General features: G+C 36.1%; 1 protein-coding gene across 1 annotated transcript; it reads right to left on the bottom strand.

Annotated features, from left to right (window-relative positions):
* Positions 1 to 31,528: 31,528 nt before the first annotated feature.
* On the bottom strand, positions 31,529 to 70,011 carry SH3YL1 (SH3 and SYLF domain containing 1). The gene is made up of 10 exons (XM_036749946.1): positions 69,939 to 70,011; positions 67,653 to 67,763; positions 65,886 to 65,999; positions 58,434 to 58,498; positions 45,829 to 45,941; positions 45,017 to 45,145; positions 39,151 to 39,313; positions 38,492 to 38,570; positions 37,460 to 37,516; positions 31,529 to 31,719 (listed from the first exon to the last, which is right to left on the bottom strand). The coding sequence occupies exons 1-10, from the start codon at positions 70,009 to 70,011 to the stop codon at positions 31,529 to 31,531; spliced, it is 1,095 nt and encodes a 364-aa protein (XP_036605841.1).
* Between the last annotated feature and the right edge of the window lie 2,078 nt (positions 70,012 to 72,089).

Below are 72,089 nucleotides of genomic sequence, written 5' to 3'. Positions count from 1 at the left end.
TTGCTGTTACTGTATACAGCATTCTCTTGGTTCTGCTCATTTCACTCTTCATTATTTCATGCTAGTCTATCCATGTTTTTCTAAGATCATTGAACTCATATATGAACAAAATTATAAAAAAAACTTTTTATATAAATAAAATCAGGTTTAAATGAAATCTTTCAAAATTGCTTTTCTCTATAATGTTATTATCATTCTAGAAATTTTTTTTTCTAGTTATGTTCACTTCGCTCTGTAACAGTTCATAGAGTCTTACCAATTTCTTCTAATACTATCTGTTTTATCATTTCTTAAGTTGGGAAAATATCCTATTGCATTCATATACCATAATTTGTTTAGCCATTCCCCAGTGGATGTGGACTTCTTTATTTTCCTTTTTTTTGCTATCAAAAAATTTCTATAAGTATTTTTGTAGTTAGATATGTTGTGTGTGTGTGTATGTGTGTGTCTTTGGGGTATATGTGGTATTTCTGGGCCTAATGGTATGCACAGTTTAGTGACTTTTTGGGTATTGTTCCTGATTGTTTTCCAGAATGGCTGTACCAGCTCACAGCTCCACCAACAGTGTACTAAGGTACCTGTTGTCCCAAAGCCCCTTCAAAATTTGTCATTGCTAAGCTAATGATGTAAGATGGAACCATTAAATTGCTTTAATTTTAATTCCTCTAATTATTAGTGATTTATAGAATTTTTTCATATGGTTGTTGATAGCATGAATTTCTGCCATTGAGAACTGTCTGTTAATTTCATTCAACTATTTAACTCTTAGGGCATATCTTATAAATTGAAATACACTCTTTATATATCTTGGTTATGAAAACTTTATTAGAGAAACTTGCTGCAAAGATTCTTCCCACTTACCTGTTTCCTTTCTAATTTTAATTCCATTAGATTTGTTTGTGGAAAACCTTTCAAATTTTATATAATCAAAATTGTTCATTTTATCTTTTGTGATCCTTTCTCTTTATTGTTTGGTCATGAACTCTTTACCTATCCATAGATCTGAAAGATAAGTTCTTCCTTAACTTACTTTTATGTCTAAATTGCCTATGTATTCAAAATTTGTCTTGATACATGCTGTGTTGGTCTATACCTAATTTCTGCCAGACAGCTTTCCAGTTTTACTGGACAGTTTTGTCAAATAGTGTGAGTCTTTAGTTCAAAAACTATGGTCTTTGGGTTTACCAACATTGTACTATTTTTTTTCTGTTCTACTGATTAATCTCTATTAACTGGTTAATTAATTAAATTAATAAATTTAATGATTAATGACTTGTAGAACAGTTTGATATCTGCCAGTGTTAGATGATGTCTCTTTCAACTTTTTTTCATTACTTCTTTTGAGATTCTTGTTATTTTGTTCTTCAATATTAATTTCATTGTTAATTTCTGTAGTGTTGTAATCCTTTGGTAATTGTATGGATCTGGTAACATTCCGTAAGTTAATTTAGGCAGTATTGTCATTTATATTATATTGGCTCAACCTACACACGAGTAATTAATATTTCTTAAAATAATTAGTTCTATCTATGTAGTTAGGTCTGTGTATATCCATCCATCCATCCATCCATCCATTCATCCGTCTTTCTCTATCTGTCTGTCTATACATGTATCTATATGTACATAATGTATGTATGTATAGCTATCTATCTGTCTATCTATCCATCCATGTAAGTACCTGCATAGACACAGACAGACGAAGGGATAGATAGATAGATAGAATGAATATTTATAGAAGTTTTGTTTGTGAGGTCAAAGTATTGGAAACTAAGGGGGATGGCCATCAATTGGAGATTTGCTGCAATTCCTGGTATACAAATGTGACGGAATGCTATGGTACTGTAAGGAATGATTAAAGAGATGGTTTCAGAAAAAAAAAAACATTTGGAAAACTTTTATGAACTGATGTAAGGTGTAATGAGGAGCATTAGGAAAAAAATTATATACATATATGTATATATATACATATAAAATAACAACAATAATATAGACTATTTCCTTTGAAAGTCTTAGGAACTCTGATTAGCATCCTTATAATGAATCATTTTTATATTCCTGAAATAAATCTAACCTGGTCATAATGTATAATATTTCTATTATTTTGACATATTTGTTAAGAATTTGCTTTAAAATTTAGTGTCAATATTCAGTAGTGATATTGAACTATAATTTTATCTCTTTTGTCTCTTCCTGTTTTAGATATGAAGACTCCATTTGTATCAATGAAAGAGATTGTAGGAATGTCTTTTCCCAATTTTCTGTTCAGTTTATTTAATACTAGAATTAGTTTTTCTTCAAATATTTTATAGAATTCACTTATAAAAACCATCTAGTCTTAAAGGGCTTTGAGGGGGAGAGTTCATTTATAGCTTCTTTAACTTTTTTTCTGATTTGGGGTCATTTGATCTTTTTCTCTTTCAATAATCTGGGTTTTTACATTTTTGTAAGTGCCCATTTCTTCTAAGTTATCAGTTCTCTTAGCATATAATCAGGTAAAATAGTTTCTCATGCTTTCCTTAATTTGATCAATTATTATGAATTTTCCTTTTTCAGTTTTAATGTGAACTTAAATAAAAAATGGTTGTACTCTCAAATCTGATTAGTTAAATTAATCTATTTATTAAAGTTTCTAGTTTTATCATCAATTTAATTGTTTTGCTTTCAATTTTATTAACTTCTTGATTTTTCAGAATTTATGCTTTGTTAATAGAGTTTTAAAAATTATTTTTATAGCCTTTCTTTAGTTGTGCATCTTATTCATTGATTCGTTCTTTCCTTTGTTGGTGAACATTTTTAGAGATAAATTTTCCTATAGAGACTGATGTACCTGTATCCTATAAGATTTGGTATAGTATATTGTCTCATTATTATAATTTTTTTATAAAATTGCTATTACTTCTATAATTTGTTCTTTGACCCACCAATTCTTTAGAATTGTTTCACCTACAGTTAATCTTAATGATTTTTTCAATGGCTTTCTATTGAATGCAGATTTATTTCATTGTGATTACTAAAACTGAGCAGCTAAGTGGCACCAGTGGATAGAGTACTGGGGCCTTGAGTCACAAGACCTGAGTTCAATTCTAGCCTCAGACACTGACTAGCTGTGTGACCCAGGGCAAGCTACTTAACTCTGCTTGCCTCAGTTTCATTATCTATAAAATGGGGTAGAGAAGGAAATGGCGAACGACTCCAGCACCTTTGCCAGGAAAATCCCAAATGGGGTCACAAAGGGTCACACATGACTGAAAGAACTAAACAGCAATGAGATCAGTAAATGATGTGTATTATTTCTAATTGTTTGCATTTTTTTGGTGAAGCCTTTGTGCCTCAATACATTGATATTGACTCATTATCTATGATGCCTTTAAATATAGTCGTTTCCCTGCTTATCTCTCTCTTTTTTAAGTCTATAACACTATAGTCATCTGAAATAATTATTCTTACCCCTGATTTTTAAGTTTCAATTGAAGCATAATAAATTTTGCTCCAGCCCTTCATTTTAACTATATGTTAATCATTATTGTTTCAAGTGTCTTTCTTATAGCAACATATTATAGGATGCTTTTTTTTTGGACAAATTTCACTATCCTTTTCTGTTTTATGGGTGACTTCATCTCGTGGATATTCATATTTATGATTCTTATTAATGCTGTATGTTTTATTTATTGTTATATATTTCCCTTCGTTCTGACTTCTTGTACTTTTTTCTTCTCTGTTCCCACACATTCTTTATAGATAAGCAGGGGATGAGAGAGAAAGTTTGCCAAACACTTGTGATCTATAACTATAACAGCCTATTCATGTTCTGTTGCCCCTCTTTTTTTGTGCTTGTCCCATCGCTGAAGCCAGGTTGTGGTTTTTTTTATCTTTTTTTCCTTTTCTTTTAATCTGCCTTTCTTCTTCTGCAATTGTAGCTTGTTTTGCTTATGACTATTCCCTTGCCTATTTACTCCTCCTCTTAAACCCATCTAATGTCCTCCCCTCTGCCTATCCCCTTCTATTTCTCTTTTGAATTTAATACATATCCATACCATGATCTCTATGTGTTTCTGTGTGTAATTGTGTTCATCTTCCTATATCCAGTTCAGATGAAAGTAAAGGTCATAGGTTATACATTTTTCTACTCCATCCTCCATGTTTAAATACTCTTCATCTTATGAATCTCAATTATGCTATAGTACATTTTAAAGCTTTATTAAGGGTATCTGTAGGGGAATCTGGTTATATCCAAAATGGCACCAACTCACAAGTTTCAGTATCTTAAAACTAGCCTAGCATTAGTGGATTAGGGTATTATTCCTGCCCCATACCTTAAAGTGGTTTTAATTTCTATCTATGATAGTTGGTGAGCCTGATCATTTTACCTCATTTGAAAATTTTCTGTTTATATAGCTTGACCATTGTAGATTAGCACTTATTATTGTAACTTTTTAAATAGGCCCTTACATATTTTATGCCAAATTTTTATCTGTAATGTTTGCTGTAATTTTTCCATTCTTTTTTTCATATATTTTCTTTGTAGAGATTTTTTTATTTGAATGTAATCAAGCACACCTGTCTTGTCCCTAATAATTCTACTTGTTGAATGGAATAAGCTTCCTTACACAAGTAAGATACCTTGTTCCTTTTTCTTCTGTATTTTTATTTGTTCATTTTAAAATGTTTAAGTCTGTCATATAACTGGGATTCACTGGAGCATATGATGAAAATATGTATCCAAATCACTTTTCAGCAAATTGCCAATCAATTTTCCCAAGTACCATAAATTGTCACATCTTAGTTGGAGAAAAGAAGGAATCTTTTAAGGGGATAGGTTCTCCTTTTGCCATCTGCCTTGATAGCTTTCAATAATCTGGAAGAAGGGCGGAGCCAAGATGGCGGCTGGTAAGCACGGACTAGAGTGAGCTCCGTACCCGAGTCCCTCCAAAAACCTATAAAAATGGCTCTGAACCAATTCTAGAACGGCAGAACCCACAGAACAGCAGAGGGAAGCAGGGCTCCAGCCCAGGACAGCCCGGATGGTCTCTGGGTGAGCTCTGTTCCACGCGGAGCTGGGAGCTGGGAGCTGGGAGCTGGGAACGGAGTGGAGCGGAGCCCAGCCTGAGCGGCGTGGACGATCCAGACCGGAGGCCGGGCGGAGGGGGCCCTAGCGCCCTGATTCAGTGAGCTGCGGCAGTTACCAGACCCCTCGACCCACAAACACCAAAGACTGCGGAGAAGGTTAGTGGGAAAAGCTGCGGGAGTGGAAGGAGTTCACGGTTCGGCTTCCAGCCCCGGGGGCAGCGGAGGTGGGGCAGCTACAGCTGTTGTTACTTCCGGCTCCAGGCCCACCTGGTGGGGGGAATTAAGTGGCGGATCACAGCAGGGGTGCACAGCCTGCCGAAGATCTGAGCCCAGTCTGGACTGGGGGTCCTTGGGGAAGGAGGAGTGCGGCTCTGACAGAGCTGGCACCTCCCCCCCAAACGTAGAACATAGAACTCTGTAATCTACAAGCAGTCATACCCCACTGAAAAACTCAAGGGTCAAGTTAGTTGGTTGGGAATCTGGCCAGGACTCGAAAACGCGCCCAGACTCCGTCTCAGACTTTGGATTCTTTCTTTGGTGACAAAGAAGACCAAAACATACAGCCTAAAGAAGACAGCAAAGTCATAGAGCCTACAACCAAAGCCTCCAAGAAAAACATGAACTGGCCCCAGACCATAGAAGAACTCAAAAAGGATTTGGAAAAGCAAGTTAGAGAAGTAGAGGAAAAATTGGGAAGAGAAATAAGAAGGATGCGAGAAAACCATGAAAAACAAGTCAATGACTTGCTAAAGGAGACCCAAAAAAATACTGAAAAATACACTGAAGAAAACAACACCTTACAAAATAGACTAACTCAAATGGCAAAAGAGCTCCAAAAAGCCAATGAGGAGAAGAATTCCTTGAAAGGCAGAATTAGCCAAATGGAAAAGGAGGTCCAAAAGACCACTGAAGAAAATACTACTTTAAAAATTAGATTGGAGCAAGTGGAAGCTAGTGACTTTATGAGAAATCAGGATATTATAAAACAGAACCAGAGGAATGAAAAAATGGAAGACACTGTGAAATATCTCCTTGGAAAAACCACTGACCTGGAAAATAGATCCAGGAGAGATAATTTAAAAATTATTGGACTACCTGAAAGCCATGATCAAAAAAAGAGCCTAGATACCATCTTTCAGGAAATTATCAAGGAGAACTGCCCTGATATTCTAGAGCCACAGGGCAAAATAGAAATTGAAAGAATCCATCGATCGCCTCCGCAAATAGATCCCAAAAAGAAATCTCCTAGGAATATTGTTGCCAAATTCCAGAGCTCCCAGATCAAGGAGAAAATACTGCAAGCAGCCAGAAAGAAACAATTTGAATATTGTGGAAACCCAATCAGAATAACCCAAGATCTGGCAGCTTCTACATTAAGAGATCGAAGGGCTTGGAATGCGATATTCCGGAGGTCAATGGAGCTAGGATTAAAACCTAGAATCACCTACCCAGCAAAACTGAGTATCATGTTCCAAGGCAAAATATGGATTTTCAATAAAATGGAGGACTTTCAAGCTTTCTCAGTGAAAAGACCAGAACTGAATAGAAAATTTGACTTTCAAACACAAGAATCAAGAGAAGCATGAAAAGGTAATCAAGAAACGGAAATTGCAAGGGACTTACTAAAGTTGAACTGTTTTGTTTACATTCCTACATGGAAAGATGATGAGTATGATTCATGAGACCTCAGTATTAGGGTAGTTGAAGGGAATATGCATATATATATATGCATATATATGTTTATGTATATATATAAGTGAATGTGTATGTATGCATGTATCTATGTGTATATGTATGTATGTGTATGTATGTGTATATATATATATATATGTAAAAGAAAGAGAGCAGACACAGGGTGAGTTGAGGATGAAGGGAAGATAGCTAAAAGAAATAAAATGAAATTAAGGGATGAGAGAGTAACTTACTGAGAGAGGGAGATAGGGAGAGATAGAATGGGGTGGATTATCTCCCATAAAGGTGGCAAGAGGAAGCAGTTCTAGGAGAGGAGGGGAGTGGGCAGGTGAGGGGGGAATGAGTGAACCTTGCTCTCATCAGATTTGGCCTGAGGGGGAATACCATACATACTCAGTTGGGTATCTTACCCCACAGGAAAGAAGAGGGAGGAAGATAAAAAAAAAAAATAAAAGGCAGGGGGATGATGGAGTGGAGGGCAGATGGGGGTGGAGGTAATCAAAACAAACACTTTGGAAAGGGAACAGGGTCAAGGAAGAAAATTCAATAAAGCGGGATGGGTTGGGAAGGAGCAAAATGTAGTTAGCCTTTCACAACATGAATATTGTGGAAGGGTTATACATAATAATACATGTGTGGCCTAGGTTGAATTGCTCAACTTCTTAGGGAGGGTGGGTGGGAAGGGAAGAGGGAAGGGAATTTGGAACTCAAAGTTTTAAAATCAGATGTTCAAAAACAAAAAAACTTTTTGTATGCAACTAAAAAATAAGACACACAGGCAATGGGGCGTAGAAATTTATCTTGCCCTACAAGAAAGGAAGGGAAAAGGGGATGAGAGGGGAGGGGGGTGATAGAGGGGAGGGCTGACTGGGGAACAGGGCAACCAGAATATACGCCATCTTGGAGTGGGGGGGGAGGGCAGAAATGGGGAGAAAATTTGCAATTCAAACTGTTGTGAAAATCAATGCTGAAAACCAAATATGTTAAATAAATAAACTGCATTATAAAAAAAAAAAAAAAACAAATTAAGTCACTTCCTAAAAGTCAATAATTAGCAACACTGCCGGGAAACAAATCCAGGTGTGATTTTCAGCATAGTGCTCTTTTTGGCTGCACCCCTGCTGCTCTTACCTTTAAGTATTGTGTTACTGCATTGTAACAGATTAAAAAAATTTTTTAAAACATTGAAAAAAAAAAAAAAAAAAGAGGACAACATCAGAAAAACCAGGCTGCCTGACATCTTCAGACATCCCAGGTCTGGGATTTTTCCCAAACTTCATACACGAAAAATTAAACAGCATATTCTAGTTTTGTCTAGCTGTTTACTTGGAAAAAACACCGTATAATTAAAACCATTTTATGAATTGTAAAAAAAAAAAAAACACAAAAAAGGATGAGTCAGGCCTTGAGATATATCGTTCCAGAGGGTTTTTACTTGAGCTAGGAATAGAAAATATTGGCCAGGAAGAAGCATTTGCAAGTTGTTTTCATTTTTTATTTCAAACGTAGCAAGGGCTCACCCCCACGACTACAGAGAAGTTAATTTTAGGAGGAAGACGATTAGAGAGATGAGGAGGAAAATCAGAGGCTAAGGCCAGAGAGACCTCCAGTCAGCACCTTCAGATATTCAGTGCTGAGGACATATTTTGGCAAATCCTGCCATTCTCACGTTCCAGGGCTAGGGCGGGTTAGAAGATCCTTCCGAACTTGCTCCAAGCAGATTTAATAATTACCCTCATGCTCTCACATCAGTCAGGAAAATTCATTGAGGCTTTTTTCAACAGAAGACACCTGAACAACTAGCCAACCTCCTCTGAGCCATGTTTCGCAGGCAGATGCAAAAGAAGCAGGCTAGAGGAGATTTTGGTGGGTGAGAGATTTTGCAAATCATGGGAAGGAGGGTAAAAGTCACTCTTATCCGGACTAGGAATTCCAGCTCTTTGAAGAGACCCAGTAGCTGAAGCACTTGGGCACTCTGAACTCAGTTTCTATTCTCCTTTTCCTTCCCCACATCACCGACATCCCTTCTGGAAGAATCTCCCCTCCCCCATGAGGTAGGCAATACCACGAATCCAGCAAAATAATGCAAGTTGATAAGTTGAGGATGCCCCTGCCCAGATGCTTTCTCTTTGGGGCCATGCGATATTTGTATTGATTTTGTGATTCTGGAATAAAGATGCTCTGTATACAAGTCAAAAAAAAAAAAATCTGGAAGAAGAAAAATGAACGAGATGGTAATTCCTTTTTATCTAACATACTAAAAATATTCCAGAACTGGAAGGGTATGGGTCTGCCATTCACAAATGCATGTTCCCATAACGCATGGACGTTTTTCAGAGTCTTCGTTGCTGCAGCCCCACCCTTCAAAAAGAAAAAAAAAGGAGAAATTGATGGCCAACTTTCTAAGCTCTTTGAGGGCAGGGGCCTTATTATTTTTGTCTATATATTCAGCATCTAGCAAAATTGGTAACACAGACAAGATGTGTTATGAATGCTTGTTAATTGATTAATTGATGGGAATGAGCCTCAATCAAATTAGATAAGGAGGGCCCCAGACAACAGATACACAGCTAAAGGCTATGCTGACAATTCTAGTTTGGGTGTACATGCAAGTGCTTGATCTCCATTGCTATGCCCTTAAAGAACTCAGAATCACCTATGTACCACAGGTCATCAGAGTGGACTCTTTTGAGAGGTTTTTTTTTGTTTGTTTAACAAAAAGGTTTTTTTTAAATCAATAACAATAATAATAACAATATAGAAAGTATTTCTAGATGGCGGCTGGAAAGCAGGGACTTGCATGAGCTCTCTCCCAGGTCCCTCCAAACACCTATAAAAAATGGCTCTGAACAAACCCTAGAGCTGCAGAATCCAAGAAATAACAGAAGGAAGCAGGAATCCAGCCCAGGAAAGCCTGGATGGTGGCTGGGAAGGGCCTATCGCACGAAGCTGGGAGCAGGGCAAAGCAGACCCCAGTGTGAGCTGCACCAGGACCAACCAGACCAGGAGACGGGTGGAACAGGCCATGGGGCCCTGAAACATTGAGCTGTGGCAGTTACCAGACTTCTCAACCCCCAAACTCCAAAGACAACAGAGAAGGTTAGTGGGTAGAACTGCTAGAACAGAGTGAAAGGAGTGCGCGGTGGGCCCGAGCCTCGGTGGTGCAGAAGTGGTGCAGCTCTGGGGCTTCTTCCAGCTGCAGTTGCTTCTGGGCCCAGGCCCACCTGGTGGGAGGAATTAAGGGGCAGATCAGAGCGGGAATGCAGAGCCTGCTTGGATCTGAGTCCTGGTCCCGGTTGGCAGTTCTTGGGGGAGGAGGAGTGCTGGTGTGGCAGAGCTTGCTGTGTAGAAGTAGCTCTGAAAACAGCAGCACAAGGCCCCTAAAGCTTGAGACAAAGTACTCTCTACTCTACAAGCAGTCACACCTTTACAAAAAGCTGAAGGGTCAAGTAGTTGGCTGGGAACATGAATAGGCAGCAAAAATGGACCCAGATTCAGAATCAGACTTTGGAATCTTTTTTTGGTGACAAAGAAGAGCAAAACATACTGCCAGAAGAAGTCAACAAAGTCAAAGAGCTTGCATCAAAAGCCTCCAAGAAAAATGTGAATTGGTCTCACTTCATGGAAGAGCTCAAAAAGGATTTGGAAAAGAAAGTAAGAGAAGTAGAGGAAAAATTGGGAAGAGAAATGAGAGTGTGTGTTGGTAAGCAAAATAGGCTCTAGCACTTAGTTCAACAAGTGCCCTTGAAGAGTTTGGTTTGTTTCATTTGAGTAATTCAGTGTATTTCATTGAGCCTTACTAGGTGCTAAGCCCCAGGCCCAAACCCCTATTAGGTGTAAAACCTATGTGGGTGTGGATTGGTAACTAAGGTGGGGCCAAAGGTGGGGCTAACTCAGGGGAGGGCCTAGTTTACAAATGAGTTTCAGTGATAGGTTTTGGACATCAGAGGCTCTTAGACCACGTGGGTTTAAGTCGCCTCTTTGTGACGATTTTTGGTCACGTGGGTGAGTCACTCACCCTTGACACCGAAAAAGGTATAAAACTAGGGGTTGGCCTTCTCTTCTTTGGAGCTCTTACCCACAGCAGTGGTGGCTCGTGACTCTGGGCCAGCCCTTGTTCTGAGCTCCCGTGATGAACCTAGATGTTGGTAACTATGAATTGTATTGGGTCTGTCTGTTTGTAATTTGTTTAAGGGCTCTCACTTGTGATGGTGCTGAGGCAGAGACTCTGGGCAGCTGTAGCTAAGGAGCCCTCCAGCTCATAAACCTGGATGCTGGGACTTTGTTAAACTCTGGTAACTATGTATTGGGATTTGAATCAGACAAGGGCTGTCTGTTGATGTTTGTAATTTGTTTGTTTTTGTTCTGAAGTTCAGGGTGCTGGCTTTTTCCCCTGAACTAAGTGAATGATATTTGTATGCTGGATTAAAGTAAACTTGTCAAACCCCTTGACTTTGCTTTCCTTAGTTAAGCAGATCAAAAGAACCTGTGCTTTTGCAGCGTGCTGGCAGCTTTCTGGGTGCTGGATGTTGGTGGATCTTATACCCCCACAGCAACTGCTAGCCAGATTGTTGAAACAGAGTGATGCAAGATAATCATGAAAAACAAGTCAACAGCTTGCTAAAGGAGACCCAAAAAATACTGAAGAAAACAACACCTTAAAAAATAGACTAACTCAAATGGCAAAAGAGCTCCAAAAAGCCAATGAGGAGAATACCTTGAAAGGCAGAATTAGCCAAATGGAAAAGGAGGTCCAAAAGACCACTGAAGAAAATACTACCTTAAAAATTATATTGGAGCAAGTGGAAGCTAGTGACTTGATGAGAAATCAAGATATTACAAAACAGAACCAAAGGAATGAAAAAATGGAAGACAATGTGAAATATCTCCTTGGAAAAACCACTGACCTGGAAAATAGATCTGGGAGAGATAATTTTAAAATTATTGGACTACCTGAAAGCCATGATCAAAAAATTAGACATCATCTTTCAAGAAATTATCAAGGAAAATTGCCCTGATATTCTAGAGTCAAAGGGCAAAATAGAAATTGAAAGAATCTACCGATTTCCTCTTGAAAAAAGATCCCAAAAAGAAAACTCCTAGGAATATTGTTGCCAAATCTAGAGCTCCCAGGTTAAGGAGAAAATACTGCACGCAGCCAGAAAGAAACAATTTGAGTATTGTGGAAACATAATCAGGATAATACAAGATCTAGCAGCATTCACATTAAGGGATTGAAGGGCTTGGAATATATATTCCAGAGGTCTATGGAGTTAGGATTAAAACCAAGAATCACCTACCCAGAAAAGCTGAGTATAATGCTCCAAGGCAAAATATGGATTTTCAATAAAATAGAAGACTTTCAAGCTTTCTCAGTGAAAAGATCAGAGTTGAATACAAAATTTGAGTTTTAAACACAAGAATCAAGAGAAGCATGAAAAGATAAACAAGAAAGAGAAATCATAAGGGACTTACTAAAGTGGAACTGTTTTGTTTACATTTCTACATGAAAAGATGATGTATGTAATTCATGAGACCTCAGTATTAGGGTAGCTTGAAGGGAATATATATATATATATATATATATATATATATATATGTACACATACATATATAGACAGAGGGCACAGGGTGAGTTGAATATGAAGGGATGATATCTAAAAAAATAGAATCAATTTAAGGGATGAGAGAAGAATATATTGAGAGAGGGAGAGAGGAAGAGATAGAATGGGGTAAATTATCTCACATAAAAGTGGCAAGAAAAAGCAGTTCATTGGAAGGGAAGAGGGAGCAGGTGAGGCGGAATGAGTGAATCTTGCTCTCATCAGATTTGACTTGAAGAGGGAATACCATATGCACTCAGTTGGGTATCTTACCCCGCATGAAATTAGGGGGAAGGTGATAAAAAAGGGGGACAATAGAAGAGAGGGCAGATGGGGGAAGAAGTAATCAAAAGCAAACATTTTTGAAAAGGGACATGGTCAAGGGAGAAAATTGAATAAAAGAGGACAGGATGGGAGGGGGGGAAATATAGTTAGTCTTTCACAACATGACTGTTTATGGGAGTGTTTTGCATAACGATACATGTGTGGCCTGTGTTGAGTTGTTTGCCTTCTTAGGGAGAGTGGGTGGGGAGGGAGGAGGGGAGAGAATTTGGAACTCAAAGTTTTAAAAGCAGATGCTCAAATAAAGGTTGTTTTTGCATGCAACGGGAAAATCAGATATACAGGCAATGGGGCATAGAAATCTATCTTTTTCTACAAGAGAGTAGGGGGAAAAGGGATGGGGGGGAGGGGGAGTGGGTGACAGAAGAGAGGGCTCACTGGGGAATGGGGCAATCAGAATATATGCCATCTTGGAGTGGGAGGAGGGTAGAAATGGGGAGAAAATTTGTAACTCAAAATCTTATGGAAATCAATGCTGAAAACTAAAAAATATCAAATAAAAAATCTTTAAAAAAGCAATTATTTCAATAACAACAACATTAATATAGTGTTTTAAGTTTGGCAAATTGTTTTGCAAATATTGTCTCATTTTAGTCTTACAACAACCCTGGGAAATAGGTGTCATTAATTGCCACATTTTACAGATGAGAAAACTGAGGCAAAGAGAAATTTAAGTCACTTACCCAAGATTACATAGCTAGTAAGTGTCTAAGTTTGATTTTGAACTCAGGTCTTCCTAATTCCAGCTCCAGCACTCTCTCCACTATTCCACCTGTATAACACTTTAAGGTTTGGAAGTATTTTTAATACCACCACAACAACTTTTAAAGTAGGTGCTATTATTAAAGCAGCCCCGAGAGGGTTACCCAATCGTAAGGAGAACTCTCAGGTAAGAAAACTTATTCTACTCATGCAGGTCTGCAATTTATGATGTTAGAGACATAACTGGAATGCTTGATTGTTACATGACTTGCCCAGAGTCCCATAGCTAGTATGTGTCATTTCTTCCTGAGTCCATGGCTAGCTCTTTAGCCACCATGCCATGTGTGCATTTGGATAGAAAAGGTCTCTCAGTAAAGCTCATTTGGCAAGATTTGTAGTTCAGGGCCTAGAGTTCATTTCAACAACAGAATCTCACAACAAAATGTCTTTTTTTTTCAACTTTAATTAAACAGTGTTAGTTTTTGAAAGCTTAACTAGCCCTAGATAATTGCTCGCAGCTGGATGAGAATCCTGCCTATTCTGCCTTCAAACTCCTAGAGAGTGTGAGTTTTCAAATATGTCACCCTTGAATAATAAAATGGTGTCAATCTTCTCCATTTAAGCACACGGGGTTCATTAGTAACTAGTGTTTGAGTACCATTTGCCTTTCCCTTGTGTGTTCCTGATTTTGGTGAGATTTTTATGTAAAGATTCTGTAATTGTATCCCTTCGAGTTCTACAACAATATTATAAACACCTCACTGATGAATTTAGAAGAAATGCGAGTTTCAAGTATAATGGAAATGAAACTTTTCCCCCTAGGAAACACACCAGAACTTACATATCCAGATGTGTACCATCTTTTGAATAAATAGCCTTGAAGGTCTATGCATTTCTCCAAAAATGCTGACGAGGCTCAAAACACTTTGGAATTCTTACTTAGAAATTGCTGTCAGAGTAAGCTTATGAATCACAGAAAAGGGGGAAAAAACAGCCTTAATTCTTTCTAGTTACACCTCTTTGAACAAAAAATGGTATTATCTATCTTGATCACACACTGTTGGGGTCCCTACAACCTGATTATCAGACTTTTGGCATAGGGTCACCAAAGTGATTTTTCTGAAACATAGGTCCAACCAAATCACTCCCTTGTTTAATGAGCTCTAGTGGTTCCCTATTACCTCTAAGATCAAATGTAAAGTTGTCAATTTGGCAATAAAGTTTTTCATAACCTGTCCCCTTCCTACCTTTCCAATATTCTCAAATTTTACTACCCTTCAGATACTTTATGATCCAGAGATATTTATCTTCCTGCTATCCTTCTAATATGACTCTAATATTCCATGCCTTTTCACTGCCTATCCCCCACGCTTCTAATACTTTCTCTCTTCATGACCACGTAACAGCTTTCTTTAAGACAGCTCAAATTCCATCTTCTGCAAGAGACCTTTCCCAGTCATCATCCCCCACTACCCAAAGGCTAGAACCTTCTCTCTGATATTATATCCATCTACATTGTATATACATACATACATATATATGTATATGTATATATATGTATATATATATATGTATAATGTAAACACTTGTTCACAAGTTGTTTACCCAATTAGAATATGAGCTACTTGAGGACAGGGGCTATATTTTTCCCTTTCTTTTTATCCCCAGTGTTTAGCAAACAATATGACACATAACACCTGCTCAGCCTTTTGTAGATTGTACCTATGAGCTCCAGCAGTAAAGCCCATTGCCGGAGACTGGTCTGTGACACAAAAGAACTGCAGAGAGCAAAGAACAAGGAAATGCATTTCCTCATAATCTCCTTGAGTATAAGAGATATATTGATTTTTGTCTTTATATCTCTAGATGCTCAATAAATACTTTTAACAAATTATTTGTTTTTAGTTTTCATCATTCACTTCCATAAGATTTTGACTTCTAAATTTTCTCATTTCTTACCTTCCCCCTCCCCAAGAGGGTGTGCAATCTGACATAGGCTCTACATATACATTCATATTAAACACATTTTCACATTAGTCATGTTTTGAAAGAAGAATCAGAACAAAACAAAAAAAAAACACAAGAAAGAAAGAACAACAACAAAAAGAAAATAATCTGCTTCGATCTGCATTGACTCCATAGTTCTTTCTCTGGATGTGAATAGCATTTTCCATCATAAGTCTTTTGGAGCTGTCTTAGATCCTTGCATTGCTGAGTAGAGCTAAGTGTATCAAAGTTAGCCATTGCAAAATGTAGCTGTTACTGTGTACAATATTCTCCTCATTCTGCTCACTTTACTCAGCATCAGTTCATTTAATTCTTTCCATGTTTTTCTGAACTCTGCCTGCTCATCATTTCTCATGGAACAATAGTATTCCATTACATTCATATACCACATCTTGTTCAGCCATCCCCCCAATTTATGGGCATCCCCTCGATTTCCAATTCTTGGCCACCGCAAAAAGAGCTGCTATAAATATTTTTGTACATGTGGGTCCCTTTCCCATTTTTCAATAAATACTTTTTGAATTGAATTGAGTTAAATTGAATTGAATTCATAAGTACATAGGGAAAGCCATCAAGGTGACAAGATTTCCCAGTACTACAGAGCTCTGCTACTCAGAAATCTTGGTTATTTTCCATCCAACCAGTGTACTAATATGAGGGTCAGTTGATGAACAAACTTGAGCACAGAAGCTTAATGTAGCTCTATACTGGTTACAATGATGGAGAGGGGTTGTTTACCCTTCTCACGGTTATTGGCAATGGCTACTGCCTTCCTGCTGCATAGATTTATTCATCTGCCTTATAGATTGTGAAGATACATGCCTATTTCAGCAAATTTGACACCAAATTACTTTTAACCACTTCCCATTCAAATCCACTTTCAAATGATACCTAATGAGTTGCCAAATCTATCACCACAAAAATTCTCAAATATGTCTTACCCTTTCTGTTCTTGCTACCACCATCCAAGTTCTGGTATTTGATATTCTAGTCCAACTGGACTACTAGCTGTTTCTCAGTTTGTCTTTGTAACCCTCAACCCCATTTTTGTGCATTTTCACATCTTCTGCTTGTTGAAGTCCTTTTCTTCCTCCATGAACCCTTTCGTGATCCATCCAATAAAAGTGATTCCTCACTTCCAAGATCTCTCATGTCATTCTGATCCCTATTATGCTCTTATTATGACCTAGCTTGTATGACAGTTATTTGTAATCTCTTTAAGGGTGCAGATTATATAATTTTTTCATCATTGCATACAGTACTGCTTTCGCTCTGGCAAGACGGAGTTTAAAGTCTTTTTCAGCAATAAGAAAGAGTAGAGAAATGTAGCAGATCCTGAGTTTGTGCCCTGTGTCATGAATTCCAGGTGCTAAGTTATTGACTCCTTATCTAAGACTGGCCTTACAGAAGTCATGAATTGAAAACAGAATGGGGACCTACATTCCTTTACTATTCATAGGTGAAGTGTATAACTCCTATGTACTATCAGAAGCCATCTTGGTTGAGATTGTAAGTTTGTAGCTGACTAATATATGTTTCATTTATGTAGTTTTGTTTTGCTGATTTTATGCCAGGATTAAAATAAGTGTATAGTAACCAAACATGCCTTTCCATTTATGCGGGAAATTGATTCCGTTATGCAAAAGTCATATGGCTAGGGCTCACCAAGTCCATAGAGGAGGCAGGGTTTTGCCAGTTGGATGGGGTCTTGGAGCTGATTCTGAGTGGGCCCAATAATGCTAATATTCCTTAAACTAGAGACTTGTGGCCACCCAAAGAGAGGCAGAACAGGGTGACAGAAAGTAATTGTTTTCTGAGAATCATAAAGAAATTGACTTTTTCCTGGCTTTCCCACCTATCAAAGTGCAGTACCATAACCACTAGGGTAAGTATTGATTGATCCAGGAAAGGACATTGGAGACCTTCAAGTTCAAACCTCTAATTTTATAGCTGAGGAACTGAGAACAAGTGAGGTTAAGTGATTAGTGTAGGATCACACAGATAATTAGTATCTGAGGTAGGATTTGAACTCAGTTCTTCTTGGCTTCAAGTCCAGCATTCTATCCATTATACCACACATACATGAATACCAAGTAAGTACCATAGGTACCATGGGTTCAGAGAGAAATTGCTGTCATCTGAAGCAGTTTGGGGTGGTTGAGGAATAGAATACAATGGGATTGTTTTCTTCCTCTATTCTAGACACTGTGCCTATGTTAGGGTTGACCAGGGCGTTAGTTTGGGCAAGTGAGGCATGGATAAAGAGCTACATTGGATTCAAGGATACAAAGTTTGATAATACAATTGATGTCTGAAAGGAAGCCATGAGACCTCTTGTATTACTTCCTCTAACCTCTTTTGGCATATATAATATAGCAATATGCCAAGGACTGATGGATGAATGGGTATCTGGGAACTGGAGTGGACTAAAAAATAGGTGAAAAGGTGTAATAAATTACAGTTATTGCTGTGAGATGAAGGAAAGTTTGAATCCAGAGGGAAAGGAGCCAACTGCAAAACATACTAGAGTAACTTTGATCCTAAATTTAATGCTTATGTGTTGCCCCTTCATTATGGTAGGGGTCTGCTAGCAGGGATCCTTTTAAAGTGGGACAGAGGGATGGCACTGGATAATATCTGTATGCATCATAGGACAGAGGGCATCTGTTTCTAAACGGCCCTCTGGAGACCAATTTTATAATACTCCCTGCTCACAACAAAAACAGTTTCAAACTTTCTTCCTGGAACCTTCTGAAAGTTGGAAATAGAGGCAATCTGTGACATAGATAAATGCAGCCTAAGATCTCATTAGATATTTTGTCTTCTTTGTTACTATTGACTCACACTGATTTTGAAATCCACTAAAATACTGATCTTTTAAAAAATCTTAAATAACTTCATTTGTTGTTTTATTAGGAAGCAAAAGTAATCACTTCATAATTATAAGAAATTTGTTAGATATCCTTCCTTTTAAATGATCTCAGAATGTTTTCTTCATTTGTCAAAATTTATTCATATATTTTATTTTGACTCAGCATACTTTCAAATACCAAACAACCTTAAAAGAATATTCTCTGACATCAGTTTATTAATTTTAAAAAATGATTGGGGCCTCTAAGTTTGATACTATAATGCTAATATTAGCCTTTACATTCGTTCAGAATTCTACTGTCTTTCAGATTTTATTTGCATCATTGCATTGACACTTTCAAATTATGGTGCTGGAGAAGACTTGAGAGTACCCTGGACAGCAAGGCAACCAAATCAATCAAAACTTATTCACTGGAAAATCAAATAATGAAGTTGTCGTTTAAATTCTTTAGCCACACATAATGAGAAGACAGGACAATTGGAAAAGACCCTAATATTGGGAAAGATTGAAGGCAAAAGGAAAAATGAATGACAAAGGATGAGATAGCATCATGGAAACAATGAACATGACTTGCTCAGACTCTGAGAGTTAGTGGAGGATTGAAGGGCCTGGAATGCTATGGTCCATGTGGTCACAAAGGGTCGTACACTACTGAATGACTGAACAATAAAAAGTCTTTGTACATATTGTTCTTTTGGTTCTGCTTTCTTCATACAAGTCTTTCCATGCTTTAAAAACATCTTCATATTCTTCATTCCTAACAGTGCAATAATATTCCATTATATTAATATGCCATATTTTACAACCATTCTCCAATCATTGTTTTGTTTCCAGCTGTTATTAATATTTTTGTACATATGGATCTTCTCTTGCTGTCAATACCCTCATTGAGGTATAGTCCCAGTAGGAGAAGTACTTCTATACTGCTCTAAAATAATATGAACAGTTTAGTCTTTCTCATATAACTGCAAATTGTTTGTTGGAACAAATTCATAGCTCTAAACTGGCAACAAATTAGCCTATCATTCCACAGCTCTTCCAGCAATGCATTTTCAGATCTTTTTGCTGTCTTTGTTACATTGGTGGAATAAGGAGATACCTCCGAATCATTTCTTTGTTGTGATTATGAACGTTTGTTCAGTTTATTAGTGATTGTTTATATTCTTTATTTTGATTTTTTTCATATCCTTTACCACTTGTATATTAGGTGATGCCTCCTACAAGATTTGCACCAACTCCCTATTGTTTTTTGGTTGTCAAACTTCTATCAAATACATTAAATGTAAGGTTTATTTGTAGGTTTTAAAAATCTGAGTAATTTCTTGTTATCTTTACTGCATTGCTTTGTATAATAACTTTTAAAATTTAATAATTTTTGATAAAAGGATATAATATAGTTTTTCTATTATTTTATTCAAGTCATTAACTTCCTTCTTGTTTCACTTTGTGGTAGATTGGTTTTCCTGATCATCTCCATGCCATGGTGCCTGTACTCCATCATTCACCTCTATATATTCCCGTGACTGTGACTTCCCAATTCAAAGCTTCCATTCCTACCTGCTCACCACTCACCTACAAGTGTTGTCATTACCTATAATGTAAGCTCCTTGAAAGAAGAGACTGTCTTGTTTGTTTGTATTTGTATCTCCAGTGTTTAGCATAGTGCCTGGCACATAATGAGTACTTAATAAATAATTTTTCATTCATTTTAAGTCTGAAAGAAACATATTGATGTCAACTGCAATTACTGTCTTAGAACCTAAGTCTTTTTTCAATGTATTTAAATAGTACTTTAAATTAAATAAAATAAATACACATATGTATATATATATATATTTAATATTGATTTTTTTAAATTGAGGACAGTATGGTGAAGTGGATAGAGTCAGAAAAACCTTGATTCATGTCTTGTCTCTAATATGTTGCTTATGTGACCAAAAGCAATTCATTTTATTTATCTATTGAATCAATTCTCTAAGACAAGTTACAGATGCACATTGATGGAGGAAATTTCTATACTACTGAAGTAATAGGTCTTGGCCTTCACATTTCTCACCACCATTAATTGTTTCACTAAATGTCATGAAAGTCATCACAACTTATCAATATTGAGAAAATCAAAAACATGCACAATGTGTAATACCTGTGGGTCTCCCATTTCCATGAAGGGGTTGGTTGGGGGTGTCTTCTCATATTTCTTCATTTAAGTCCCACTTGCTCTTTATAATTTTGTTACGTCTCCTTTTAATTTTTTGTCATTCTGTGTTTATGTGCTTGCAATTCTATAACCACTACAACATCGACTATGAACATTTTTATCATTTTTTGCCAATTTGCAGCATGTGAGGTTAAACGTTCAAGTTGTTTTGATTTGCATTTCCCTTGCTATTAGTTATTTGGAGTATTTTTTCACGTGATTATGAGTACTTTGCAGTTCTTTTGAGAACTGTTTGTTCATAGCCTTTGACCATTTATCTATTGCAGAGTTGCTATTAGTCTCATATATGTTTATTACTTGTTTGTATATCCAGGATACTAAATCCTTATCAGAGATACAAATATTTTTCCCCTATTTAACCACTTACCTTCTTATTCTAGTTACATCATTGTTGTCTGTGCAGAAGCTAATTCTGTATGAATATTTATATTTTAAGTGTTTGTCTTCTCGGTAACTTTTGGATCTCACTTTCCAATTCATTCTGTCAAGCTCTTCCATTTAATCAATGATATTATCCATTAATTTTATTAATTTTTGTGGGTTTAATTTTTTATCCCTTCATCAAATCTGCTATATTTCTTTTCTTGTTCTCTTTTTTAAAGTAGTAAAGTCAGTAGTAGATATATGCAGCCTGTAATCATTGGAATAATTTAATCCCAGTCTCATTCTTTCCTTTTCCTTTCCAAATCCAGATGCAAATTATTAGGTCTATTTAGTCTCCAGCACCTTTCATAATCAGATTGCAATATCTGGTTTATTATGCTAGAGTTCATTCTCAACCATCCAACTTGCACATCTCATTTCTCCTGTCCCTTCCGATGTCAGCATAGTCCCTTTCTTAATTTATTTTAATTCTACTACTATATTCTTTTTTACTTACCTGTTCTGGCTCAGATAAATGAAGTTCTTGAGCCTCTCCCACTTTCTTCTCACTCCTCACCTCTCTGTTTGAGTGACCTTTGCTTGAAGTTCCCCAGTTTCAAGAAATACTAAGCCCTTCCTCATATTTCTTTCTGCTTCTCTTGGGTGTTGCTTTTTGAACATCTAATTCCAAAGCTTTTCTCTGCGTATACTCCAGAGGTACCCAAACTTATTTGACCTACCACCCTCTTTTAAAAAAAATACTCAGTGCCACCCTGGAAATCTACTTTCTTTAAACCTTTAACCATTTTTTTAAAATTTGCATCATTTCAAAAAAATATAAAATATTTTTAAATGATGCATCTTAAATTTAATAATTTATTGTAAACTTGTGAGTTTTTTTCCTGCATTGAAATTTTGATGCTGCTATATTGCATCATGTAACTATATAGTATCCTATTGCAAATAAGTCATTACATGCACATATTCCTGCTGATGTATCCTGGATTTCCTGACAAAGAGTGACATGTCCAGCTCCCAACATTTGCTGGTTTAAGACCTGTCTGTGGACTTGAACGCTGATCAGTTATAACTTGCATTTTGTGTGTTTATTTGGAAAATAATGTAATTAATCACTATAACTTTAACTCTGTTACACAACAGATGGAACATCTACAAACTGTTTTTCAAAATTTTTCTTCTCTTCTTTCTTTATGCTTCCACTACCCCCTTCCTTTTATTCAGTGCCCCCAAATTATACCCAAGACTGCTACTGCTCCCCAGATCATTCCAGCACCTCCCAGGGGGTGGTATCACCTACTTTGGGAACCTATGGTTTACTCAGTGACCAATGGTAGTATTCTCAAAGGACAATAGTTGTATCTTGTCTATTTGATATACAAGCGCTCAATTGTTATGAGGCCATTTAAACTTTTTTTTTTGGTTGTATCATATTTTGGGGGAAACCAGTAATTCTTAGGTCATATCTCTAAGATCCAACTTCTAGATCATTTTTTATAACTATAGCAACTTTATGCTTTCTTCCTATTTCACTGACTTTCAACTTTGTTCAAATAATTCTTGCTCTGTTATACTGTTGAGTTCTACCTTCTCCATTTTCTTTCTTAGGATATCAACTCTTTTGTTAAACCTTTCTAGCTTGTGTTCTAAGTCATCATTCACTACTTATAATTTTAATTAAGAATTATAGTTTTATACTTTTACTGTTTTTCCAATCAAATTGTCAATGGGATACTTTATAGAACTTGAGAAGATACTAACAAAATTCATTTAAAAAAATCAAATATAAAGGGAAATGATAAAAAGAAGTAGGAATGAAAGGGAAATAGCACTTCTAGAACCAAATTATATTATAAAGCAGCAGTTATTGAAAGAAAGAGACAGAGATAGAGAGACAGAGACAAAGACAGAGATCAATGGAACAGATTGGATGATGGAGAATCAGGAAGAATAGAGCTCAATAACCCAATGTTTGATAAAGTGGAAAACATAAATTAACAAGAAAAAAACTTATTTGATAAAAAACTACTGGAAAAACTGGAAAATGGACTGGTAGGAATTAGCTTAGACCCAGACCTCATGCCACATTCTGTGATACATTGTAAATGGCTATGAGACCTTAATAGTAAAATCATTCTATTAAAAAAAAATTAGAAGAGAAACAGATTATATACCACTCACAGAAATGGGTAGGAAATGTATTTTTAAAATTATTTTTATTTATTTTGTTAAATATTTCCCAATATCATGTAATTTTTTTTTAAATTTTGAGTTCCAAATTCTTTCTTCCTCTTGCCCTGCCCCCCCACCTTGAGAAGGTAAGCAATTATATCTGTTATACATGCAAAGTCTTGCAAAACATATATCCATGTTAGCCATGTTGCAAAAAAAAAAATCACAAAATAAAACACTAAAAATAAAGTTTAAAAAATATGCTTGTCTGCATTGAGAGTTCATCAGCTCTTTCTCTTGAGGTAGATAACATTGTTCATCATGATTTCCTTTGGAATTGTCTTGGATCGTTGTCTTGATCAGAGTTGTTAAGTCTTTCACAGTTGATCATCCTTGCAATATTTGCTGTTACTGTGTAGAACATTTTCCTGGTCTGCTCACTTATCTTTGCATCAGTTCATATAAGTCTTCCCCACTTTTTCTGAAACCATCTGGTTTGTCATTTCTTATAGAACAATAGTATTCTATCACAATCATATACCTCAACTTCTTCAGCTATTCCCTAATAATGGAGGTCCCTATGACTTCCAATTCTTTGCCATCACAAAAAAGAGCTGCTATAAATATTTTTGTACAAATAGGTCATTTTCCCTTTTCTAAGACCTCTTTGGGATGCAGGCCTAGTAGTGGTATTGCTGGGTCAAAATGTGTGCACAATTTTTTATAAACCTTTGGATATAGTTCCCAACTGTTCTCCATAATAGTTGGACTAGTTCACAACTCTACCAACAGTGTGTCAATTTTTCCACATCCCCTCAAGCATTTATAATTTTTCTTTTCTGTCATGTAAGCCACTCTGATAGGTATGAGGTAGTATCCCAGAGTTGTTTTAGTTTGCATTTCTCTGATCAGTAGTGTTTTGGAGCATTTTTTCATGTGACTGTAGATAGCTTTGATTTCTGCTTTAGCACAGCTGCCTGAATAATTGGACCATTCATTACCTAGGAAATGACTTTTATTTTTATACATTTTGCTCAGGTCCCTCTGTATTTGGGAAATAGAGGCTTTATTTGAGAAAAGTGCCATAAATTTTTTTCTGTTTGTTTTCCTTTTAATTTAAGCTGTGTTAGTTTTGAGTATGCAAAAGTTTTTTAACTTCATGTAATCAAAATGATCTATTTTACTTCCCATAGTCCCATCTATATCCTGTTTGGTTATAAATTCTTCCATTATCCATAGATCTGACAGGTAAACTATTCCATGTGTTCCTATTTTACTAATATCATACTTTATGTCTGAATCATTTATCCATTTTGATATAATCTATGGTATGAGATATTGATCTATGCCTAGTTTCTGCCAAACTGCTTTCCTATTTTCCCAGCAATTTTTGTCATAGAACGAGTTTTTACCACAAAAGCTTGGATCTTTGGGTTTATCAAACACTAGATTACTATGGTCATTTACTACTATGTAGTGTGTACCTAATTTATTCTACCAGTCCACTACTCTATTTTTCAGCAACAACTAGATTGTTTCGATGATTAGTACTTTGTGATATAGTTTGAAATCTGGAACTGCTAAGCTACTTTTCTTCACATTTTTTTCATTAAATTCTTTGAAATTCTTGATCTTTTGTTCTTCTGGATGAATTTTGTTACTATTTTTTTCTAGCTCTATAAAATAATTTTTTGGTAGTTTGATTGGTATAGCATGGTATAAGTAAATTAAATTAGATAGAATTCTCATTTTTATTATATTAGCTTGGCCTTCCCATGAGCCATTAATATTTCTCCAATTGTTTAGGTGTGATTTTTTACCATGAATTGTTTTATAATTGTGTTCATAAAATCCCTGGGTTTGTCTCAGTAGGTTGACTCCCAAATATTTATACAGTGTACCATTATTTTAAATGGAATTACTTTTTGTAACTCTCCTTGCTGGGTTTTGTTGGTAGTATATAGAAATGCCAATGATTTATGTGGGTTTATTTTTATATCTTGCACCTTTGCTGAAGTTGTTGTTTAAACTAATTTTTTTTAGTTGATTCTCTAGGGTTCTCTAAGTATACCATCATATAATCTATGGAGTGATAGTTTTGTTTCCTTGTTGCCTATTTTTATTCCTTCAGTTTCTTTTTTTGTTTGTTTGTTTGTCTTATTGCTAGAGCTAGCATTTCTAGTACAGTATTGAATAATAGTGGTAACTTCCTTGGTTCAACCCTGATCTTATTGGAAAGGCTTCAAATTGATCCCCATAACAGATAATACTTGCTGGTGGTTTTAGATAGATATCACTTGTCATTTTAAGAAAGAAATTCATTGATTCCTATGCTTTATAGTATTTTAATATGATTGTATTTTGTCAGAGGCTTTTTCTGTATCTATTGAAATAATGATTTTTGTTTTTGTTACTGATATGTTCAGTTATACTAATAGGGGAATGTTGAGGTGCCCTGCTAATATAGCTTTACTGTCCTTTTCCTCTTGTAGTTCTTTAACTTTTCCTTTAAGAACTTGGATCCTATCCCTTTTATTGCATATATGTTTAGTTTTGATATTACGTCATTGTTCTTGGTTCCTTTTTAGCAATTTGTAGTTTCCCTATTTATCCATCCTAATTAGGATCATTTTTGCTTTTGCTTTGTCTGAGATCACTGCTGTCCTTCCTTTTTTACTTCAGTTGATACGTAAGATTCTGCTCCAGCCCCCTATTTTAACTGTGTGTGTCTCTCTGTTTCAAATATGTTTTTTGTAAATAATATATTGTTCAATTCTGTTTTCTAATCCATTCTGCTATTCACTTCCACTTTATGGATGAGTTCATTCCATTCAGTTATGTTTCCTAATTGTGCATTTCCCACCATCCTGTTTTCTTCCATTTATCTTTCTTTTCATCCTGTTCCTCTTCTAAAGATTTTCTTCTAACTTACTGCCTTCTTTTATCTGCCCTCCTTTTTAATCACCCTCTTCCCTTTCATTTATCCCCTTCCTGTCCTACTTCCCTGTTAAGATAAATTTCTATTACCAATTGAGTATGTACACACATACACACATGTGTGTCTGTATATATTCCCTCTTGAACCAATTTAGATGTGAAGTTCAAACATTGCCCACCTACCACCACCATCTCCACCCTCCCCTTGTAAAAGTTATTCCTTGTACACCAGATAATTTCCTCTTTTTCCTCTACCTTCCTCCTTCTCCAAGTATCTCTCTTCCTTGCCTATTCATTTTTTTACATTGTCCCAACATAATCAGAATCTAAGTGTCCTAAAAATGATAAAGTTCTCAGGCGATACATGTGCATATAAAGGGAAACAGATTAATCTTATTGAGTCTCTTGTCAATTCTTATTTATGCTTACTTTTTTATGCTTTTCTTGTGTCTTATATTTGAAAAATCAAATTTTCTATTCAGCTCTGGTGTTCTCATCAGGAATGCCTGAAAATCCTCTGTTTCATAAAGTATCTATCTGTTTTTCCCTTTAAAGGATTACACTCAATTTTTTTTTTCTCGGCCAAGAAAAAGACAAAGTTTATTAAGTGTTTTCCATATTAGGTTGTCTTAAGAAATCTCACCATTTGTGACTTCTGTTTTCATAAGCGAGCCAGATTCAATCTACCGAGTTCAACTGAATCTGAGCACCTTCATGGAGGCAAGATGAAACATATACACAAAGATGGTAGGAGAGATCTAGGGTGGTCCTGGGGTGATGGGAGGAGGGGTTTAGGGAGGGTCTTGAGAAGGAGTCTAAGGAGGAGCTTGATGGGACTGGGACCTAGTCAGACTCCAGGGTGGGAAATAGCTGAAGGCTACCTGGAGATGACAGACAATAAGAGAGCTAGGGTATAGATATTTTGATCAGGATCAAGGGTGGGAAACAGCCAGAAGGCAATCCAGAGGTAACCAGACAATGGAAGGCTAGGCTAGGCTAGGCTATGCTATTTGGGCATAAAAAGCCAGATCAAGTGAGAAGATTCAGGGTGGGATTCAAGGGGGTTCCCACAGTCTAAACCCCATCATTCCCCCCTCAAACAAGGGGATTACACTCAATTTTTGCCATGTAGTTTACTCTTGGTTGTACTCCCAGCTCTTTTGCCTTCTGAAATATCATATTCTAAGACCTCCACACCCTTAATGTGGTAGCTGCTAAATCTTGTGTGATCCTGACTGTGACACAACAATATTTGAATTATTTCTGGCTGAAGTATTTTCTCCTTGATGTAGGAGCTCTTGAATTCAGCTATAATATTTCTGGGACCTTTCATTTTGGGATATCTTCAGTTGGTGATCAGTAGATACTTTCAATTTCTATTTCACCCTTAAATTTGAGGATGTCAGGGCAGTTGTACTTGACAATTTCTTGAAATATGATGCCTTTTTCTTTGATCAAGACTTTCAGGTAATCTAATCATTTTTAAATGATCTCTTCTTAATTTATTTCCAGGTCAGTTGCTTTCCCTATATTTCACATGTTCTATTTTAAAAATTCTTGTGACTTTGCTTTATTTTTTCTTGATGTCTCATGGAGTTATTAGCTTCCATTTGCCCAATTTTAATTTTTAAGAAATTATTTTCCTCAATGATCTTTTATATCTTCTCCCCCCACCCCCTCTGCCCCCATCAATTTGGCCAATTCTACTTTTTAAGGAGTTAGTTTCTTAAGTGAATTTTTGTACCTCCTCCCCTCCCCTCCATTTGTCCAGTTGTTATTTAAGGTAGTTTTTAAAAGAAAAAAATTGTGCCTCTTTTAACAAGTTGTTGTCTTTTTCACAATTATCTTCCTTCATTTTAATTTATCTAATTTTCCATCTACCACTGTTGTTTGATTTTGAAAATCATTTTTTAAAGTTCTTCCAGAATTTCTTATTGGGCTTGCTTTGGGTATGTTTTCTCTTGAGGCTTTGCTTGGAGATGTTTTGACTTCATTGTATCTTGATCTTTCCTGTCACTATAGTAACCGTGTATTGTCAAGTTCTTTTGTTGTTTGCTCATTTTCCCATCCTAGTTCTTGAATCAGAACTTCATTTTAAAGTTGGACTCTAGTGGGGCAGAGCCAAGATGGCAGCTGGAAAGCAGGGACTTGCGTGAGCTCCCCACCAGGTCCCTCCAAAAACCTATAAAAAATGGCTCTGAACAAATTCTAGAACTAAAGAATCCAGAAAGTAGTAGAGGGAAGCAGGGATCCAGCCCAGGACAACCTGGATGGTCACTGGGTGAGGTCTATCACGCATAGAGCTGGGAGCAGAGGGGAGCTGAGCCCAGCATGGGCAGCAGCAGGACCAACCAGACCACAAGCCGGGCAGAACGGCCCTAGTGCCCTGAATCACTGAGCTGTGGCAGTTACCAGACTTCTCAACCCACAAACACCAAAGACAACACAGAAGGTTAGTGGGAAAAGCTGCGGGGAACAGAGTGGAAGGAGTTCGGGGTTCGGCCACCACCCCGGGGACAGCGGGGGTGGTGCAGCTACAGAACTGTAGCTGCAGTTGCTTCTGGCCCTAGGCCCACCTGGTGGGAGGAATTAAGTGGCAGATCAGAGCAGGAGTGCAGAGCCAGCTCAAGATCTAAGTCAGGTCTAGGTTGGTGGTTCTTGGGGAAGGAGGAGTGATGGTGTGGCAGAGCTGGCTGTATAGAAATAGCTCTGAAAACAATGGCACATCCCCTCAAGTTTGAACAAAGTACTCTTTACTCTAGAAGCAGTTATACACCGCCAAAAAACTCAAGGGCCAAGTAAGTTGGCTGGGAACATGGCCAGGCAGCGAAAATGGACTCAGATTCAGTCACAGACTTTGGAATCTTTCTTTGGTGACAAAGAAGACCAAAACATACAGCCAGAAGAAGTCAACAAAGTCAAAGAGCCTATATCAAAAGCCTCCAAGAAAAACATGAACTGGTCTCAGGCCATGGAAGAGCTCAAAAAGGATTTGGAAAAGCAAGTTAGAGAAGTAGAGGAAAAATTGGGAAGAGAAATGAGAAGGATGGGAGAAAACCATGAAAAACAAGTCAATGACTTGCTAAAGGAGACCCAAAAAAATACTGAAAAATATACTGAAGAAAACAGCACCTTAAAAAATAGACTAACTCAAATGGCAAAAGAGCTTAAAAAAGCCAATGAGGGGAAGAATGCCTTGAAAGGCAGAATTAGCCAAATGGAAAAAGAGGTCCAAAAGACCACTGAAGAAAATACTACCTTAAAAATGAGACTGGAGCAAGTGGAAGCTAGTGACTTGATGAGAAATCAAGATATTATAAAACAGAACTAAAGGAATGAAAAAAATGGAAGACAATGTGCAATATCTCATTGGAAAATAGATCCAGGAGAGATAATTTAAAAATTATTGGACTACCTGAAAGACAGGATCAAAAAAAGAGCCTAGACTTCATCTTTCAAAAAATTATCAAGAACAACTTCCTTGATATTCTAGAGCCAGAGGGTAAAATAGAAATTGAAATAATCCACAGATCGCCTCCTCAAATAGATCCCAAAAAGAAAACTCCTAGGAATATTGTCACCAAATTCCAGAGCTCCCAGGTCAAGCAGAAAATACTGCAAGCAGCCAGAAAGAAACAATTTGAGTATTGTGGAAACACAATCAGGATAACACAAGATCTAGCAGCTTCTACATTAAGGGATCAAAGGGCTTGGAATACAGTATTCTGGAGGTCAATGGAGCTAGGATTAAAACCAGGAATCACCTACCCAGCAAAACTGAGTATCATGCTCCAAGGCAAAATATTAACTTTCAATAAAATAGAGGTCTTTCAAGCTTTCTCAGTGAAAAGACCAGAGCTGAATAGAAGATTTGACTTTCATACACAAGAATCAAGAGAAGGATGCAAAGGTAAACAAGAAAGAGAAATCACAAGGGACTTACTAAAGTTGAACTGTTTTGTTTACATTCCTACATGGAAAGATGATATGTATGATTCATGAGACCTCAGTAGAGTAGCTGAAAGGAATATGCATATGTGTATGTGTGTGTGTGTGTGTGTGTGTGTGTGTGTATGTATGTATGTATAGACAGAGGGCACAGAGTGAGTTGAATATGAAGGGATGATATCTAAAAAAAATCAAATCAAATTAAGGGATGAGAGAGGAATATATTGAGAGAGGAAGAAAGGGAGAGATAGAATGCGGTAAACTATCTCGCATAAAAGTGGCAAGAAAAAGCAGTTCTGTAGGAAGGGAAGAGGGGGCAGGTGAGGGGGAATGAGTAAATCTTGCTCTCATCAGATTTGACCTGAGGAGAGAATATCATACACACTCAATTGGGTATCTTACCCCACAGGAAAGAAAGAGGAAGAAGATAAAAAAAGGGGGACAATAGAAGGGAGGGCGGATGGGGGAGGAGGTAATCAAAAACAAACACTTTCAAAAAGGGACAGGGTCAAGGGAGAAAATTCAATAAACGGGGATAGGTTAGGAAAGAGCAAAACATAGTCTTTCACAACATGAGTATTGTGGAAGGGTTTTACATAATGATATGCATGTGGCCTATGTTGAATTGCTTGCCTTCTTGGGGGGGGGGGTGTGGGTGGGGAGGGAAGAGGGGAGAGAATTTGGAACTCAAAGTTTTAAAAGCAGATGTTCAAAAACAAAAAAAAAGTTTTTGCATGCAACTAGGAAATAAGATACACAGGCAATGGGGCGTAGAAATTTATCTTGCCCTACAAGAGAAGAAGGGAAAAGGTGATGGGAGGGGAGAGGGGTGACAGAAGGGAGGACTGACTGGGCCATGGGGCAACCAGAATATAAGCCATCTTGGAGTAAGGGGGAAATGGGGAGGAAACTTATACTCCTGTGAAAATCAATGCTGAAAACTAAATATACGAAATAAATTAAAAAAATAAAGTTGGGCTTTATTCCTTTTTGGGGGTGGGGGTACAGTTTCAAGCTTTGGGTTTTTTTACACTACTGTTTTCAGAGCTAATTCTGAAGATTTGCGTTTTTAGTGTTTCCAAAGAACAACTACGTATCAAAAAATCAAAAGTAAATGTTACAAAGTTTAAAAGATGAAGCAGGACTAAATTGAAGGGATATGAAAAGATACCACCAAACACACCCTTTTTGGAAGTGGAAGGTCTCAAGTGTTACACATGTTTTCATACTGTTTCAATGTATTGATCATCTGAGCTCATTTTTTTTACCTCTCTAAAAAATACTATTTATTATATGAGATGGCTCTTTCGAAAGAGGAGGGGGAGGGATAACTATGATGTAAGAAATATATCAATAAAAACATTTTTAAAAAATCAGTATATGTATTTAGATACCTCTTTAATAGTAATTATTCTATAGAAATATATACATACATCATTTCATACACTTGACTTAAAATTCAAAAGCACATATTTACAGATAATCTTCTCAACTTGTCATAAAATAGTGCAAAAATGATTAGCCTTCCTAGCATGATAGTGACATCTTTTTATTTATTTTACTAAAGAAAAGAGAAATGAATAATGCTTAATCCAGTGAAACATAATTGGCTGGAAAAATGCCAGTTTGACCTCGAAGTCTTCCTTCCCACCAATCAAAATGTGAATTTGTTTTGGATATTACAGTGATCCGATCTCCAGCTTTGAATTTCAAATCTCCTGGCTGCTGTCCTTCAAAAGAATACAGTGCTGTCACTTGTACTGTTTGACTTGAATTACCTAAAATGAGGAGGGGAAAAAAATGGATATTTTTGTTTTTTGTGAGAGAAGGAAAGGAGTAGTTAAAATATCCATTTTGTAGTCATGGCTTAGCATTCTTCTGCTCTAGACTCATCAATTAAGTGCCTTTGAAGCTTTTTCCTTTAATGGTACTCTTTTGTTTCAGTATCATTCTTCCCAATTATGGTCAAACCTATACTCACTTCTCTGACCATGCAAAGAAGACAATACATTCCCCGGGGGGAAAAAATCACAAGTCTGTGGACAAGACCTCACTCTTCTGGTGTCCCAGAATTTATCAGTAGTACATATCAGAATTAACCCTAATCAAAATTCTTCCATAGCTTATAAGACAGTCTTTGAGAACTACTATGGCTAAAAATTCCACTACCAAAAGCTCCAGTGACTCTCCCCCAAGTCCTCCACAATCTGGTTCAAGACTGCCTTTCCAAACTTACTGTGCATTATTCCATTGCTTGTTGTAAAAGGTATCTGGATGGGACAAGATAAAGGAATTTATTCCCTTGCTGAATGTGTTGGGCCTTGTAGTTTCTCCCTTCTGCCCAGCCCAAGGAGATACAAAACAAGATGAGAGGGCAGGAGGAGGCAGGCACAGGAGGCTTGTGAATAGATTTGCACTGGAGTTTTGGGGAGACATGACTGGATAGAGGGATGGTTGGATGGATGGATAAATGCCAGGGGCAAAGAATGGTGCACCTAGGCTTCAAAATAGCAATCAGGGTTCTCTTCCACCATATGCAGACAAGACAGTGATAGACAAGCTCAATAATTTGTGGACATTTCCCTGGTTGAGAATCCAGGCAGCTGGTAGAATGAGTCCTCTTCCACTTTTTCCTTTCTCTCCCTTTCTATTTGAAAGGATGAAGGTTTAAATCCAAAGTTCCTTGTCTCCTAAGCTTTTTTTAATTGTTCCAATAGTACAGCAATCTATTCTTTTTTCAGGTAAGAGATGAAATCAGTCTTCTTGTATGCATGTGTGTGTGTTTAGTTACACTTAGAGAATGCAAACAAGAAAGTCTTTGGCTATTGGACTAAGTATAAATGAATTGGCTGCAAGATAGAAACAGAGAACATTTGGGGACTTGATGAACTATTATAATTTTACTAATAATGAGTATTAAAAATTTGTTAAGATCTCCAAATTAGGGGCAGCTAGGTGGGGCATTAGATAGAGTACTGGCCCAGAAGTCAGGAGGACCTAAATTCAAATCCAGATTCAGACACTTGACACTTACTAGTTGTGTGACCGCGGGCAAATCGCTTAACCTCAATGGCCTCACCAAAAGAAAAAAGGATCTCCAAATTAGAAGTGAATAGAATACTTATAGATTTGGCCCATTTCCTTTGGACTTAAAGGAGTCATTGTTCAGAGATCTAACAAATCATTTGAATGTGCCTGCTTGGGGCTAATCTCCAGTGAAAATAGAAGGTTGTGTCTAGAGAAGAGATTCCATTCAAACCCACACCCCTGAGTTGAGACAAGTATAGTCTGGGAGGATCCAAATGTGTAACCCATACATTATAAAGACTGGGTAGCATTTGATTGCTCCTGGAAGTCAAGGGAAGGTATACCAACCCCTAGAACAATCCTACTTGTTCAGAAGGAATACAACGCTTAATGCAGCTTCATTTGCTTGGTGTATATTAGGGAAGTCAAGTACCACCTTCACAAGACATTTTGATCCCTGGCAGTGACTGAGAAAAGGGTAGTGGATAAACTAGTGCATTTGAAGTAGAGAAAACTTTTTCATTCTCAGCTCCTCACTCAATCACAGTCAACAAAATATTTAATCAGTTGCAAGGTCTTGTTTCTACCTTCACAATGTTTTATATATGTCTTCTTCACTATACTCACATAACTGCCATGCTCATATAAGCCCTTATCATGATTCACCTGGACTATGACACTACTTTTCAGATTAGTCCTTCTGTTTCAATTCTCTTCCTACTCTACTCCATCTGTCATTTAGCAGCCAAAGTGATTTTTCTAAAACACAAATTTGAGGATGCCCACCCTCCCTCTACCGAAATTCCAGTGGGTCTCCATTATCTCCAGGATCTAATATAAAATCCTGTTTGGCATTTAAAGCCCCTTAGCTTCTTTATACCTTTCCTATTTTTGTTATATTTTACTCCCCTCCATGTTATTCTATTATCTAGTGACCCAGACCTTCATTTTGTTTCTTACACAGGGCAGTTTATTTCCTAATTCTGTCCCTTTTCACTGGCTGTCTCCCATGCTTGGAATGTTTTTCCTTCTTACCTCCACCCTCTTGGTGAAGGTCATAGTGAATTTAGAGCTCAGAGAGAGACAAGTGTATTACAGTATTTTGGATTCAGAAGACTTGGGCTCAAATCCTGCCTCTGTGACATTGGGAAAGTCATTTGATCTTTTTGGGACCTCAGTTTCCTCATCTGTGAAATGACTAGATTAGATTAGATTGATCCTCAAGTTCCTTTCAGGTCTTAATCTATAATCCAATAAGCTAATGACATATTACACTTTATTTCCAAGAGTTACCATGTGATCCACATAAGAAGTTGCTTGTGGTTAGTCCTCTTCCTACCCATCCCCACCCTATGGCCATTCTATGTTCATTTTAACAATGCATGTGAAGGATTATTTAGACTATTTGGATAGGGTGATGGAAAGTATAAGAAGTATGCCTTATGAGAAATGACTCAAGGAATGGAGTCGACATTAACCTGGAGAAAGGAAGGATGATAGGAATCATAGAAGAAAGTTGGATGAGAACTGAAGAGATCCTCTTGATATATCTCGATCTCTATCTATCTATCTCAAGATAAAGTTCTGGGGATGATAAATTATTGACTTCCTTAATGTAGCTGTAATATGTTTCATTTCATTTTAGCTTCCCTGCTTGCAATAAATTTGAGTGACCCTTTGGACAATTTGCCAATCTTGCCATTTTATTCAAGGTCCATTAAAATAGCTTATTTTTCTTTGCCTAAGTCATGGCTAGCCTTAATGAGACACAGAGTCAAATTCCAATCTGTATATTCTGATTGGCAAAGTTGCCCAGCAGCACAGATTAGTGAGCCTGAGTCCCAAGGTGTATTTTATTTTCATTGACTCCTAGAAGGGAATTTGCTTTCTTGATGGACTCTGCTTAATTTAGCCCATGTGTAAACTTGCACATGCCTCATTTGTGGAGTCAAATGTTAGATGAAATATTGCAAGAACTTCACCAATCAACATAGTGAGAAGAGTGGAGAATTACTAGCCTAAGCTAATATTCTGGTTCACTGTGGTTTAAACTACTTTAAGTTTCACAGGGCATAAACCCTTGCATGGACACCCTTCCTAACACAAATATGCTGGCTGAAATCTCAATTGCCATAACACAACACTTAGAATAAGGTCTCATTAAAAATAACAATAATAATAAATTCATAGTATCGTATATTTAGAGCTGGGAGTCCTACTTAGAGGTAGTCTAGTTCAGCCTCTTCCTTTTACAAATAAGGAAACCAAGACCTGGACACTTGTCTAAGATCACATAAGTATTAAGTGTCAGGGCTAAGACTTGAATCCTATGTATTTTATGTTCTTGGACGTATTTTTCTGAGGAGTCCATAGGCTTCACCAGACTGCCAAAAGAGTTCATGACATAAAAAAAAAAGAAAAAACCCTCTGAAACAGCCATTATAAACCCTGGTGTACCGAATCCTAAGCATTACTCCATAACAATTATGAAGTCTATTATTCAGAATCTAACAACTTACACATAATTCTAATAACCTTTGACATCAAAATTCTTAAATAGAAGACTAGAAGCAATAAATTCACCAGAAGTGGATAAGAGAAAGAAAACAGATGTATGTATATAACTTAACCGAAAAGAAAACAAAATATCACTTTCTTCCCAAAATTCTTAAAGGTTGAAAGAGTTGACTTGCCACGGAGAAATGATGACAAGACAAGACTTTATGCAACAGGACTCTATATGGAGTTTGTTTCTGACTGTGAAAGATACAAAGAAATATTTTCATTTACGTGTATGTATATGTTTATATTTCCGTAATGGAATAAATAGAATATACTGGTGCTAAAAACCCAATACCAAATATTTTTTAGCAAATGTTTCACAGAATCACAGAACTTCAGAGTTGGAAGGATCCTCAGTGGCTATCTAGACTAATGGTGTCAAACTCAAATGGAAACAGGGGCCACTAAACTGTACATAACGATCCCTATGGGGCACATATTGACTTAGAAAACTACCTATTAAAATTATGTATATTTTACCACCTATTAACATTACATTTGTTTTATTGTAGTTTTATTTATTTTTTAAGTATTTCACTATTACATTTTAAACTAGTTTGAATCACACTGAGTAATATTGTTTTGTGGGTCATAAGGTGTTAGACATCTGTCATCTAATAAACCTATACCTACAAAAGAATTTCTACTACAAGCTATCTGAAAAGTTGTCAGCTTAGCCTTTGCTTGATGACTAGGAGGGAGAGAATGAGAGGCAATGCAACCTACATCTGGATATTGTACCTCTAATTATTAGTAAGTTTTTCCTTCCTCCTAAGAAGATCAAACTGAAATATGCCTCTTTGCAATTTTCACCAACCGTTCCCAATTCTGGCCTTTGGGGATAAACAGAACAAGTCTAATCCCTCTGCTATGTGATGGCCCATTAAATACTTAAAGACAAATATCATGTGATCCCCTAAGTCTTCTATTCACTAAGCACTGTCTCCTCAGTTCCTTCACCCTATCCTCACTTGTCATCATCCCTTGGCTCCTCACAGTCCTGGTCATTATCTTTGACACCCTTCACTTTGTCAACGTAATTTCTAAAATATAGCACAACTGAACATAGTACTCCAGTTGTGCTTGAACCAGGGCAGAGTGCAAGAAAGATAATTGCTACCCTCATGCAGGGCAGGACTCAACAGAGTACTTGGCACATAGCAGGGGACAAATAAATACTTATTGATAGATTGATTGCTTGCAATGCCTATCAATATAGCTAGAACAACTTTATTTAATTCTCTTCATTTGCCAGAGCACATTTTAATTTGTAATCAAAATGTACTGTAAGCATAATGGTCTCATCACTTTCTCTAGAAACCAAGTTTTAAAGATCACTATCCAGGAGATAACTTCTGAATGCTACAAATATCACCTGAGCTCCATTGGAATAAATAACACTTAATCTCTCTGTTCTCTGGTATTGTGGCTTAGGTACTGCTGGTACAACAGTAACCAACCTCATTTTCCCCAAATAATAAATGTTAGCAGATTAACACAAGCTTTTATGTTTCATATTGTTCAATATGAGGTAAATACATTTAAAGCTATAGAAGACATGAAAAAAGTCACTCAAATCCATTCTTATCACATGTAAGAGGAAATTAATAATAATAATAATATAACTAACATTTCTATCATGCTTACTATGCACCTGACACTATGCTAAATGCTTGGCAATTACTATCTCATTTGATCCTCACAACAACTGTTGGAAGAAGTTGCTATCATTCTCATTTTACCAATGAGGAAATAGAGGCAAAGAGAGCTTAAGTGACTTGCTCAGGGTCACATAGCTAGTAAGTGACTGAAGCCAGATTTGAATTCAGGCTCTCCTGATTCCACTCCTAGCACTCTATCCCCATTGTGTCACCAAACTACCTGAATAGCTATACTGGTGTTACTTTAGATGAGAAATTGTTTATTTACCAACAGTGTCCGGATAACAGGGAAGTTCGGGATAAAGCTTATGGGCATTTCTGCTACCTGTAGAGAATATAAATGTACAAAGCAGGTTAGTTTACCATATGTACACTGCAGGGAAAGCATTTGGCTACAGACTCAATATGAACAGTATAAATGCAGGTCCCTAGAGTTTGTTCAAGCAAATGTTTTAAAAGCATAGCAACACAGTGCAGGATATGCTTGAAACTTCAAGTTTCTACCTGAATCTAGTCCCAGTAATGAGCCACAGAAATGAGGCGGATAACGATTTCTAGTGAATTTGGGGAGCAAACTCAAGAATATAAGAGGATGCCTTATGGACTTCTAGGAACACGTAATGAGCAGAAAATGGTAGTTGGATACATAGAACCATGAAGTAATGATGGTATTGAGGACAAAGTTGATAATAAGTCACATAAGTGATACTGAGGGAACCAAACAAGATGTCCTTAAAAAGAAATTTGGAGTCAAAGAAGTTGATTTTGATGAAGAGAAGATTAAAGGAGACAAAGTGAGGGAAGAGGATGTGAAGATAGGGGGAAAAAAAAACCACAATTTCATAGTTGGAAGGAACCTCACAGGTCATCTAGTCTGATTTATACTTCAAAAGAAATACCCTCTATAACATCCCTGAAAAGGGGTCATCTAGATTTAACTTGAAAGATTCCTGTACAGTGGGGTAGTCCATTTTATTTTAAATGAGATCTAATGTTTGAGTTCTTTCCTAAAAAATATTGGTTCAGATAATAGGTTCACATCTTTTGTGGACATTACCAAGATAAATGAGAAAAGTCATATTACCGAGGCTCTAAGTGAAATGATGATACATCATATGAATGAGAGTAGACACATCCAGTCATGTCCATAAATAATATCAATGGAAATTTGTGTGTTAGAAATATCTTTTTTTCCCTCAGAAATTCTCCAACATGATCCTAAGAACTGATGAGAATGTCTTAATTTCTTAGAAGTTTTTTTTTCATGAAATTACCTTTGATTTACAACAACCTAATTTACCTTGTGAGTCTGAGTTTGGCTGGAGAGATGCAGGTGGTTGTTTTGGCCTGGAGGATGGTCTGACAGGTATATCTTTAGCCTGAGAAGGAAAAAAGTACACTATATAAAACCTAGATTTGACTTGTGAGTACATTAAACCTTTTCCTTAAAAATGGTTGTGCAGGGTACCTAGAAGAATGACAAATAATTCATTAGCCATAGCCCCTTAGTAGGTTTATGGCTCCAGAGCTTTGAAGGGGAAAGCTATGCTTTCCCAATTCTAATTCTAAAAGCCAGTTTTTACCAAGTACAATTCTATCATTGAAATATATAATTTCAGGCAAACTACTTTCATTTCTGCTTACAGCTCTTTACATTTTTCTATTTTAGAATTTTAAAATAATGCAAAATACCATACTATTCTTTAAAGATTGAGATGTATTTCCCAAGTTTGCCTTGTCAAAGAAAAGCATTTTCTAACTATGTCTATCCTTAGATCTTTTATTTTTCAGAGGAAATGTCACCATGGTATGACATTTTTACAAGGAATTTATGTAAATGACATTACTAAGGGAAATTTATTCCACTCTTAAGAATCCAAGGGACAGAAACCTCCAGCAAACAGAAATTTCCTATTGGGTTGGATTAAGGCAGCAGGAAAAAGCAAATTTCATACATGCCTTCCTCTGTTCCCTTGCTGCTTTCCTTTCATTAATTCGTTGCTCTTCATTTTCATATTTTTCAGTAAATGAGTTAAGAATTTCATAAAGATCTTCTGCTTGAGCCGGCTGTGGCATGTCTCCAAATAAAATGTCACTGGCACGAACATCCTGACAGTAAAACCTAACAAGGAAAATTAGAGAATAAAAGATTTCTTGGACACCCTTAGGATTGTTGCAATGGTTAAAAATATCTCTCTTTTGTACCACTCTGCCTAGGATCCACAATTTCTTTGAAGAAGGTCTCTGAATTGGGGGCAGAGCCAAGATGGCAAAGTAAAGGCAAGGACTCACCTGAGCTCTCCCACAAACCCCTCCAAATACCTTCAAATAATGACTCTAAACAAATTCTAGAGTGGCAGAACCCACAAAAAAAAATGAAATAATTTTCCAGCCCAAGACAACTTAGCTTGGCAGGAAAGGTCTGGTGAACTAGGGTGAGCAGAAACTCAGTTCAGCTCAGGCCAAGCCAGTGCAGATCTAGCCACAGCAAATTAGGAGCAGGCCTTGGGACAACTGAATCAGTTGTACCAGTGGTGGTTTCCAGACCTCTCAGCACACAGATGCCAAAGACAACTGGTCAGAAGGAGATTACAGGGGTCTCTTTGCTGGCACAGGGGCAGGACTCTGTTGCATTGCCTATACTTGGATCTAGGTCACAGTCCTGAGCCTTGGTCTGAGTGCTAGGAGGAGCACTAGCACAGCAGAGCTTGTAGCCACAGGGGAGCAGGGACCCTGGTCACAGTTCCAGGGTGGAAAAGAGTGTTTGTGGTCACTCACAAACCAGTGCATAGTACAGGAGAGTAGTAAACACACCTGTCCCTAGATCATTACAATTTGAAAGAGCCAAAAACTTATAGGACCCCAGAAATGCCTCTGAAAACAGTTGCACAAAAAACCTAAACCTTGGGACAATGCCTCCTTCACTTAGGAAACAGAAGCCCATTTTAGCAGAGTTAAAAGCTAAGAAATCGGGTGGAAAATGAGCAAAAACAGGAAAAAATTCTGACCATAGAAACTTACTATGGTGACAAGAACAAAACACACACTTAGAAGAAGAAAACAAAGTCAAAACTCGTGCATCCAAAGACTCAAAGAAAAATATGGATTGGTCTCAGGCCATGGAAGAGCTCAAAAAGTATTTTAAAAATCAAGTAAGGAAGATAGAGGAAAAACTGGGGGAAAATATGAGTGATGAAATAAAATCATGAAAAAAGGGTCCACAGCTTGGTAAAGGAGGCACAAAAAATATTGAAGAAATAACACCTTAAAAAACAGAATAGGCCAAATGGTAAAAGAGATCCAAAAAGCCAATGAGCGAAAGAACACCTTAAAAAGCAGAATTGGCCAAATGGAAAATACCATATAAAAATTCAATGAAGAGAAGAACTCCTTTAAAAATAGAAATGGAAAAGGAGGCACAAAAGCTCACTGAAGAAAACAATTCCTTAGAAGTTAGAATTGGTGTAATTCAAACTCTTGTGAAAATCAGTGCTGAAAACTAAAAATATCAAATAAATAAATAAATAATTGGGGAAAAAAAAGAAGTTAGAATTGGGCAAGTGGAAGCTAATGACTTTATGAGACATGAAGAAACAACCAAAATCAAAAGAATGAAAAAATAGAAGTCTCCAGATTGGCAATATATTAATGAATAGAAAACAATTATGATTTCCTCAGATATAAATGTTCCCTATATTCTGATTTTATATATTTGAAGCAATAAGCCCTTCTTAATTATGCTTTATCTGTACAGAAAACTTTAAACCAATTAAGACTAAGGGTGGATTTCATACAAATCTGTATCCCAACTACCCAATTGTGTCTGACAAATAGGAGGTGATTAATGAATATTTACTGATTTAACTGAAAAGTTAAACCCTTCCTTTAGTTATACCAATTTAGGGTGAAAAAAGCTTATTTTTCCAGGATATAGATTATTGAGAAGAAATTCTTTTAGGTAAGACTTTGACACTTTAAGTAATCAGAAATTTTCAAAATCATCCGGTAAATGAAGGCAAAGACATTTTGTTCTTCTTTGTCTCACTTAAGAGAGAGATATTATTGGTATAGCTTTGTATTTCTAGACCTATGTCAAATAATGATGACAGTAGAGAAATTTCCTTTACCCCTTTTCCAGTGAGAAAACCTCCAGTGTTTCTCTATTAAATAAAACATGGATCTTTTATTCAGATTAAGTATTTTTTACCAAGTTAAAGAGAAGTCTTTCTATTACTATTTTTAGTGCTTTAAAAACATATAAACACATAACGTATCTCATCAAAGGTTCTTCCTGCTTCTAACAATATAATTAATTTTTAAAAAATTTTTGATGATAATTTATTATGATAAAAAAGAAGTATTTGTGTAGAACAAATTGAACCTTGCATTCTAAGTAAAAATATTTCCAACTACATCATGCTTTTTTATATTGCTACATTTTATTTATGTTTTTTTAAAATTTTAATTAATTTACATAAAGATACAAGCCTGGACCTTTGATTTCATTGATATAGGGATTTCTGGATGAGGAAACTCCCTTTACAAAAAAGTAGGCTAGTACCATCTCAACAAGTTAGTTTTAGAGAGTTTCCTAGAACGTTCATAGGTTAAATGATTTGCCCAGGGCCATATAGATAGCTGGTATTAGAAGTGGGACTTGAACACAAGACTTCCTGATTCTGAGGCCAGTTCTTTACACCATGATGAATTAATATAAATTAACTCTTGTTGGTTTGAGGATAAAGTAATTCTTAAATTCTTTCTGCATTAAAGCAGGGGAATTCTTATAAAATTTCCATTTGTTTTGAATAAAAGTAAATTCCCTACTTGTTCTATTTGATTCACTCTACAAACCCACTAAATGAGGTTTGTTCCCATATTCCATTCCAGTCTATAAATTCTGTCTTGTTATTCTTTATGTTGAATTTGTCACATTCTGTTAGTAAAGCTGAAGTCTCCGACTACTATTGTTTTCCTACCCAAATCTCTTTTTTTTCCTTTAATCAATTTGTCCTTTAAAAATTTAGTTGATGATTCAACCATTCTTTAGAGCAATTTAGATCTATGTCCAAAGAACTATAAAACTATGTATACCCTTTGACCTAGCGATGTCACTACTAGGTCTGTATCCCAAAAGAGATAAAAAACCAAAAGGAAAAGGGCCGTATACCTTTGTATATGTACAAAAGTATTTATAGGAACTCTTTTCTGGGGGTAAAGAACTAGAAATTTAGAGGACGTCCATCAATTGGGGAATGTCTGAACAAATTGTGGTATGTGATTATGATGGAATACTATTGTGCGATAATAAAGGATGAGCAGGATGCTCTCAGAAAAACCTGGAAAGACTTCCATGAGCTGATGTAAAGTGAAATGTACCGTGTACAAAATAACAGCAATATTGTAAGATGATCAGCTGTGAATGACTTAGCCATTCTAAGCAACACAATGATTCAAGACAACCCCGAAAGACTTATGATGAAAAATGCTATGCATCCTCAGAGAAAGAACTGATGGTGTCTGAATACAGAATGAAGCATCCTTTTTTTTAAATTTTATTTTTCTTGTTTTTTTGGGTCTATGTTTTCTTTCACAACATGACTATTATGGAAATGTTTTGCATGACTACACATGTATAATCTATATCAAACTGTTTGCTTTCCCAATGGGGGTAGGGGGTGGGGAGAGAGAAAAGGAGAGAATTTGGAACTCACAGTTTTAAAAACAAATTTTAAAAAAATAGTTTTTAACTGGGAAAAATAAAATACTAAATTTTTTTTTCAAATTTAGTTGATATTACATAAGGTATATATAATTATAATAAGATATTTTTTTCATGTCAATGTGCCTTTAAGCATGATATAGTTTTCATGTTCTTCTCTCAATCTTAATTTGAATTAATCTTTTATAGATCTTCTAAGTGCAGCTCCTACTTTTCTGTAATCAGCTTTTACAGAATAGACTGACTTCTCATTTTAAATCCATATGTGTCTCTGTGTCTAAGGTATGTTTCTTATTGGGAATATATTTTTGGGTTGTGCTTTTTAATCCATTCTATAACTGTTTCTCTTTGGAGTAATTAAATCTCTGTATAGCTGTGGTTGTAATTGTTAAATTTGATGTTTCTTCTGCCACACTTTTATATAATATAGTATTTGTAATCATAAATTATATAAAAAGTACTTAGGCATATTGTAGAGGGATTCTCATAGAGGTATGAGAGAGAGAAAAAGAGAGAGACAGAGAGAGAGAGAGAGAGAGAGAGAGAGAGAGAGAGAGAGAGAGAGAGAGAGAATGAACAGATCTGTGATTTCATTGGTACAGGAAGCCCCCAGATGAAGAAACTTCCTCAACCAATACAAGTCAGAGACTTCTTTGAATATTACAGTCTTAGAGGAATGTCTAAAGCACCTGGCCCAAATCACAAACCTAATTCATATCATAGGTGGGATCTGAACTCAAGCTTTCTGAACTCTTCTGAGGCCAGCTCTTTATCCTCTATACCAAGTTTCCTCTAAACATATGTGCTTATGTTGTTATATTTTGGCATAACAATAGGGATGTGTGCATAATAATGATGATGATAATTAACATTTATATAGTACCTAGTATGTGCTTTACAATTTTTATCTCATTTAACCCTCATAACAACCCTGGGAGGTAGGTGTTGTTATTACTCTCATTTTGCAGATGAAGAAACTGAGTCAAACAAAAGTTAAATAGCTTGTCCAAGGCTACACAGGTAGTAAGTGTCTGAGGATGGATTTGAATTCAGGTCTTCCTAACTCCAGGTCTGGTGCTCTATTTACCATGACACCTAGCTATATGTATGTATACATATATACATGCAAAGTATACATGTATGATTGTGTATATGAGAAGGGAAAATATCCACGCACACAAACGTACAGGGTTTTCGTACAGTCTGGACACATAGGCAAAAATGCATATTTTCAAGAAAGGAAATGATTGAAATTTTCAACAACATTCTATTTAATTGGAATATTAACAAATAACATCTTCAACTTAAATAACATCATATGATTTCATCTCCATATTCCAAGAGTGAATGTGCTAAAATTGATGGCAATATGGAGTTATTGAGTTGTTGCGTCAAGTTCATGTGAGTCTTGCAAAGCACATCAACCTTTGCATCACAAATGATGGAAATCATATTGAAGAGAATGTAGGTGCCAGGATAGGGGCACAACAGAATTAGGCCCCTGGGGGTGATACTGGTAGCCTTGGGGTTGTATTGTACATGACTGTGGGTCACTGGGGACCTTAAGAAAAATGTCAGCAAATATGACAATGTGTGTCAACACATGAAGGGAAAATGCATTCCTAGGAAGGAAGTTCAAAGACCTTTCCCAAACTCTGGCCCTGCCAGAGAAGTTAAAGCTTTTCCTGACCCCTTAATTGTTAGTGCCTTCCCCTCCAAGGGTACCTTGTAAACTGCTTTATGTGTGTTTTGCATATATCGATATATATCTATATATGTGGTATCTCCCCCAATTAGTATATAAGCACTTGGAAGGCAGGGAATTTGGTCTTGTCATTGTATCCTGAACATATATCAGTGTCTGGCATAGAGTAGGTCCCTTATAAACGGTTGATTGATTGTTTGTGATCATAGTAAATAGGCCACATACTTTGCTGTGAGTCTAAACATTAGGGGCATTTTGTTTCATCCACAATGGTACAATACAAATAGACATTTAAAAATATCTATTTGTCTAGGCTTAACTAGAATTCTTCTATCATTTCTATCAGTATCACAATATACTTTTTTTTCGAATTCAAATATAGTTTGGCTTGAACTTACTTTCGATTAGTTTCTTTCCTTTCAATCAAGTAGCTTCCTTCTAAAGATACCCCAGCAAACAAACCTCGTGACTTGCAATATGTGTAGACAGCAGCTGGGCTTCGTATTGCAACATTTCCTTCTAAATTCCTAAAAAAAAGCAGAAGATTTTGTAGACTAGGGCTGGCTATGGCTTTGGCCCTTAATTATTAGAATTTGAATTTTTTTGCCAGAATAATCTGATTTTGTAGTCTAAGATTATTTCTATTTATGTATCCTATTTTATGGCAATTCAACCTAGAGGTTATTTCTTTAAGATAATATATCTAGAAGCCATACAAGGAAAAGAACTAAAGACACAAAAAATAATGAGATTTACTGGTAGAAACACAACACAATTAAACCAATTGAGACAATTTTAGATAGTATCAAGAAAAATATGCAGAAAGTTTATATTTTTAATATTTTTCCAGTAAACCGTATTGCAAATACAGTTCAATTTATATCTCATGGGAGTTAAACTTTGAAGCCTTTTGTATAGCTTCACTAATAACATATACCCTCCTCAAACAAACTGCCACTCCAAATCATTCTATCTCTTCCTTCCCCTCCCTGCCCCAGTCTATACAGTTTAATTTCTGAAGACCACACCTTGCTATCAAGGAAAAGAAAACATTTTTTAAATCCTATGAAAATCTTTAATCAAAAAAACAAAAAAACCCACCTGTCAGCCATAGTTTCACTTAAATGCATTTTTTTTTCTGAAGCACACAATGATGTATTATATAGGCTTATACCATCAGGTATTCAAGGAATGTTTTAAAGGTACTCACCTTCCCAAAGGCCCAACAGCCACAGTAAAATTCCCACCAAGTGTAAGGTTACCACCTTTTGCAAAAGCTTCCACTGCTCTGTCATAATTCAATATTATTACTAAATCTGATACCTAGGAATTAAAAAAAAACAACCTTCATTTGAAAATTATTTAAGTACATATTTTTAAAAGTACTGTCCAAAATATGGTAACCATATCTTCTTAACGCAGAACGCTGCATCAGGAATTTTTTCTCTTGGCTAAATGAAAGGATTAATGAGTATTCGATAAATTTCAAAAGCTAGAGGAAGAAAGTAAGAAAAGAATTGTCTTTTAAAATCAAATAAAATGCCACTTAATCCATCAATCCTTCTCTGGTCCTTTTCTCTACTATTCTTTCTCTTGCCCATCAGTAACATTTTCCTCCATTGGATCTCATGTAGCTCTTTGATTTACAGCTCTTTAACGCACTTATCAGATGCTATTTATAATGGTTAAGGGTTCTATCTTATGTTCATTCTAGAATGCAAGTACCATAAGGGGAGGAACTGTGTCTAATCTAAATGTTACATTGCTCCTATTGCCTAGTATATTGCTCCACATATAGAACATACTTGGTAAATGTTTGTTGAATGGTTGAACGATACTTTAATGTTGAGTTATGGAACCCAAATACTTAACCTAAAATCTTGATGAAAATATAATAAAAGTATTAGGGCAAACATAATCCCCTAGTTTCTCCTAACAGAAAACTTGAGGAGAGAAGAGAGAAAGGAGAAACTATAGAAATAGGAATAAACAATGAAATGGGGTAGGAAGAAAAGAAAAAAAAAGTTGCATTTACCGTAAATCAAGTAGATGGATGTTGCAGTTGGGAAAAATAGCTTATCTTGGTGTAGCACTTTCAGCTTTCTCACATGCAATCTCAGTTTATTATCACAACAACTTTGAGAGGTAGGTAAAAGGCATTTTATTACTTTCATTTTAAAGATGAAGAAAACCAAAGAACAGAAAAATTAAATAAATTGCTTGCTCAAGGTAAAACAACTATGAGGCTGCTGAACTATTAGGTTTATTTAACTGTATTACTTTATTAAAGAGACCTTTCACCAAGTAGCAATAATCAGTGAATGTTTGCAATGTAAAAACAAAACATCGACAAAACTTAATAAATATAAAGAGATAAGTAGACAAATAGAAGACAGACAAATAGATAGACAGACAGACAGATAGATAGATAGACAGATAGAAAGATAGATAGATGGCATAGCAGGACTTCAACCTAAGTCTTATCTCAGTGTTTTTTCTAGAAAGGTATTCATAAACACAAGAGATGCTTCCAAAGAAGAAACAACCTGTTTCATATTCTATACAGAAAGGCTAACTTAAAAAAAAAAGGGTTTATTGATACCATTTTGAACCACCATAATTTTCCCTATTATCCTCCACTTCTCCAAGAAAGCCATCCCATAAAACAAATAGAATTTTTAAGACAAAAAGTAAAAGAGGGAAAAATAAGTATAACTGGTCAATACATTGAAAAATTCTGAAAATATGTGCAATATATAACACTTGTGGACTTTCACTTTCTTCAAATGGATCAAGTGGATCCGGGTGTATGCTCATATCTCTTCTTTCAAATTAAGTTTATTCTCAGTAATTTTACAATATTCACTTTTAATTTTTGTGTATGGTTGCTTTTTCCTTTTGCATTGTTGGAGTGGTATATATTCTATTGGCTCTGAAAAGGTTCATGTGCGTCTTTCCATGAATCTCTGTATCCATCACATTTATTATATTCCATTATATTCATGTATCACAATTAAGCATTCCCTAAACAAAAGGCATCTACATTGTTTCCAGTTCTTTGCTACCAAAAAAAAAGGGTGCTGCTATAAATATTCTGGTATTTGTGGGGGCTTTCTTCTTTTCAATGACCTCCCTGGGGTATATGCCTAGTAAAAGCATTTTTACCACTGTATCTTCTTTTTAAAAAAAAAAAACTAATTAATTTTGGTTTTCAATATTCACTTCTATATTATTGTGACTTTAAAATTTTCTCCCCCTCCCTTCTCAAGAAGGCATGCAATCTGATATAGGCAATACATATACATTCATATTAAACATATTTTCACATTAGTCACATTATAAAGAATTAGAACCAATGGGAGAAACCACAAGAAAGAACAACAACAAAAGAGAGAGCAAATAACATGCTTTGATCTGCACTCAGACATCCATAGTTCTTTCTCTGGATGTGGTTAGCATTTTCCATCACAAGTCTTTTGGAGTTATCTTACATCCTTGCATTGCTGAGAAGAGTTAAGCCTATCAAAGTTAGTCGTCATGCAATGTGCTGTTACTGTGTACAATGTTCTCCTGGTTCTGTTCACTTCGCTCAGCATCAGTTCATGTAACTCTTTCCAGGTTTTTCTGAAGTCTGGCTGCTCATCATTTCTTATGAAACAATGGTATTCCATCACATTCATATATCACAACTTGTGAAGCCATTCACCAATTGATGGGCATCCCCTCAAACTTCTAATTCTTGGCCACCACAAAAGAGCCACTATAAATATTTTTGTACATATGTGTCCTTTTCCCATTTTTATGATCTCTTTGGGATACAAACCTAGAAGTGGTATTGCTGAGTCAAAGGGTATGCACAGTTTTATAGCCCTTTGGGGAGAGTTCCAAATTGCTCTCCAGAATGTTTGGATCAGTTCACAACTCCACCAACAATGGATTAGTGTTCCAATTTTCCCACATCTTCTCCAACATTTATCATTGTCTTGTTTGGTTGTGTTAGCTAACCTGATAGGAGTGATGTGGTACCTCAGAGTTATTTTGATTTGTGATTCTCTAATCAATAGTGATTTAGAGCATTTTTTTATATGACTATAGATAGCTTTAATTTCTTCACCTGAAAACTGTCTGTTCCTATCCTTTGACCATTTATCAATTGGGGAATGACTTGTATTCTTACAAATTTGATTCAGTTTTCTATATATTTTAGAAATGAGGCTCTTGTCAGAGACACTGGTTGTAAAAATTGCTTCCCAGCTTTCTGCTTCCATTCTAATTTTGGTTGCATTAGCTTTGTTCATGCAAAACCTTTTCAATTTAGGGTAATCAAAATTAGAGAAATCTCGTTTGGTCCTAAATTCTTCTGTTCTCCATAAATTTGATAGGTAAATTATTCCTTGTTCTTTGCTTATAGTACAAGCCTTTATATCTAAATCATGTACTCATTTTGACTTTATCTTGGTATATGGCTAAGATGTTGGTCTCTGCCTAGTTTCTGCCATATTGTTTTTCAGTTTTCCCAGCAGTTTTTGTTAAATAGTGAGCTCTTATCCCAGAAGCTGGAGTCTTTGTTACCACTATTTTCACAGTTCCAAATTTCTTTTTTTCCTTAATAGTTATACTGATTCATTGTTCCACTAACAATACACTAGTATAACTATCTTCCCATAACTCTGCCAACATTGACTTCCCATCTCTGCCAATGTGTAGGGTTGTTTTGATTTTTGTTTCTCTTTACTAGTGACCAAATCATTCTTTAATGTGATTGTTGATAGTTGCCCATTTTTCTTTTCAAAACTGTTAATATCTTTTGACCATTAAGGTTTTTGGTCCTAAAAGTATTAGAGAAGTTTTTAAGCGTAATAGTTACTTGTTTAGATATCTTTGTATACCAAATCCTTGTCGAAGAGAGTTAACACATATCCTCCCCCTCCATCTCTTTCCTTTTTATCCTAGGTGCATTAATTTTGTTTATATAGAGTATTAATTATGCTCATTTAATCTATTTTATCTTTTGTAATTTCCTCTATTCCTTCTCTGGTTAAGAATATAAAGCTTAACCATGGCTGTGAGAGTTATATGTTCTGCTTCTCTTTTTAACTTTTTTGTAATGTGATCTTTAATATTAAGGTCATGTATTTATTTGAAATGTATTGTGGAATATGGTGTAAGGCGTTAGTTTAACACCTAATTTCTCTCAGGTTGCCCTCCAGTTTTCCTAACAGCTCTTTGCTAAGCAATTTATGTTTTCTAATTTATTGGAAACTGGGTAATTGAGTTTTATTTCTGTTTGTCCCTGATCTACTCTGTTCTGCTAACCTACCTCTTTACCTTCTAACCAATATTAAGAGGTTTTGATAACTGTTACCTCATAATACAATATGAGATCTGAAAATGCCATTCCTCCTTTGTTTCTACTCCTTTCATTATTTCCCTTGATATTCTAGATTTTTTTTTCCAGTGAATTTTGTTATTTTATGGAATTCTTTAAAGCATCATTGTCAAACACTTTGCTAGGTGGCTAACAACATTCCTGAGTACCACTGAAGCATATTAAAAAGCAATTGGTAAATATTTAACAAATTAATTAAAACTTCAATAGAACATAGAGAATGTTAATATGTGGTTTTCTAAGTTACTATGCGGGGGGTAGAGCCAAGATGGCAGCTGGAAAGCAGGGACTTGCCTAGAGCTCTCCCCCAGGACCCTCCAAAAACCTATAAAAAATGGCTCTGAACAAATTCTAGAACTGCAGAACCCATGAAACAGCAAAGGGAAGCAGGGCTCCAGCCCAGGACAGCCTGGATGGTTGCTGGGTAAGTTCTATCCCATGGAGCTGGAAGCAGAGCAGAACCCAGCGTGGGCTGTGCCTGGACCAACCAGACTGGGAGCCAGGCGGAACAGGCCCTAGCACCCTGAATCAGTGAGCTGTGGCAGTTACCAGACTTCTTAACCCACAAACACCAAAGACAACAGAGAAGGTTAGTGGGAAAAACTGCGGGGGCAGAGTGAAAGGAGTTCACCATTCGGCCACCATCCCGGGGGCGGTGGAGGTGATGCAGCTTTGAGGCTGGTTATAGAGCTACAGCTGCAGTTGCTTCTGGCCCCAGGCCTACCTGGTGGGAGGAACTAAGAGGCAGATCAGAGCAAGAGTGCAGAGCCTGCTTAGATCTGAGTTGTGGTGCTGGTTGGTGGTTCTCGGGGGAGGAAGAGCGCTGGTATGGCAGAGCTTGCTGTGCAGAAGTAGCTCTGAAAACAACAGTGCAGCCCCTCAAGCTTGGGACAAAGTAATCTCTACTCTACAAGCAGTCATACCCCGACAAAAAGCTCAAGGGTCAAGTAGTTGGCTGGGAACATGGCCAGGCAGCGAAAACCCTCTCAGATTCAGACTCAGACTTTGGAATCTTTCTTTTGTGACAAAGAAGACCAAAATATATAGACAGCAGAAGTCAACAAAGTCAAAGAGCCTATATCAAAAGCCTCCAAGAAAAACATGAGCTGGTCTCAGGCCATGGAAGAGCTCAAAAAGGATTTGGAAAAGCAAGTTAGAGAAGTAGAGGAAAAATTGGGAAGAGAAAGGAGAATGATGAGAGAAAACCATGAAAAACAAGTCAATGACTTGCTAAAGGAGACCCAAAAAAATACTGAAGAAAATAACACCTTAAAAAATAGACTAACTCTATGTTACTATGGGGGCAAGGATCCTGATGTAGAGTTTAGTAGTCCTTGTTTTCATTTGAGTTTGTCTCCACTGCTCTAAGGTATCCCTCTGATAATTTGACTGATAGCATCAAAACTGGAAATTAACTTTGGTAGTACTGTTATTTTTAATATATTAGCATGGCCCAGCTATAACTACTAAATATTCCTCCACCTATTTAAGTTGTTCTTTATAGCTTTAAGGAGAATTTTGTAATAGAATCATAAAAGTTCTTTGTGTGTTTTAATGGAATGAATCCCAGATATTTTGCACATTTTATAGTTATTTCAAATAGGATTGCCCTTTATATTGCTGCCTCTTGGATTTTGTTGCTTTGAAAATGCTACTGATTTTTGAAGGTTTATTTTATAGCCTGCAAATTTGTTGAAGCTCTTAATTATCTCAATTAGCATATACAGGTTCCTCAAGATTTTCTAACAATCATATAATCAACAAATGGGGATAATTTTAAATCCGTTATCTAAATTTATGCCTTTCTCACTCTTATCTATTTCTAGAATTTCCATTACTATCCCAAATTATAGTGGTGAGAGAGTACTCATATTTATTAGGAAAAATTCCATTGCTTCTCCATTGTATATGAAGCTCACTTTTGGTTTTAGATATATAATTTTTCTGATATAAAAAAATCCTTCTATGTCTACTTTGTAGGGTTTTTAGTGTAAATGGGTTTTGTATTTTGTTAAAGGATTTTGCTGCATTATGTTGGGATGATAATGTCTTTGGGATTTTTATTTTTAATATTATTAAATGATTGTTTTCCTAATGGTGGACCATTCGTGGATCTCTGACATACATCCAACTTGGTCGTTATAAATGATTTCCTTACTGTAGTCTGTTTGACAAGATTTTATTTGAAATTTTTGAATCAATATGCATTAATGACACTGTTCTATAGTTCTCTTTCTGTGTTTCATCTTCCCTGATTTAGGTATTAACATTACAATCATCCCATAAAAGGAATCTGGTAGGACAATTTCTTTCTCAATTGTTGAAAATAATTTGTGTAGTATTGGTACTTATTGTTACTTAAGTAATATAAAATTCACCTGTGAATCCACCAGAACCAGGAGTATCCTTCCTTGCCTTTGGTAGTTCCTTTACAGATTGTTCCATTTCCTTTTCTGTGATTGGATTATTTAAGATCTCTGTTTGGTTTTCTGTTAGTTTGAGATTTTGTATTTTTTAAAGTATATTCCTGTCTTTTGCTTTCTCAGTTTTGATAGTGTATCAGGTACACTATTTTGCATAGTAGGTTCTATAATTATTTTTATTTCATCTGGTTTTGTTCTGATTTCACCTTTTTCTTTTTTTTTTTTTATTTTTTTGCCCCTTTATTTTTCATTAGCTAAAGGTTGATCTATTTTTTGGTCTTCACAAAAAGATAGCTTTTAGTTTTATTTATAATTTCTGTAGTTTTTTGTTTCAGTTTATCTATTTCTTCTCTAATTTTTAAATATCTCAATTTGTGATTATTTTAGGTTTATTTGGGCTTTTATTTTGTTTTTAATTTCATAGTCATTTTAGCAGTCTAGAACCTTACTCACTAAGCCACATCAGCAGGTAGACAAACCGAGAATACAGGTGACACATTGCCAAGATACAGATACACAGAGGTGTAGAAATGTTCCAAAGGGAGCAAAGACTAACTAGACCCACAAAAAAGCACATCTTTGTGTAGGACTAAAATCAGTCAAGCTTTACATAAGTATAAAATCAATTAACCAATCCATTCTTCCTGTTCTCACAATCTATCATCCCTGCTCAGATCTTACTTTCCTGCTTTCCCACTCTTAACTCTGGTTAACTGGTTCAAAAAAGGCATTGTTTGTTACCTTTGAACTACATTATTCTCTTGTTCTCCTATTATGGATGACCCACAGATCTCCAAAGCTAGGTTGCCCTCATTATTTGCCTTCTCTATTCCTTCTCACAATCTGCTGAATACTGATGGAGAAAGTCATGTAATTACACCAAGTGGGAACAATCCAAATTGATTTTGTGTAACTCAACCGAGTCCTCATTGCTGATAACAATAATTGTATTATTTCCTAATTTATTCTCTATCATGTTATTATTGCAGACCTTCCCCACTTTCCTTAAGCTCTTCAGTGCCACTCCTATACTTAAGATCTTTCTCTTAGCAGATGGTTCCCCCTCTGCTCTTTCATTTTCCCCATGCCACAGGTGAAAAACTCTACATCTTTGCCTCCTTTGCGTCAGTTTCATAGTAGGAAAGTAGCCTTCTTGCTGACACTAACCTCTCTATTTATTTGCCTCATCCCATCACCTCTAGCTTTCTCTGGAAACTTGGCCCATTTTGATCATTCTTGTTTTCTTCTCTCTCTTCAGTGTCTCTTCTCTGACTCTCCTGTCCTCTCCTTTCCTCTTCTTTCTCTCCCAACTTACTGACTCTCTTTATTATCTATAAAAAATGATGTTTTCCTCCATCCAGAATCACAGAAATTGATGATCAGAATAGTCCTCAGCAGCCATTTAAGCTAGGCTATCCTTTAAAAAAGACAAACCAACACAAAACCAAAATGATTGATTTGATCTTATCATACCCAAAGTCATCAAATTTCATCTCTTCCCACTATCAAAGTCGTATAGAGTCACCTATATTCACTAACTCTGCTTCCTTAATTCTCAACCAATGTAATCTGGCTTCCAACCCCATTATTTTTCTGAAACCACTCTCATTAGTTACCAACAATCTTCTAACTTTTAAATAAGATCAACTTTTTTTCCCAGTCATCATCTTTACCCCCTCTCTGCAAGTTTTGGTACTATTGCTCTTCTTAGATGGACTCTCTTCCCTTGGCTTATGGAACACCACTCTCTTCTATTTTTTGTTCCATTTAAATATTCCTTCTGAGTCTTTTTCTTCTTTTTTTTTGGTAGGATAATCATCCACCTCATGTCTCTCTACCTGATTGTTCCATGAAAACCTGAACTTCAACATTTCTAAAACTGAATATACCATCTTCCTAAGAACACCTTCCTAGAACACACCTATCTTCCAAACTTCCTAAATATGCTGAAGGCACAATCAAGCACTCATGTTCATAATTTTAGATTTATCTTTTACTCTTTCCTCACCTTCGTTCCAGTTGCTAAATCCTATTAATCCTACCTCTACAACATCTCTTATATCCATTCCCTTTGTTCTATTGGCATGGCCATTTTCTCCCCTAACTCCCATTCCCTGATCAATTTGTATCATCATTCATCTGGACCAGAGGTGGGGAACCTGTGGTCTTCTAGGTCCTTGGCTAAGTCTAAATTTTACAGAACAGATCCTTTTATTAAGTGGTGGGGCACTTCTGGCCTCTGAGGCCACAGGTTCCCCACTCCTAATGGACTGTCATAAATAGCCTTCAAATTTGTCTAACTGCTTCCAATCAACTTTCCACACACCTTGACAAAACAGTTCCTAAAACACAGGTTTGACCAGGATATTCTCCTTCTCAAGATCCTTCAGTGGCTCTATATTATCTTTAGGATAATATTCAATTTCCTTAGCTCAACAAGCCTAATTAACCCACAATCTGGTTCAACTCTGCCTTCCCAGGATTATTTCATACTGATTCCTCTTAAACACTTCATCACCCAAATGGGGTTTGTAGTATTCTTTTTACTCAGCATGTCATTTCCCACCACTGTACATTTGCTCAGTCTATCTCCAATGCCCTGAACGCACTGTTTATTTCAGCCTTTCAGGTTCCTTAAGCAGCTGCAGTTGTATATAGTGACACACTTACCAGACCACCATAAGGCAGGTGTGTTTGTGTGGAATCCTGGAAACTGATAAGACCAGGTTGTCTTGTTGATGATAAAGCCCAGGGATTTGGATCTGAACTGGACTAGGAAGGACCACTCTGGCCCATTCCTGTCAGGTGCAGTCAGAAAACCCAAATTATTTTAGATAATGCCCACTCCCCATGATCCTTGGAAAGAAGTATTAAGTCTCGAGATTCTTCTATAGTTAAAGAAAAAAAAACAAAAAACAACATGATTTTATCTCCTCAAGGCTACCCTCAGTTTTCCAAATAATGACCCCAAAACTCAGAAGACTCCATAACAACTTTGGTCTAGTTTAAATACTAAAGTAGAGAATAAATTTGGAATCACCTGGGTATCAGACATAACAAGTTCTATATACGGATAAGAGTCCTTACTACTTTTGGGAGATATTAGGTATAATGTGGGGCTGGGGGGAGGGAATGACTGACTTGGTATTTATTTGATCTAGCTTCTTATCTCTGCTCTGCCAGGAAGCAGTTGTGTATAACTTTGTGCAAGAAACTTCAACTCTGAGCCTTGGTTTTCTTGTCTATAAAATATGAGGGCTGGGTTAGATGCTATCTAAAGTCCTTTCCAGCTCCAACTTTCTCTAATTACATATTTTAAAATCTACTAATCAAGAATGGCACAGGGCCCATTACCATCCATGCCCAACATCCCTCTTCCCACCTACCCCCACACAAGTACCACCACTCAAGGATCCTGCTAACAAGACTGAAATTATCTTAAGCCCAGTCCAGTAGGGCTTATCTATGAAAGACACCACATTTAGTGCTCTGTAAGTGGCCTTTTTAAATATTCCTTTCTTGAATGCTTCCTTTCCATGACCTAAGGTAGCACCAGGACTCTGAAGGAGAGAGGAAATCAGTAGGAAGATAGTTCTATTCAATATAAAAGCTCTTCAAATCCTTTGGGATCTTCCTACCATATCTGGGTTGCAATTTACAGCCAAAAAATATTACAGTCCTGCTAAAATACTAAATAATCCCTCCTCCACAGTTTGAAAAGTTACCATATCACTTATGCCTACTCTATTTAAGGCTCAGTGCCAGGTGCCAAGGTGAACATAACCAGAAAAAAACATGGTCTCTGACCTAAAAGATCTTAATCTAATAGACTATACATTTAGAAATATCTAGCATTGATACTTCCTAGCATGGCATCTACCCACATGTTCATAAAATGTTTGGTAATGATGATAACATTCTCTTTAAATCACTTGGTCGAATAAATATTTTTTAGGGTTTATTCCTAATCTAATAAAGATTAAATTTTATGAAGTTACTACACTAAAATGTCAGAATACGACAAAGATAAGCTATATTTAATCATATGTATTACATAATTAATCACTAGTAGAGTGCATGGCATATAGTAGATACTCACTACATGTTCACTGATTGATCAGTTGTTGAATCATGACACTAAATAACGCTCAAATTTTCATACACACATTGATGTGGGGGGAGTACATTTTGGGAATCGTAGTTGGCCTATAGGAATTCAGGGAGGAATTGGGAGATAGCATGCTCAAATTAGGGAAATGCTCTAATTTGTCTGTAATATAAAGGTAGCAAAAGAGTGATATGAATAAGGCTGGAAAGGTAGGCTGGAATCAGATTGTGAGCCGTGTAAATTTTTGAGCAAGGAAATGACATTATGATATGAAGTCCTGGTACCATGGTTCAGAAATGCCCGTATAAAAACAATAACAAAATCATATGAAAATCTAAGGACAAATGCTAAGGGACTATCTGCTGAAAAGAAACTGACCACAGGAGGGCAATATTTTCAACAGTCTTTAGCTTAGAATTGTACAAAAAAAGTTCATTTGAGACAAGAGAAGGCAAAAGATGATTTTGGTGTGCTTCTTTGACTTCCGGTTTCTGCAGCAACAGTGAGTGAAAGGAATCCCAGTAAGAAAGATGAAAGTTAGTTAAATTACTTCCTTTAATAAGGCTGAGAGAATTTAAAACTATGGCAACGGAGAAGCCTCACAAATGGATAGCTTAGGAAGAAATTGACTGAAACTTGAGAAGAAAATGCAGATTTGTAATTTGAAAATGGTAAGTATTAGGAGCCTAGGCTGACCAGTCACTTAGACAGCAAGAAGGGAACAGATGACAGATTAATATCATGCCTAAGATGTACTATGTGTAGATCCTGATGTAATTGATCTTAGTGAACAAGCACATTTTAGAGAAAATAATTCCCAGTCCAGATGTTCAGGCCAACAATCCCATCAGAGGCATAGTTATGGAATGGAAACACCTTAAGGTCAACCTTCATTTATCAAAAGAGGACATAAATCTTGACCTACCTCTGCATAAGGCATTATAATTATGCTAAAAAGGACTGCTAATCATATTTTAAGATTCTATTTTGTATAGTAGTACCCTTGGCTAGAGTTATAAATCCTAACAAATGGAACCAACTAATGAATAAAGTGGTGATGCCTTCTGGTAAAGAAACCATCCACATTCTCCTGCCTATGACATGGAAGCTCAACAGCCTACAGATAATGAAAATAGCTCACATTTTTAGAGTATTTTATAGCCTACAAAGTGCTACCTCTTAACAACCTTCTGAGGTAGGTAGCACAAATACTGTTTTCCCCATTTCAGCCATAAGGACACAGAGATTATGTTCCCTGTGACCACATGCATTAAGGAAAAGCCCTGTAGCTCAGACCCAGGTCTTCTGAGAAGGGCAGTATTCAACTCATCATACTACAACAAATGAAACAAATATAGACTATTAGTATAGTTTGTAAGAGGCTGAAATGATCATTTAGAATCAGATTAGAATTTAGAATGGTGGAGGGCGGGGTAGGGCGGAACTTAGAGATCATACAGTTCAATCCTACCCCCTACATTTTACAAATGAGGAAACTGAGACTGTTAAAGGTTAAGTCCCAGTGTCATACAACTATTATGAGGCAAATATGGGATTGGAACACAGGTCTCTGACCCCAAATCTAACGCTCTTCTCACATATAGCATGTGCTGTAAAACTATGGGAATCAATAGAATGACTTTTAACATTTTTTGTATACCCTAAAAAAAAAATAAAAAGGTATCTTATTGAAGGGAGTTTAAGGAGGGAAAAAGTGAGAAAGGCTCAAGTAAAAAAAAAAATTAGAAGTGATACCCTAACAATATAAACATTTCTGAAAATCTTCACAGGTGTCCATGGTAAGAAAACAATGAGAAGTTTTTAATACTGAGAAGTTAAACTTCAGGTACTTTCAACGATATGGCAAATATAAAATAAAGCCTTAATATACAAACCTCGATCCCAATTTCAAATCCACCACCAAGTCCAGCTATTCCAATGGCAGAAGGTGCAGACCACTCTTAAAAAGGGAAAAGAAAGGGGGAAAAATTAGGCACAACTATAATTCCAGCTTAAAACTACCAAGAACCATAATCTCAAGTAGTATCCGTTTTTCACTAATTCACTTGCAGAACTTAGGAAGAAATAGAAACATAAAAAAAAAATACAGATTTGACATTTGAAAACAGTGATGATGAGGAGACAGTACAAACCAATCACTTAGACTGTGATCAAATAAGAAATGCAAATGAATATAATGCATCAAGTATCTGTGTGGATCCTGGTCTAATCCAGTTGAGGAGGGCTTCAGAAGTACTAGCAATAATTCACATTAGCTCACTTATGTCTAGTGTTTAACAATTTATACAGCATTTTCCTGACCACATTTCTGTGAGCTTGGATATGTCCTGTGAGGACAAGTATTACTCCCATTTTACAGATGAAGAAACTGAGGCTCATTGAGGTTAAATAACCCAGCCCTAGGTCACTGGCCTAGTAAGTAGCAGAGCCAGGGTTCAAACCCAGAGCCTTTGACTCTAAATCTGGCTCTTCTAACTATACTGTGCTGCCAAAAAGTATGCCTTTAGTCAGGACTTTTGCATAATAGAAACATGAAAATGTCAGATTTTAGTCTTAAGAAAGCAAAATATGTTTATAGATTATATTCTTGGTATAAGATGTAACACAGATAGAACATGTAGAAAGGTATGTACATATTTTCTGAGTACGATAAATGCTCAGAGTGTTAAGGTATATTACAAGGAGTATCCTTGTGAAAAACTAAACATAATCATTTTGTTAACCAAGAGAATTACATATTTGAGGATTCATGTTTTGGCATTTTTCTGACTTACAAACACATGAGGAGGCTGGGCGGTACAGTGGAAGGAGTATGGGATTGGGAGTCAGATCTAATTTTAAAGTAGATCTGATTATCTATGAGTTTGTGGGCAAGTCACTTAACCTACTCTGGCCTCAGTTTTCTTATTTGTAAAATGTTGGAGTTAGACTAAATGACATCTAATACTTCCATCAACTACAAATATAGCATCTTATGGTACTATGAAATACAAGTGATTTTTCTTTTAGTAAAAACAACACTTTCTGGAATGGTTAACAATTCTTTAATTTTTTCAACTCTCTTTTCCCTTGGCACTCCATGTCCTAGAGAGTAAGGCAATGCTCACAAACTTTCAGAACTGACAGATTTTTGTTATATTTTGTAAAAAGGAAAAAATGCCTGTTGTTCAAAAAGTTTTTTTTCTTTCTTTTTTTTCCTTTTGTTAGCAAGTGGTGCAATGCAGGGACCTGCCCCTGTCCTACAGGGGTACTATCACGACACAAATGGGACTATCCAGCCATAATCCTCATGACTCAATCGTATCTCATTCTGGACTATTTTCAAACAACCCCCTTGTGACTCTAAGGGACAGCTGGACTGCTGCTTAGATTGGGATGAAGGGAGGTTTTCAAAGCCAGGAGACAGGTCCCTCCTGGGATTCTCAGAGAAACTCCAGAGTTCTTACTGCTCTTTAACCTTCCAATTGCAACCAGCCTGACAATTGAGGGTCAGCCAGAGTGGGGCAGAAGGCCTTGGGAACAGACAACTCACAGATTTTCAGACAAATGCTCTGAGTCTTATTTCACTGAATACTTTTCTTTGAGCAAATCTCTATTTAGGTTGGTTTCATTGCTGAGATATCTACCGAAGAGGATCTGGGAGAGAAATGTATCTTTTTCTGGAACAGTATAATTCAGAGACAGGCAGGTTGTCTCAGTTCTTAATGGGTTAATTTTTTCATCCATTGTGAAGATATAAATATATGGCTATAAAAGCACCAAAAAGTCAAACAAGGAGGCTATTGCTGCTGTAAGCACCTCAGCTTCCTCTTCTTCCTTTCTATTTCCAGTGTCTTGGATATCATGGTTCTGTTGGCTTTGAAATAATGAAGTTTTCAATCATATGGATGAGGATAATTGATTGAAGTCAACCTGCATGGAGGGCAGATTTGGCACAAGTTTGGAAGAAGAATGACTCTGGCTTATTCTTTCGAAAGAGGACACACACAGGTCCAGATCCCCTTCAGGTTAAGACCAAATGAGAAAGAGAACAGACTTTGGAAGGCAAGACATGAAAAGGAACCAGTGCCTCAACATTTCCCTCATTTCCAGCTTGCTTCTCTAGAAATTTTAGGGAAGTCCCCCTTAGGTGAGATCAGCAACTTTCTCTAAGGTGAGCTGAGCTATAAATTTTTCTGCTGGGAATGACATACAGTAATTTATTCAGCCATTCCCCAATTGAATGTAAACTAAGGAATTATACTTTGTCACTCAAAAAAAGAAAATCTATTATATTTTTATACATATGGGTATTTTTCCTCTTCTTTTGATTTCTTAGGGCTACAGGTGGTATAGTAGTGGTATTGCTGAGTCAAAGGGTGTGTATTATTTATTGATTTTGGCAGCATAGTTCCAACTTATTTCCCAGAATCACTTTAACAATTCATCACTCTAACAATAATCAATAAATGTTTTCTGTTTTCTCTCAGCTCCTCCAACATTTTTTATTTTCATTTTTTTGTCATCTTTCTAATCTTATGGGTATACAGTAGAACTTCAGAATTTCTGTAATTGGCTTTCTCTAATTATTAGTGATTTGGTGTTTATTTTTGATAAGCTTGTTGACAGAGGAAAAGAAGAAAAGAAGAGGAAGAAAAGGAGAAGAGGAGGAGGAAAAGAAAGAGGAAGGCAGGAATCTCTTCTGAGGTAATGATTAATAGCTTCCATTTGCTCACCACAACCTTGAGCAATATGACATAGGTGTCATTCCAATTTCAGTGTCATTTCATCATTCCTCATAAAAATCACCATATATGTTCTTTCTAGCTTCTGGCCAAGATGGCTACTTGAAATGAAGGTACTCCCCACATACTTACATCAGCAAAATCCTGAAATTTGCAGCACACTGAATAATGACCAAGAAAACCAATGACAACTACAGTGACTTCTTGCAATTACGCAAGATGTCATCCAGAAGCCCAAGTATAATAGAAAAGGCTTCAAGCAAATCCAGGAGCAGAACAAGACAGCTCTCAGCATCACCACAGATGTTCCAGGAACACATGCTGCCTAAAAGAACTGTGCTCCAGAGGAAGTAAGAGCAGAGAATTACTTCAGCAAAATCACAGGGTATTCAGAAAGCCTCTGGATGACCAGAAAGCCCCAGTGTGGACCTCTGGAAGCCCATAGGAGTAGCAACAGTTAGCCACTAGTGCAGTGTAGTACAGAAGCTCAGACTGAGACACCCAAAGCCTAGGGATTCTGAGTTCCCTAATATTCTGCCCTGAGGTACCAGAGAAATCCCTGAGGATCCAGCACACTGAACCCCCAAAATCCTGGGGGACCCAACCCTGCTACGTGGTCATCATAGGAACCAAGGTGACTCAGAAGGAATCCAAAAGAACATCATTGAGTAGAGCCTGACCATGGAAAAGCCCACAGAAGGATGAATAAATCAAAGAAAAGAATAACTGGTATAAAGAGTTGTATACGTAGAGATCCCTGCAAAGAAAGAGAATAACTCCTTAACAACAGCAAATAGATACTCAAAGGAAAAAAAATGGATTTTCCATGAGGATTACATGAATATGTAAAAAAAAAAACACCAAGAGATTTTTAAAATGAAATAAAAGCTCTGAAGAAAAGAATGGAAGTATAATAAACAGATTAGAAAACAAAGTGGTAAATCTTAAAATAGAAATGGACTCCTTAAAAGCAAGAATAGACCAAAGAGAAATTAGTGAGTTTATGAAACAATGAGAAATATTAAAAGAATCAAAAAAAAATTTAAAAAAGAAAATATGCCATATTTCCCCATGTATAAGATGCCCCCATGTATAAGACACACCTTAATTTTGGGGCCTGAAATTTGAAAAAAAATGTATTTGAACTCAAGTTTTATTCATCATAAAATTCATACAATAATACGATGAAATTCAAGGACCTTCTTCTCATAGCTTTCAGGCATCTTTTGGGCAAGTATGGTGCATGTACTCATGCTTAGTCCATTCCGTTTCATGAACCTGAAGCACCAATTGTGTCCTCCTTTGAAATCAGTAACTTCTTTTTCATCAGCAATTCTTGCCTCATGCTGAACCATCTTTGTGGATCCAGGAATTCCAATTGCCCTTCGCTCTTCAATCCATATCTTCAATTCCCTCTTTAAATCAGACCTTTTTGCTGACTTGCTTCTCATGGTCTTCTTCTGCCATGGCATTTTTGGTAGGGTTTCTTCTTCCTGTACCCAGTCTTGGATTGTTTTCTCAGCTGGAGGAGGACCAAACTTAGGTCCAGCAGCACGATTTCCATTCACTTTTGCAAAATGGATCACGTTTAACTTGAATTCAGCACTGTACACAAATGTTTTCTGAGCCATCTCTGGGCAAAACGTGGCAAAACGTAACCCAATATACCGGTAACAAATGCGAAACAATGAGCACAAAGACAAGTGCAAAAAAGAGGGAAATGCAAGTAAAAAAAATCTACAATCACTGTATAAGATGCACCCAGTTTTTAGACCCCAAATTTTTTGGAGAAGGGGTGCATCTTATACATGGGGAAATATGGTAACTAATATGGAAAACAACTGACCCGGAAAATAGTTAAAGATAAAAATCTAAGAATCACTGGGTGCTTTGAAAACTGGTTTAAAAAAAAATCCTGGAAACCACATCTTAAGAAATCATAAATGAAAACCACTTACCTAGATCTATCAGACCCAAAGGGCAAGTGAAGGTAGAAAAAAAAAATTCTACTTATCACTTATTAAAAAGGAACCCCAAAAGAAAAAGTTTTAGGAATGTCACAACCAAAATCTAAAACTACCATGTAATGAATGCATCCAGAAAGAAGCAGTTTAAGCATGAAGGAACCAAGTCAGGATCAGTCAAGACATGAGAGCTTCTACCATAAATGAAAGAGCTTGGAATACAATATTGCAAAACAGCAAAAAACTTCATCTTCCAAGCTGAGTATAATCCTACATGAAGAAAAAAAAATAGACCTTTATTGGAATAGAGGACTTGCAAGCATTTCTGATGAAAAGACCAGAGCTGAGTACAAATTGAAATACAAACAAAAACCAAACGAAACCTAGGAAGAAAGTAAGCATATTTGAGCAATTGGAAAGACAATGTAGTGCTAATATTCTAATGAGGAAGAAAAAACAAGTGTCCTTTCAGAACCTTAGTGTCCTCATGTATATCGAGAGAGTTAAATAAATAAAATAGAGATCTTACATGTGGATTGGTTCTGTTCTGAGGGTTTTGAGAAGGGAAATAGAAGCAAAGATAAAAGCAATAGATTGGTATAGAAAGGAGGTGGAATTTGCTATTTCTCTTAACTGGGGTGAGGAATGAGAGGAAGAGTATACATAGCAGAAGGGTGGGGGAAGTAGGCAACAGATAAATCTCATTCTTATATGAAATTAAAAAAGGAGGGAAGGGTTGAAGACAAAGAGTTTTGTGTTGAACCACATAAAATTCAACAAGTGAAAAAGAAGAGATCGAAGTGTTAAGAAGGAGCACAATACTGGGAAGGGATTCCTCACAAGCAAAACAAACTTACTGATATCAAAGGGAGGCCTAAAAGACAGAGAAAAAGAGAATAGCAAGGAACTGGAATCTAAGAAGATGCCTCAGATTTCCTCCAAGGGAATGGCTGAAGAAATTGTCACATGTGAATGTAACAGAATATTATTTTGCCATAAGAAATTACGAAAGAGATAATTTCAGAGAATTCTGGGTGTTACAAGCTGATGAACAGCAGAGTGAACAGAACTAGGAGAACAATTTAAACTAGGATATCATTATTGAAAAGAAAAACTTTAAAGACTTGAACTCTGACAAATGCAATGGCCAACCATGTCTCCAGGAGACACGTAATGGAGACATATAATGATGCATGTTACCCACCTAAGAGAGAGGTGATGGATACAAGATATATATAGAGATATACATTTTTGAACATGGAAAACAAAAACAAAAATAAACTAGAATTTTTTACATAACTCAGTCATTACTTTGCCAAACATGTATCAAATGCTAAAAAGAGATACAGTAAAATTGTTGGTCCTCAAAAAAAATTCCTTCCTTCATCGAAAGAGTATTACTAACAAAGAAATAGGGTATCTAAGCCCATACTCAAAGACAAGATTCAACTTCATACCCCTTTAATTTCTTACTGGGGTACCTGATGATTAGTCAGATTCCAGTGGGGTGATGCTCTAAAAAGAAAGGGAAGGTAAATAGTTATGTGTCCTCTAAAAGTGCTAGAGTCTCTATGTGTATGGCAAAGCTCAGCTGTTTCATCCCTACCCCAAGCCTTATTCATTAAACCAAGCATTATTCCCTTTGGGGAACAGTAAAGACTGTTTTGAAAGCTTATGCTCTTTTCTTCTTTCCTTTTCTCCCAAGAAATGTTTCAGGACCAGGCACCAAATGTTGAAGGCCTTGGGAAGTTCAGAAGGCAAAAGAGTGTAGCTGAAAGACTGCTGGATTGGGAGTTAAATGGCCTCTGTTAATATCTCTGTTTGGCTATTACTACCTACCTGGCATTAGACAAGTCACTTACGCTCAGTAGGCTTTACTTTCCTCATTTGTAAAATGATCAACTCTACAATCCTTTCCAGTCTTCAACCTGTGATCTTTCCCAGTCTGTGCAGTTTTCTACATTCAACTGTCATTTCATCTTATATTCATATCTGTAAAAGTGGCTTGCTCTTCCATCAATCATCAATAAAGAAAAAAATTATGTGAGAGAGGAAATGTTAATGGGAGGAAATATTTATTAAGTATAACACATCATAGCATTTTTGATTCTAAAGATTTATGCAAAATACAACATTAAGGCTTTTCCACTTAAAAATACAATTGTAGCTTTTCACTTAAGCAATGACATAGTTCACCCGTAGTAGAAAGAAACCAAAATATAGTGCTACATTCAATAGAAATGGCAGAAAAGGCTACAGATGGCTCCTTATTTCAAACTCTACCTCTAGACAAGAATTATTAGTTTTACTGTGATGCTGGAGAACAAGAATGTGCATTTGACATAGGAAATTCAAAGACTAAATTGTGTTTAAATATTTTCACCATTGGAAGAATTACAAAATTTATGTGAAATTTAAAGTAAGATCTATTCATTGGATCTCTCCCTAAGGACTTTAAGAGGCAGGAAACATTCTCTTTTTGGTAGGTTTATTCACACACAAAACTGAGCTGCATTGAATAATCCAATTGGAGGTTATATAAGGAAATCTGTCATACTCCTATGAAATCTGCCCAAGATGGAAATAGAAAAGGGAAGAGCATGCTCTAATTTCTCTAAGTAGGCAAATATCAACTTACTTCCATCTGGAAGGCGAGCCAATACAATCCCACTGCCTCCTCGAGCAGTGACCAGAAATCCAGCTTTTATCACTGACAGGATGGCAAGACCTTTAGCCTTAGCAATTACATGGGCTGCAAACATTTAAAGGGGTAGGCAGGTAAGTCATTATCAATACATATTCTTCAATAAATAAGCACACAATCTAAAATGATAAATGGGGTTGTGAACCCCAACACACATATATTTAGACATTTTAATGACTAGCTTTTGGGGTCCTAATTAAGAATCTTAATGAAATGTTTAAGTCATGAATTAAAGCTCAAATTCATAAAAACAGATGGTCATGAAGACTCTGTACTCCTACCTCTTTTTCTCTGGTTATTTTTATATAGCTAAATTTAACATTATAAATGTTTTAGAATCCTGCAATTACCATGCAGAGTTAGATATTTTAGATGAGAGTGGGATTTGATTGCTTCAGTCTATAGGCAGCAGAATAAACTTTTCAAGGATTTCAATTAATTCAGAAATTAACTCTAAATGGAAAATTCAAACTATTTTCAAAAAAAAAAAAAGGTTCACACAGTATTAATGGAATTTTTTCCATGGGTCTCTGGGAACAAGGAAGCTTGCTCAGAAAGAGAACTAAGGGCAAAACTAGGCTCAGTTTTGGATTTAGAGACATTTTAAGCATAGTCGAACTATAAACATTTGGAAATATTATATAAATAAATTTGGGGATTATTATTTTACATAAGGGTACTAAAATTTTATGAAAAAGTTTTTTTTCTCTATAAAAGGGTTATAAAAGATTTTTTACAACATTATTCCTTTAAGTAATTAGCATTTACACTAGGTGATCAGTCCCATTAAATAGCACTATCTTACTTAAACTTTGTAATCCATACAGTGCTAACACAGTGATCTAATGAAATAGGTAGTTAATGAATGCTTCTTGAGTGAATGAAAATGTAATGAAATTTCATGAAAAAAGTTGATTCACATATGTCTTTCTTAATATATTACATAGTCAGGTACAGCCACATACAATATAGCATAACATTTATGTTCTATAGCATAGGGATGAAATAAAGCATCAATTTCCTAAACAATGAGCTTAGAGTATATTTCTATTCAATGAATCCTCCATATGCTTTTGGTCAAGTCAAGTTCCCCAAGTGTTTGGATCCATGGGATCCATGGTTTGAATAGCACGGAAAACCTACAACATAGGTATTACCTTTGTTACTACAGTGCTATAACGGGCTATATTATATCTCCATGTAATGAAAGAGAGACAGAGAGGGAAGGAAGGAAGGAATGAAGGAAGGATGGAAGGAAGGAAGGAAGGAAGGAAGGAAGGAAGGAAAGAAGGAAGAGAGGGTGGGAAGAAGAAATGAGAAGAGAGGAGGGGAAAGGAGAGGAGAGAAGATTAAGAGAAGGAGAGAGGGGAAGAGAGGAGAGGGCAGAGGAGGAAAAGAGAAGAAGGGAAAGAAGGGGAGAGGAAGTCCATAGTCCCTTCTGGGTTGTTTCAAAAGCCAATGACTAGTATTTCCAAATCACCAAACAAGGAGACTTTCTATCTACTCCCAAATTACTGGTGACTACTTCAGTAAAAATTATTAAATTGCCTTCCTCACCTATATATAGACTTTATTAATCTAACAGACTAGGTATAAAAATTAAATAACTCACATAGAATCACAAAGCTAAAAGGAACTTGCAAAGGAAAATCCATTTTTAAGGAAAATCTGGAAATTACTAGGAGGCCTTTATTTACTAACCAGGAATGATCTTATCAGGTCCATTTCTAGAAGTTATTTCTGTGAATTCTCTCAATATTTTGGCAGCTTTTTTTGCTTCTGATTTCAAGTTAGATGGTATAGGGTTGTTCACTGAAAGGCAAAAACACATTTTAATTTATATAAGGCAATGAATAAAATCAGCTTAAGACTTAATAGAAAGTTATGTTTTTCTCTTGCATAAAATAAGATTTTGTATCATTTTCCAGAAAAGTGAGCAAAAATATAAAGTTTTTCTAGCAATTCACTGCTTCACCTCTCAGCTTTGCTTTCAATAAGTTGATGCCACTGAGACATAGATATTGGGAAGCCTTGAGTATGAACTCTAGAGACCTATTCATTGATTTATCAAAGCATTGAATTATTATTACAAAATTATTAAACAAAAATCATAACTTACAATTTCTTTATAGGGCTCCAAAACTAGTGTTATATTTAATAACCTTAGTCAAAACTTGCTGGCATACATCTTAAATCACATAAAAAATATAGTTAGGCATATAAATCCAGTAGTTGCTGTATTCTGAAATAAATAACATCATAGAACAATAAGGGACTATAAAGATTACCCTCATATTTGCACAGACCTGTGATTTCATCAACATGAGTATTCTTTATGATGGTTTAGACCACAAACTATCTGATAACTCTCATTTTTGGCAATTCTTGTCATTGCCCTCCTATAAATTTTTTTTAGTTGTCTTTTGTATGGTGAAGTTAATCATAACAATACAAACATTTCAATATACAATGCTAATAAGAAAGAGGATGATAGAACTTTGAATAATTGTTATGTACATGTTTTTTTTTAAAGAAATACATGTATATTAAATGGAACAAGATACAGTAGATCCCTATTAGTATGAATAACGAATCTCCTGAAGTGGACTCATTATTCAAATTTGTACCACATATTTCCATTGGGCTGAAACCAATGACCACATTTACATAATTATAACCTCAAACAATGCTAATTTGAATACTTGCAAACACTTTGGGGGATTCTTTTTTTTCTCCTACTAATTGAGAATAAGTTACACTGAGACATTTGTTCTAATTGTGTTCCCTTTTATACATTTAAAATGTTTTCTTCTGATCAAATATTTTGTTACTTTTCTATATGTTTGTCTCAACTAATCAATGTATCAGCTTCATTTCAAAGTAGAAATCATTCCTCATAACAAATATGTATAGTCAAGCAAAAGAAATCAATACATTGACCATATATAAGATTGCAATCTGTACCAGAAGAGCCCATTATCTCTTTATTAGGAGCTAAAATAGACATTTCATTATCAAACTTAGTAAGTAATGATTTAGTAGAACACTGTACCAAAATGACTTAAATAAGTGGAGAAATTATAATTGTTCATGGTTAGATCATGCCATTGTAATGCAAATTATTATACTACCGAAATTAATTTATCAATTTGGTCGTATAACAATTAAACTACCAAGAGTTGCTTTACAGAACTAGAAAAAAAATAATAGAGTTTATCTAGGAGAAGAAAAGGTCAAAAATCTCAAGGGAAATATGGAGAAAAGGATGAATTTGGGAAGTCTAGCAGAACCAGATCTCAAATTATACTACAAAGCAATTGACATCATTTAGTAGTGGTTTAAAAATAGAATGGGACAGATTGCATAAACAAAATTAAGAAATAATCAAACATAGTAGCATTCACCATACCAGAGGACAGTGGGAAAGCTGTAATGCAGTCTGGCAGAAACTAGGTTTAGAACAACAATCAATACCACATACCGCAATGAACTTCAAATAAATACATGACCTAAATATAAAGGGTCATATCTTTAAAAAAAAAAAAAAGAGATACTTTTCACAACTTTGGTGATAGGCAAAAGTATTAGAACTTTAATGAAATAAAACTGAAAAACTTCTGTGCAAGTAAGATGAATGCAGTTAGAATTAGGAGGTAAATAATTGGGAATATCTTCACAGAAAATGTTTCAGAATAATGTCTAATAATATGAGCTATATAAAGAATTGATACATATATAAGAAGAGCCATTTCAATAGATAAGAGGTCAAAGGATATGGCTAGTTTGTTCTTAAGTGAGGAAAAACAAACTTCCATAAATTTGTTATTGGCAGACTTGCTACTGTATGAATACCAATGGCATATGTGTTCTTTGTATAGGTTATCCTTTACTCTTGCTATTTGGTGGCACACTTTCTTTTCTGGTTAAACATCTAATCTGATCCAGTTCAATATGTTGCAGCCTACTCTTGTTCCTTGTTAGGCTAACCTACTGCCTCTGGGTAGACTTCAACTAATTCTCGGGAGACTGTGGTATTCCGCAACTCATTCCATAACTCCATATGTATTCCATACATACAATATCACCAAAATAGCATTGATGTTAAAAAGGTGTTTGCTTCTGGGAGAAGCTTGGGATCCCTAAGAGCACTGGGTATTTTCCAAAGTCAATCTAGTTTGCTCTCCTCTTATTCAATTCTGGGCCCAACTTGTCATACGTTCCTGGTATTTATACAATTTATATGTACTGATGGACACATTCTATGGTTATCTATAAAACTACATATCATAGTCCAGACAAGTAAATGAATCTCAGAAATGTGAAATGACTTGCTCCAAGTCACACAACTAGTTAAAAGCAGAGCTTCCCACTATAGATAAGGAAATATTAAATCTAAAAGGGAAAGTATGGAATAGTGATTTATTCATTTTAAACAATAGGAGCAGCTAGATGGCTCAGTGGATAGAGCATTGGGCCTGGAGTCAGGAAGACCTGAGTTCAAATCCAGTCTCAGACACTTACTAGCTGTGTGACCTTGGGCAAGTCACTTAACCTGTTTGCCTTAATCCCCTGGAGAAGGAAAAAGGCAAACTGCTCCAGTATCTCTGCCAAGAAAACTCCATGGACAAAGAGTCAGACTTCACTGAACAACAACAATGTTTTGAAGTGCTTTTAAGTATAGTATTTCATTTGATAGGGTGGGGATAATAGTCACCTAGAGCAGTCAAATAACCTCGTTAATAACAGTACTCTTGAGTTCTTGTCTGATGTTCTATCCATTGTACACAAAAACATACTTAAGATGAATGCATGAAACATACTAGGGTGCAATCATCCCTACATACTGAGGGCATCTGATGCTAAAAAAATCTTTTCATCTAAGTCAAATTATATAATTGATCGATTCATCAATAAGGGGGTGCTATAACTGAAATAATTCAAGCCTAAATATGGTCACATCTGTGTATAAATTTGCAATCTCCCATTGGCAAAATTCAGGACTATGTACATATGTGTATATATACTAATACATAAACACATATGTTTTGACAACGGCATTTTTATTCTGATTATTATAAATATAAATCTAAAAATGTTTAATTGTTACAATGTATTTTACTTAAGTCATCCAGGTACAATGGAAATAACACTTACTATGGAATCTGAAGACCTTGGTTCAAATGTCCCCTCCAGTATTACTCTTATGTGGCCACAGGCAAGTGACTTATCTTCCCTGGGCCCCAGTTTCTTCATTGGTGTAAACAACAAGTTATGCTAGATGGCATCGAAGGTTTGTTTAACCTCTGACTTATCCTTTTATAGCTCTGTGATCCTCAAAGGACCTTTGGAGACACATAATACAAACATACTGATTTTGCAAATGAGGAGATCACAGCCTGAAAAAAATGAGGTACCTTGACCATGGTCCTGCATGTACTAAGTGGCAGAAGCAGGTAGGGTTTGAAAGCAGTGTTCTTTCCACTTTACTGTACTATGTATACAACTACAAGGTATATAATTTAGGGTCATTACCATAATATTTCAAGGTCTGAAGTAATTTTTTCTGTTTTGTTTTAGAGAAACTATACTGGTTGTTTTGTGTCAAAAGAAATGTTGCTGTTAGCAGTAGGAAAAGTTGCACATAACCACTTATATTTATTTCCTTCCAAAGTCAAATTTACTTCATAAAGCTTACAGAATGTGGAGTGATATATTCCTGGGAACAAGGTGAGGTAGATGGGGAGAGTGGGAGAGCAAGGACAAGGAGAAAAAAGACATGTTAGTCAAATCTAATAGGACCAATTGATCAAGGAGTTTCAGGGAAGGAAAGTGGTAGAAATGCACAGTGTAGACAATGAGTATGTTTTAAGAACATTTTGAACCCATGTCATAAATTCATCATTGCCTCTGTATTATTTGAATCACCCCTTGAAGTTGTCTTCCAAGGATCCTTTAAAGTCATTAGGACTTTAGAAATTCTTTCCCTGGTTATGTCTTCTCACTGCAAATTAAGGGATCCAAACTCCACTTTTCTTAGCAGAAATTTACCTACTCCCTTAAAATTGTTGTCCTTTAATAAATTAGTCATTGGTTGTGTTCAACTCTTCAAAACTCAATTTGGGGTTTTCTTGGTAAAGA

Source organism: Trichosurus vulpecula, chromosome 3 (assembly GCF_011100635.1).
Source record: "Trichosurus vulpecula isolate mTriVul1 chromosome 3, mTriVul1.pri, whole genome shotgun sequence".
In the NCBI taxonomy this organism is placed as follows: Eukaryota; Metazoa; Chordata; class Mammalia; order Diprotodontia; family Phalangeridae; genus Trichosurus; species Trichosurus vulpecula.
The sequence above is the reverse complement of the archived record's forward strand: the minus strand, read 5'-3'. Positions and strand labels throughout refer to the sequence as shown.

Excerpts from the sequence above, each read along its gene's own strand:
- SH3YL1 (XM_036749946.1), bottom strand. The coding sequence starts at position 70,011 with ATGGAGTTATGGAATGAGTTGCGGAATACCACAGTCTCCCGAGAATTA. Across the intron at positions 45,146-45,828 it reads GCTGTTGGGCCTTTGGGAAG|GAATTTAGAAGGAAATGTTG; the intron begins GTGAGTACCTTT and ends GCTTTTTTTTAG. Across the intron at positions 37,517-38,491 it reads GCCAAACTCAGACTCACAAG|GTAGCAGAAATGCCCATAAG; the intron begins GTAAATTAGGTT and ends TATTCTCTACAG.